Raw genomic sequence first — 70,882 nt, 5'->3', positions numbered from 1 at the left:
AAGCCACTGCCCTAAGCAGAGGTGAGGCCTCAACAGCTCCCAGGCACAACCTTAACACACAATGGGGAAGGCAATTCATTTCAAGGTAGTTACCAAGGGCCACAACGTGAGACCAGCATAGCCATGAAAACTGCAATCATTTCACAACAGAATGAAATTCATAAAGAACTGCTGAGAAGCGTGTGATAAGTTACATAAATCACTGTTCCTTAAATTCTGAGGGTTGACTAGAAGAGAAATAGCTTCACGGTACAGTTCAAACAGGAGAAAGGTAGGTAGGGGTGCTTTCCACACCACACAGGGCCTGCAGGAAAGGGATACTCTTCCTCTAAACGGGAGATCCTGGGAGTGATGTGATAAACCATGGTAAGAGGCACGGAACTATGCAAGCCGGAGTCGCGGCCTTTGCCCCACCACGGAGCCTGTGTCCATGAACGACGAGGCTCAAATGTCAGGCCGGGGCAACCGAGGCAGTTATCAGGGGACAAGAAAACGAGTGCACGGTGATGGCAAAGGTCTGAAATTGTGCAGCAACTTCGAGTCAAGTGGGACAAACTGACTCAAAATACAGGTTCCAAAAACCACCACAGAGAGCTGTTCCTCGGCTCTGGAAAGGCTAAGTGACTAATGCCCACACTGAGCATCTGCTCCCAGAGACGACCCTGGTGACCTAAGGCCCAGTTCCTCCGAACCTGCGCCGAACCTCAGTGAGGAACTTTGTTGCTATCTTAGGGCACATTGACATGTTCCCTTAAAATCTGGTATTTCATCAACAATGCAGGCACCAGCTTTGACTCATACACATTTCGATTAAACAAGATAATTTACACCCTGACCATGCCAGGTAAGAGGTTTACTACAATCTTTAAACAGAGCCAGAGGCTACAGTCTTGTCCTACACAACACCATGTCTCTACAAGTTCGATGGGTTTTTACTTTCCATGTCTTCACTTGCATGGTGCTAGAAAGCAGATTAAAAACAGAAGAAACCCAGAAACACTATTGAATGAGACTCAAATATCTTGCTGTCATCATCGTGATGAGATGTTTATTAAACAGAAATGTTCTCCCCTGTAGAAAGCAGCACACATCAACATGCACTGATAACTGTCACCAGCATTCCAGATCATCTTCCCTTCCATGGCCACAGTGCAGGACAATGGACCACGCACACCTGCAGACCCACGGAAAGCGGGGTGACACGGCCGATTCTTGTAGCTAGCAGGCCAGGGTGCACTCAAAGTGCATCTCTTTCCAGAGGTCCGCCATGGAAAGTTACACATTTATTCCACGAGTTAATGGCACTGCGCCAAACATTTCTGTAGGATTCTCTAAGCAAACTTTTCCTTCTGCCTAAAATGGCCTGACACAAACTGAAAAAGCTCTTGGAGCTGCCAAAGACTTCAGTATCCCCTTAACTATTGTCATGCACGTCCATGTGAAGAGACCACCAAACAGGCTTTCTGAGCGCAACATGGCTGTTTATTTCACCTGGGCGCAGGCGGGCTGAGTCCAAAAAGAGTCAGCTAAGGGAGGTAAGTGTGGGGCCGTTTTATAGGATTTGGATAGGTAAAGGAATATTACAGTCAAAGGGGGTTTGTTCTCTGGCGGGCAGGAGTGGGGGTCACAAGGTGCTCAGTGGGGGAGCTTTTTGAGCCAGGATGAGCCAGGAAAAGAAATTTCACCAAAAAAAAAAAATCATCGCTTAAGGCAAGGACTGGCCATTTTCACTTATTTCTGGTAGAATGTTATCAGTTAAGTCCAGGCAGGGCATTTGCACTTTTGTGATTCTTCAGTTACTTCAGGCCATCTGGGCATATATACGTGCAAGTCACAGGGGATGCGATGGCTTGGCTTGGGCTCAGAGGCCTGACAACTATAGTCTTCACTTTTAAGGTGTGGGGTAAGATCATATAATCCCCAACAAGGCTCCTGATGCTGTGTGTGGCATCCAGCAACAGCACGTTCCATTCCTGGATTACATTTGACTCAAGAGTCCACAATGAGAACAATTTCTGGTGAATGAAACACCAGGCAGGAGAGTGATTCCGCTGGGCAGCTCTTCACACACAGCCCAGGAGCTGGGGGGAGAGAAAGAGGCCCACGCGGGTCCACCGTGCTCACGCCCCCTTCGAATGCCCCCCACTCCTAGAGGCCTGGACCCAAGGGAAATCTGACCTGAAAATGGGCAAACCCTCACTTTGGCAGAGGGACAGGGACTCGAGGCCACAGTTTGATCTCAGAGCAACACAAGTGCAGACACAGCACCCCAGGACACCCTCCCCACCCAAATTCAAGGAGGAAAACCAACGCCCCGCCCCCTTGTGGAAACCCCGGGCTGCTGCAGCAGACGCCTGCCAGCGTGTACAGCCTCTCCCGTCCCACGTTCCGGGCTCAGCACCTGTGCCTCAGCCCTGGCACTGCTCGCCACACCCACAGGTGTGCCAGGAGGGGCAGGTCCTAAGGTCTCCACTGCACCAAAGCCTGCAAGGCAAAGGGGCAGCTCCCTCCAGCAGGAGTCCAGAAGCACACACTGCACCAGCGTCAAGGCGTGAGAATTCTCCCCTCGGTCTCCGAGTCTCCAGTCTGTTGCCCGCCAGGGTCTTCTGCCAACTGCAAGGCCCAAGCTGGGAGGCACATTTGGTTCTCACCATTTCCCTTGTCAAGATCAATACTGCAAACATATCCAATTCATCCTGTCACTAAAAATGAAATAATCCACCATCTCCATCACAGATGACGCAGTCAGGTTTCCATTACTGGGGGGTTTTTTTTGTTTGTTTTTTGGTTTTTTTGTTTTGTTTTTTCTATTTTGAGATGGAGTTTCTGCTCTGTCGCGCAGGGTGGAGTGCAGTGGCGCGATCTTGGCTCACTGCAACCTCTGCCTCCCAGGTACAAGTGATTCTCCTGCCTCAGCCTCCCAAGTAGCTGGGATTACAGGTTCCTGTCACCATGCCCGGCTAATTTTCATATTTTCAGTACAGACCGGGTTTCACCATGTTGACCAGGCTGGTCTCGAACTCCTAACCTCAGGGGATCCACCTGCCTCCTCCTCTCAAAGTGCTGGAATTACAGGCGTAAGCCAACACGCCCAACCATTACTGGTGTAATTTCTAAGCCACTCTCTCACACCCACTCCCATTTTTTTTTTTTTAAAGAACCAGCTTTATGGCTATAATTTTTCCAAGAGAACCAGTTACCCATTTGAAGTACAAATAAGACACCATGTTTAAAAACCAAAAATGCCCATTTGCACAGAAGTCTCCAAATACCCAGTTGATTTGAGCCTTGAGAATAAATATCAAGCTGTTGGCTGAATACAACTTCCCTTTCCATCTGTCTGCCTGTGAGTTAGACACCAGGACGAAGCCATGAGCTAGGGACATAAAGGCAGGAACCACCAAGGCAGCCGAGACTCCAAATTAAAGCTCAAAGGACCAACACAAATGCACCACACCCTGCACACCCTCCTCTCCTTCCTTTTCAGAATTTCCAGAGGGACCTCCTCAGACGTCCCATGGTGCAGGCGGCCAGAGGGGAAGGCAGCGGCAGCCTGAATGAGGTGACTGGGAAATCACATTCCACAAACAGAAATTCTCCATGTGCTTTACATCCTCTGTCTCTGAAGAACTATGCCAAGTCTAACAGTCGCTAGAAAACTGCCTTCAAGTATCATTTCCCATTTCAAGCAAAGAAAACAGTGGTGGGCCATGAGGGAAAAACATAGCCATGTGTTCTGGGCTATTAAATAAGTTTTTTTTCTGTCATAAACGTATAATTTTATATTCTCAGATTTCTGTATAATTGATATGCTTCCTAATTAGCAGACATAGTAATAAAAAGTGAATTCCAAGTGTAAGATCGGAGGACCCGTTCACATGGCTTCAGGTTCTGCTACTGTGTTTCAACTTAAGAAAATGGTTCTGTGTGTTGGTAACAAGGCCTGAGAGTCTGTGAGTGGGTCTGTGTGGCTGTCATCAGGGTTCGTGTTGGCTCTGTAGCAGAGGATGTTACACTGTTACATTATCTTCTACAAACAATCCTGAAAAAATGAAGGCTGAATAGACATACACACCCTCCCAAAATAATCCAAATGTCCACCGATATGAAAAACAGATGAATTACGGTTTCCATCATGGAATATTCCTCAGCAGTGAAAACAAACTATAGCCACAGGTGCCAACTAGGATAAAGAAAACCTTTTAAACACGTTTACAGTGAACCGACTAGGCAGAATTCCTCGACTACAGGCATCTGCTCCAAAAGGGTACTGTTCTGAATCCTATGATGTAGAATTGTAGTTAGCAACCCTGTTTCGGGGCACATCTAGAAAAAAGCAAAATAAGGACTACACAATTTTAAATTCTTTGTAAATTATAACTATTACTATGAAAATTCTAAAAATGTGAAAATCTTCCCAACTGTTATAGGACAAGCTTCAAAATAAATACCTGGCATTGCTTCCCACACCCACAGGTGTGCCAAAATAAATGAAAATATAGCCCAATTTAATACAATTGAAACCTGAAGATGTACGAGCTGTCCCTGCCTTGCTATCTATACGTCGTGTAGAAATTTAAGAGCAGGTAGTGACACTGCAATGCAAGGCTCAAACCAACTGGGTATTTGGAAACTTCTATGCAAATTGGCATTTTCAGTTTTTAAACACAGTGTTATTTGTACTTCAAACAGGTAACTGTTTTGTTCCCTTGGAAAAATATAGCTATAATCCTGGTTTTCAAAAAAAAAAAAAAAAAATACGGGAGTGGGTATGAGAGAGAGTAGCTTAGAAATTTTAAAAATATCGGCAGGGAGCAGTAGCTCATGCCTGTAATCCCAGCACTTTGAGAGGCAGGCCCCACGGGGCCTTTGAGGACACCAGTCTCCTCTGCTGCCTTTCTGCTGGACTGACCCCAGGATATTCACTGGGTTTCCACCCCATCCCATTCAACTTCCCAAGGGTGGTCTTCATCCTCGTCTGAGGCTCAGCTCTGCCCCAATTTCCTAAATCTCTGCCTTCAGAGCCTGAAAACACCCACGCCCAGGGTCACCCTAAGTCCACCTTTCCCCCAGAGAGTCCCAATTTTATGTTTTCCTAGCATCACCTTAGTGATAATTTATCCTGTATATTTCAACTGCCTTCACACCTCACCCCTGCTGTCTCCCAGCAGACCCCACTCAGATGCACATGCCCCAGACCCCACACCCAGGTCTGCGCATGCTGCCCTGCTGTGCCCATGTGGGGACCACTTCTCTTTCTTGAGGAATCAGCTGGCGATCATCTTTTTGTGGAGGGCTGTCCTGACTTCCAACTCTCTCCAGCAAAGGCAGAAGCTGTCCTCAGTACTTCCCCAAAACTCAGGCCAAGTATGAAGATGGCGCAGATGCTAGCTGTGCCTGGGATGCCATGGGCAGTGTCCCCAGATGCTCTGCACATGGCCCAGGGCACTGCCTGAACACAGCAAGTGCTGAAGAAATAAAACTGATGTGCACTGACCTCTGATAGGGCTTCCTTCACCATCCACATCTGTCTCTCCTCTGGACAGTAAAATCCATAAGACAGGGAGGGCTTGTCTCACTCATCTTCAAACTCCCAGGGTCACCCTGGCAGGTAAAGGGGACTCAAATGTCTTCTGAAGGAAGCTGCTGCTTAGCTGCCGAGTTAAAAGGCCTCTGAAATTCAGAGCTCTGCATAGGAGTCCAGCACACTTTATTATGAATGACTCCAACCACCACAGAAGTGGCCGTGGAACCAGTGTTAACCAATTTGCAAGCTCCGCCTCCTGGGTTCACGCCATCCTCCTGCCTCAGCCTCCCAAGTAGCTGGGACTACAGGCTCCCGCCATCTCGCCTGGCTAATTTTTTTTATATTTTTAGTAGAGACGGGGTTTCACTGTGTTATCCAGGATGGTCTTGATCTCCTGACCTCATGATCCGCCCGCCTTGGCCTCCCAAAGTGCTGGGATTACAGGCATGAGCCACCGCGCCCAGCCTACTTCTCTCTATTCACATCCCCACCTCCATCGACCCTAACCCCACTTTAGAGCGCCTTTATTGTCTAGGAACAGATGTCATTGGAAAAGACCCTATAGGTGCCTTTGAGATACACTTTGTTCTTCCTCCTCCATCTCCCACCATTGCCCCCTCCTCAAACCCACAAAATCAAACTTGCCTCATGTTTCATGCTCAATGACAAAACCAAACTAACTACAGTAGAGGTCAAGGACTTAAAGCAAACCCTAGCCATAGAGACTGGGTATCGAGATGTAAACATCTGGCTGGAATGGATTAAATACTCCATTCATACCCTTAAGAAAAGCGATTGTTACCCTTGTGCGATGGGCAGGCTGGAAACTCAGATTACTCCCTTCCCACCCAGATGGGCCAAGCAACCAGGCATGGACGTATGGTAGCTCTCTTCTAGCACCCCACAACCTGGGGTCATGTGCCACTCTTTCACTACTTTTCCCAAAAGTCAGAAGCCTATGGGACAGCCCCCAAAGGCCACTTGACTTCCAGGTCTTGATGCCAATTTTACCTCATGTCTCTCATGGCAAGGGGAAAATCTGACATTCCTCGAAAACCTCATGGGATTTAATGGGCCTAAACCTTTCCAAGAGCTAACCAATCAGTCAGCCCTACTCCATCCCCAACTGGATGTATAGTGGTATTGTGGGGGACCAATACTGAATACTCTGCCAAACAATTAGAGTAGTACTTGCGCTCTGAACCAATTGACCATGCCTTTCACCTTGGCATTTCACCAACCAGGCAGGAAGCATGTAGCCCAAAGGAAAAGAGAAGGCCCTCATGGGTCGTTTGACCCCTCATGTTTACATAGACAGTATTGGGGTCGCACACGGGAGGGTACCAAATGAATTCAAAGCTTGAAACCAAATAGCCACCAGGTTTGAGTCTATCTTATTCTGGTGGTCCACTATAAACAAAAATGTAGACTGGACACATTATATATACTAAAATAAACAGTGATTCATCAGTTACACCAGAGACGCCATAAAAGGAATAGCTGAACAAATAGGCCCTACCAGCCAGATGGCCTAGGAAAATAGGATAGCCCTTGACATGATATTGGCCAAAAAGGGCAGAGTCTGTGTCATGATTGGGGTCCAATGTGGCACCTTTATCCCCAATAACACAGCCCCGGACGGAACAATCACAAAAGCCTTATAAGGCCTTACCACCCTAGCAAATGAATTAGCTGAGAACTCTGGAATAGATGACCCCTTTGCAGGTGTCACGGAGAAATGGTTTGGAAAATGGAAGGGACTCATGACCTCAATCTTTACCTCCCTTGCAATGGTTACAGGTGTACTCATCCTTGAGGGCTGCTGTATCATACCTTGTATTCGTGAGTTAACCCAAAGGCTCGTAGAAGCAGCTGTCACAAAAACCTCCCCCACCTCTCCCCATCCGTACTCAGATAAGCTCTTGCTCCTAGATGATCAAGAAGAACAACAAAGCCAAATCCTGTTAAAGAAATTTGAAGAGGAAGAATTATAAAACCGAGGAGGGGAGGCCAGGCGCTGTGGTTCACGCCTGTAATCCCAGCACTTTGGGAGGCTGAGGCAGGTGGATCACAAGGTCAGGAGATTGAGACCATCCGGGCTAACATGGTGAAACTCCATCTCTACATAAAAAAAAATAAAAATAAAAAAAGGGAAATTGTTGGGACAACTAGGTTCCTCTTCAAAGATTCAACTTCCTTATTGTGGTAAAATACACATAAAATTTACCATCTCAACTATATAAATAATTTGTAAACCAATCCTATCCCACCCAACCTTTTCAAAAATTGCACATTTACCTTATTTGGGAAGGTTTAAGCCTTAGCCATTCGGGATCAGCTTAGGTTATGTGGTCCAACCCCAGCCAATAGGGGAAGGACACAGAAACAGAAATTTGGGATAAAAATCCCTTCCCTCCTTTGTTTGATGTGCTCTTGGGACTGTAACAGGCACAAGCAGCACCCTTCTGCAGAAGTAAAGATGACTTGCTGAGAAATGTTCTAACTGCGCGTTTCTTTTGGCTACACCGAGCACTTGTTTCCAACACATGCAAACCAGAATGGAGGTCTCCCTAGACCTGGGTTTGGGCCACAACATTGCCCTAAATTCTGCAAGACCTTGGGCAAGACTGTACATTCTTCTGAACCAAGTCCTTCCCTGGCCCAAGGATTTGTGAATAACACATCGGTTTCATGCTTACACCTCCTGGTCTGACTGGGCTCTCCTTTGCAGAGCCTTTTATTCCTTCCCTTCCTCTGAACACTGGCTAGCTTGTTTTCAGGGAAGAAGTTCAGGGCAGTGGCAGGGAGCTCCTTGCACATCACCATAACAAATGTTTTATGGAAACAGTGAGCTGATGGGACGAGGAGTGGGGGCTAGAAAGTCAGCCAAAAGGTGCGAGAACCTGGAGTAGCCCCCAGCCCTGAATGTGGCAGGCCACTGTGCCATGGTAGGGGAGTGAAAGTTTCCTTCTGCTCCTCTTAGGGTTCCAACTGGGGCTCTTTACAAAAGAGAAAAACAGTTCATTGATGCCTGTAGCGCACATCTCACTGGAGAAGCCTCAATAAAAAGCAACTCAAAACAGTGATTGAGAACTGGGTTATGGAGCATCTTCAACAAAGAATAATCAACATGTGGGGAAATGACAGGACCCAGGAGAGCAGTTTTAGGCTTCCAAGGTTGGGAAACTGGCAAAGTGAGTATTGGGAGGAAACTAAGGCAGAAGCTTCGTTCATAGAGTCCTCGGATACCTTCTTTTCTCTGGCTGATGCGTCTCTTTCCTATAAAGAGAACGTCCATCCTGCCTCAGGCAGCAGAGGGACAGGGCAGAGAGGGATTTCTCTGCTTCTGCTGCATCTTAGTTGCCTTCAGCTCAAGATAATTTCTGAGGCTCATTTTGGGGTGACATATTCTGGTGTCCTTCACGGTACAGGGCACAGACTCAGAGGACTGGATCCACAGCTGATTACTGAGCTCCTTCCATGTGCCAGGCCCGTCCAGGGAGAAGACTCAGCCCCACAAACAGGGCAGGTGGCACCAGGATGCTGGGCTGCAGCCTAACCCTCAGCTCATGGGTGGGTGGAGGGGAGAACATCCTCCCCATGTAGGGCTCCCTGGTCGTGGACCTGGAGACCAGCAGGGCTCTGCGATCTCAGAAGTGGCCTGTTGGAGTGGGGTCTGCAGGCAGGGCAGCCTTGGGCCAGAGTCCTTCAGGGGCAGGAACAGAGCCTCCAGGCTTGTCCCACTTGTCCCTCTTTGAATAGTTAAGGGCTGCCCACAGGGAACTTCCCTCTCTCCCTCCCTCCCTTCCTTCTTTCCTTCCTTCCATCTTTCATTCCTTGTTTCCTTCTTCCCTCCCTCTGTCCCTCCCTGCCTCCCTTTTTTCCCTTTTTCTTCCTCCATCCTTCCCTTTCTTCCTTCCATATTTTGGTAAAATACACATAAAATTTACCATCTCAACTATATAAACATGCACAGTTCCATGGTGTTGAGTTCATTCACATCGTTGTGTAGCCATCACCAGCATCCATCTATAATACCCTTTTCATCTTCCCAGACTGAAACTCAACACCGTTCACAGCTCCCATTCCCGCCTTCCCCAGGCACCCACCATTCTCCTATTTCTACGAATTTGATGACTCTAGTCCCTCAGATGTGTGGAATCGTGGCCAGGCATGGTGGCTTACATCTGTAATCCCAGCACTTTCAGAGGCCAAGGCAGGGGGATCACCTTAGGTCAGGAGTTCTAGACCAGCCTGGCCAACATAGTGATACCCAGTCTCTACTAAAAATACAAAAATTAGCTGGGCGTGGTGGCACACATCTGTGGTGCCACACATCTGTGGTGCCAGCTACTTACAAGGCTGAGGCAGGCGAATCACTTGAACGTGGGAGGCAGAGGTTGCAGTGAGCTGAGATCGCACCATGGCACTCCAGTCTGGGTGAGAGAGGGAGACTCTGCCAAAAAAAAAAAAAAAAAAAAGTAAATAGAATCACTTGGCATTTTTCCTTGTTGGACTGGCTTCTTTTACTTAGCATAAGGCATCAAGGTTCATCCACGCTGTAGCAGGTGTCAGCGTCTCTTCCCTTTCTAAGGCTGAGTAGTGTTCCGTCTACAGACAGACCCACTCAGTGCAGTCATCACACCTTGGTGAACACTGTGGCTGCTTCCAGCTTTTGGCTATAGTGAGTTCTGCTGCTAGGAACACGGGTGTGCACATGTCTCTTCCAGACCCCCTTTCAATTCCTTGGGTGTATACCCAAAAGGATTGCCAGCTCATTCAGTAATTACATATATATTTTTTAGACGGAGTCTTGCTATGTTGCCCAGGCTGGAGTGCAGTGGTGCGATTTTGGCTCACTGCAACCTCTACCTCCCAAGTTCAAGCGATTCTCCTGCCTCAGCCTCCCAAGTAGCTGGGATTACAGACTCGAACCACCACAACCGGCTAATTTTTGTATTTTTAGTAGAGATGGAGGATTCACCATGTTGCCCAGGCTGGTCTTGAACTCCTGACCTCAAGTGATCTGCCCTCCTCGGCCTCCCAAAGTGCTAGGATTGTAGGTGTCAGCCACCGCGCCCGGCCTCATACGGTAATTCTGTTAGATGTTTTGAGGAATTGCCACACTTTTTTCCTGCGCCTGCACCAGGGACATGTCTTGGAGCTGGCGAACTGGACTTTGGGTGGGAGGGAAAGGAAGCATTAAAGATGCCCTCAGCTTTCATGGAAATGAGAACGGTGCCCCGGGAGGGCGGGACGGGATCAGGGTCCTGTGAACGGGGTATCAGTGTAAACCCCTCAGAGAGATACCAGCAAAAGCAAGAAGAAGCCTCTGGGATGTCTCCTGGAGCCTTCGGGAGATTCCTTCTCTTCACTGTGGGGCACGCTCTCCCCAGTCCCTGCCGCTGCCGCCGCCCTCTCCTGGGCTTCCTTGGGCGGAGGCCAGGCAAGGGTTGGGGTCGTGGCTGGGCGGAGCAGGGCTTAGTCCGCGGAACTGAGGTCCGCAAAGGGGCCTCAGGGCCCGGGGCGGGCGCCAGAAGGGGACTCGAACGCATCCGGAACGCGAAGGTTCCTCAGTGTGCGGGGCGCAGAGCTCCGTGGGGCCGCAGGCCTGGGCCGGGGGAGCGACTCTGCCCAGGGGGGCGTCGCGGGCGCGGGGCACAGGGTCCTGCTGGGCTGGAGGGCCCGGCGCGTGCGAGCTGGGAAGCCGGGGGTCGTGGTTCTGGGGCTGGAGCTTCAGGGGTTCGTCTCCCCCGCACCCCCGGGGGAGCAGGATGTCAGGGGGTCGCCCCCGCCCCGGGGACAGGGCGTTAAGGGGTCCCCCGGGGGCGGGGCTTCAGGGGCACCCGGAGCGGCTCGGCCCCGGGCGGGATGCAGTAACACGGCTCCAGGGGACCAGGGCTGCGAGGGGCGCGCGGGTCCCATGGGGGCGCGCGCGAGGAGGCGCCGTCCATTCCTAGCAGGGGTCCCTGGGGACCCCCGGCCGTCTCCCGCGCCTCGCTGTCCCCACCCGAGTCCGGCTTCGGCAAGTCGGGGCGGCGGGCGGCGGGCGGCGGGCGGCGCGGGCCGGGAGGGGGCGCCTCGAGCTCTCCCCGCCCCAGGGCTGCCGGGCGGAAGGCGGCGGCGGAGACCAGACGCTGAGCCATGGCCGAGCTGCTGCAGACGCTGACTGGTGAGTGCGGGTCTCGGCCCCGGGTGCCCGCGAGGGAGCCGCGGAGGCCGGAAATCCGGGGTGCACCCGACAGCCGGGCCGGGGGGCGCGCTCAGGGCCGCGAGACTTCAGGCTGGCCGCCACCCCAGCCTCCGAGACCCTGGGTCCTGGGGAGCCGGCTGGCAGGTGGGCGCGGCCGCGCTGTGGGTGCCTGGGACCCGAAAGCAGGATGGGCGCGGTGGCGCAGCCTGGCCGGGGGGCTCGTCTCCGGGGTCCCCGGGTCCCGGTGAGGGCGGGGTACCCCGACGCCGTGGAGGTCTCCGGCCTCTTTCCGCTCCACCCTCCCGGCTCCCCGCTCCCCGCCTTCCATGAGCTGCTATTTTCAGCGCCGACCGCCTGACCCTGGACGAGGACGAGGCTCCGGGCTGCCCTGCCTGGCCGCCAGCCCTACCCGGGTTGGCCGTGAACAGCCTCCATACCGTAAACGCGGAGGCGCCTCGAGAAGGCGAGGTGGGCAAGTTCAATGCCCAAGCGTGACTGGGGAACTGCGCCCCGGGCGTTCAGGTGATAAAGGAGTTAAGAAGAAATTATTTAGGCAGCTGGGAGCGGTGACTCAGGTCTGTAATCCCAGCACTTTGGAAGGCCGAGGGTGGATCACCTGTCCTTAATTTTCTTGGGGCCAGAAGATGAATTGGGTATTTACCCAGACAACGACATCGCTTCAGAGGGAGGGATGCAGAATGCAGGACCATGGGGCGCAGGCTGCAGGCCAGTGAACCCCAGCGCCAAAGGCCAGGGAGAGCCAGGTGGGGTGCTCAGAGCCAGCACACAGCCCTTTAATTTAGAGGAGTGCTGTGTACACATTTGGGGAGAGAAATGTTTTATTTTGATTTGGAATCAGGTGGGGGATAAGGCACACTGAGGCCTGAGTTTGTGAGGGCTCCTGCCCGGGAGGTGCAGCCCCAGAGGTGCGCGAGGCAGAGGAGTGGAAAATTCATGAAGAAAACTGGGTGTGGTGGTAGGTCGAGGCCCTGCCCTCAACAATGCTCACCATTTGTCAGTGTTTACTGTGAGGCAGCACTGTGTTCAATACTGCTGAGTTCTCAGGAAAGAACAGTAAATCCTTCCCGAGCCATTCTTTCACCCATGGGAAAACAGGTTTGGAGAGATCTGGGACAGTGCTCTGGTCCCAAGCAGGAAGGGCTGAGTGGGACCTGGAACTCAGGTCTGATTGCAAACACCTGCCTCTTCCCTGTGCTGCCAGCGCGTTCCGGGTTCTTCCCTGTCCCTCCTTTGTGGTCTTTGTTTCCTTTTTTTGTTCCCTGTTTTTGTCTTGATATGTTTCAACAGATGTATACAATAAACTGCACATAAAAGGAACAGCTGGATACATCTTGACCCAGTCAAGATGATGAACACAGCTGCCACCCCAGGAGCCTGTCCTGCCCCATGGGTTATGCTGTCTTAGCTGGTCTCATGTCAGGGAGCCTTGGAGGAGCAGGGACTCGGCAGTTGGTCTCCATCCTCCTGGGGTTCTGGTATTGGGTCTGGCCCATGACCGCACCCAAGACAAACATCTTGAAGACTAACAGGTTAGGTCTTTTGAGAAACCTGGCAAGTGAGTGCCCATTCTCAGGTTACCCACATTCTGCATGTTGATTTAGTGATTCAACCAATGTTGGTTGAACACTGATGAGAACAAGCAGGCCTGTGCTAGAACGTGCCTGCAGCCGGGAGCTGGTGAGCAGGTGTCCCTAGGGACACCAATGGAGAGGGACCCAGTGTGTGGAAATCTAGGGCATGAGCATGTCAGGGAGAAGAGCTCACATGGGGGAAGGCCCTGCTCCAGAAATCAGTCAGGCTTGTTGGGGAGGGCAGGGTGGTGGATTCAGAGGGAGTGGCCCCCCGAAAGGCAGGAAGAGGACATGAAAGAGCCTTGGAGATGACAGTGAGGATGCGGTTGGTGGGTGGTGAGCTGGGTGTCGTATGCTGGCTCCTTAGAGAATGCCCAGCTCCTTCACACCCATCATAATCCCTGGAGGACTGAGACCATGTGAAGGAATTTTGGAAGCTGACAGTGCACCGGGTCCCGGCTCTCCTCCATTCTGGTGGGTTTCACCAGAGATTGGCCAAGAAGGGATCAAACTGTTCCTGGACCAAACTGAGGGTGGGCTGCTATTTCTCACAGTCCAATAATGAGATGCAGATGAACAGGGGAGGAAGAGAGTTTTTATTTCTGTAACCAGTTACAAGGATAAGACCTGGAAATTATCGCCAGACCAACTCAAAATTACAGTTTTCCAGAGCTTATATACCTTCTAAGCTATGTGTCTACGTGTAAGTGTGCATTCATCTAAAGACATAAGTAATTGACTTCTTTTAATCTATACCTAAGGTCTGAGTCCTGAAGACCTTCCTCTGCATCCTCAGTAAATTTACTTAATCTAAAACCCTTATGTTGTCTCCTAAATCGTGGGAGTTTGGGGAGTTCCTTCAGACCCCCAGTAAGCCTATTTGTGGAGGTCTGGGGAGTTTCTTCAGACCCCCAATAAAATGTGTTTAATCCTAAATGAGTCCTGTTAAGAATTCCTTTATTTTGTCATGCTTGAAGGCCCAGGAAAGGTCTAGGCAAAACTCTTGGTAGCATTTTGTTACATTTCAGCCTTTGTATAAGGGCACTGGCTTTTAATATTTACCTTAACCACACAATCAGTACTAAGACAGTTGTTATGGAGACCTGCGTTGGTAAGACCTGACCTGGCCTCACTTGGAATGGTGCCCACAACTTCAAAAAATCAACTTTGATGGAGCCCTACTGAACACATCTAGCATCTGTCTTCCTTCAGTTTAGGGTCAATGGGCTGGGGTTGATGGCACCATTAAAAGAAATAGCTTTATTGATGTGTCATTGACATGCCATAACATTCACCTGTTTCTTTTTTTTTTTTTTTTTTTTTTTTTTTTTTTTTTTTTTTTGAGATGGAGTCTGGCTCTGTCGCCCAGGCTGGAGTGCAGTGGCCGGATCTCAGCTCACTGCAAGCTCCGCCTCCCGGGTTTACGCCATTCTCCTGCCTCAGCCTCCCGAGTAGCTGGGACTACAGGCGCCGCCACCACGCCCGGCTAGCTTTTTTTTGTATTTTTTAGTAGAGACGGGGTTTCACCGTGTTAGCCAGGATGGTCTCGATCTCCTGACCTTGTGATCCGCCCGTCTCGGCCTCCCAAAGTGCTGGGATTACAGGCTTGAGCCACCGCGCCCGGCCCACCTGTTTCAAATGAATTATTTTCAGTTAGTTTACAGAGTTGTGAAATAAATTTTATAACTTTTTCATCCCCAGCCCCTCAAAACTCCCTGGAACTCCTTTGCAGTCATTCCCCATTCCCACCTGGCCTCAGACAATCACTTCCTGTCTGTAGATTTGCCTTTTCTGGACAATTCATATGGAGTCCTATGTTACACAGTCTTTTGCACCTGACTTCCTTCACTTAGAATAATGTTTCTGAGATTCATGTATGTTGTAATATGTATCAGTATTTAATTCCTTTTTATTGCTGAATAATCCATTGTGCGGGTAGACCACATTTTGTTTATCCATTCATCAGTTAAAGGACATTTTGGCTCTTTCAGCTTTTTTGGCAATTTTTTTTTTTCTGAGATGGAGTCTCGCTGTGTTGCCCAGGCTGGAGTGCAGTGGCCAGGTCTCAGCTCATTGCAAGCTCCGCCTCCCGGGTTTACACCATTCTCCTGCCTCAGCCTCCCGAGTAGCTGGGACTACAGGCGCCTGCCACCTCGCCCGGCTAGTTTTTGTATTTTTTAGTAGAGATGGGGTTTCACCATGTTAGCCAGGATGGTCTCAATCTCCTGACCTCACTATCCACCCGCCTCGGCCTCCCAAAGTGCTGGGATTACAGGCTTGAGCCACCACCCCCAGCCTTTTTTAGCTATTTTAAACTGCACAACACTGCTATGAACATTCATGTACAAGACTTTGTGTGGACATATGTTTTCATATCTCTTGGGTTGATACCCAGCAGTGGAATTGCTGAGTCATACAGGAAATAAATATTTAACATTTTAAGAAACTAGCAAACTTTTCCAAAGTGACTGCCCCACATCACATTCCCATCACCAGTGTATAGTGGTTCTGATTTTCTTTTTTTTTCTTTTTTTGAGACAAGGTCTTACTCTGTCACCCAGGCTGGTGTGCAATGGCATGATCTTGGCTCACTGCAGCCTCAATCTCTTGGGCTCAATTGCTCCTCCCACCTCAGCCTCCTGAGTAGCTGGGATTACAGGTGAGTACTACCACATCCAGCTAATTTTTATATTTTTTGTAGAGATGGGATTTTGCCATGTTGCCCAGGCTGTTCTCAAACTCCTGGGCTCAACTGATCTGCCCACCTTGGCCTCCCAAAGTCCTGGGATTACAGGCGCGAGCCACTGCACCTGGCTGAGGGTTCCACTTTCTGTACATCTGTAGCAATACATACCATTCTTGTGGGTAAAAGGTAATATCTCATTATAGTTTTGATTTACATTTCCCCAATGACAAATTATGGCAAGTGTCTTTTCTTGTGCTTTTTAGCCATTTGTATACGTAAGTGAAATGCCTGTTGAAATGTTTTGCCTTTTAAAAATTGAGTTGTTTCCTTTGTTCAGTTTTGAGAGTTCTTTACATATACTGAATATACAGTATCAGATATATATATATACACACACACACCAGATATATGATTTGCAAATATTTTCACTCCATCAATAGTTTGTCTTAACACTTTCTTATTGGTGTTTTGAAGTACAAAATTTTACATTTTGATGCATTCCAATTTATTAACTTTTTCTTTTATTAATTGTGCATCTGGCATCATATCTAAGAAATCTTAATCAATGTCCCAAAGATTTAATCTTATATTTTCTTCTAACTGCTTTCTTGTTTATGTGTAAGAATCTGTCCATTTTACCTAATTTGCATAATTTGTTGGCAAACAGTTGTCTATAGTATTTCTTTGAAATCCTTTTAATTTCTTTAAGATTGGAATTGGTGTCTCCTCTTTTAGTCCTGATTTTAGTTATTTGTGTTCTCTCTCTCTCTGGTCAATCTAGCTAAATCTTTGTCAATTCTGTTGATCTTTTCAGAGAATTGATATTTGATTGTTTTTACTTTATCTTTTTCTTTCTGTTCTCTAGTTCATTGGTTTCTACTCTAATATTTATTAATTTCCCTTCTCACTTTGAGTTTAATTTGTTCTGTCATTTCTTTTTGTAGTTACTTACAATGGAAGCTTACATGCTGATTTAAGATTTTTTTTCTAATTTAGACATTTACAGCTATAAATTTCCCTTGAAACACAGCTTTAGTTATATCTCATAAATTTTGGTATGTCATGTTTACATTTTCATTCAGCTCAGAGTATATTTTGATTTTCTTTGACCCATTGCTTATTTAGAAGTGTGTTAAGTTCTACATATTTGTAGATTTCCCAAATGTCTTTTGTTAATTTCTAATTTCATTCCCCTGTGGTTAGTGAAGAAACCTTGTGTATATCAGTCCTTTAGAATTTCTCAAGACTTATTTTATGGTCCACCCTATGATTGACCTTGGAGACTGTTCCATGTGCACTTGAGGAAAACGTGACTTCTGCTCTTGCCAGGTGGAGTGTTCCAGAGATGTCAGTTGGTGTCTAGTGTGATGTCAAGTCGTCTGTATCTACTGATTTTCTAATTATTCTATCCATTATTGAGAGTGGGGTAGGATTTTGGTGTCCAATTAGTGTTTTTTGGATTTTCTTTTGAGACAAGGTCTCACTTGGTTACCCAGGCCGGAGTGCAGTGGTGTGATCACAGCTCACTGCAGCCCCACCCCCCCAAGGCTCAGGTCACCTCAGCCTCCTGAGTAGCTGCACCTACAGGCAAGCAGCATCATGCCTGGCTGATTTTTGTATTTTTTTTTTTTTTGTAGAGACAGGGTTTTGCCATGTTACTCAGGCTGGTCACGAAATCCTGGGCTCAAATGACCCACCCGCCTCAGCCTCCCAAAGTGCTGGGATTAGAGGTGTGAGTCACCATGCCCTGCCCAACCATTATGGTTGAATTGACTGTTTCACCCTTCAGTTCTCTGAGGTTGTTTTTTGTTTTTTGTTGTTTTTTTTTTTTTTGAGACGGAGTCTCGCTCTGTCGCCCAGGCTGGAGTGCAGTGGCCGGATCTCAGCTCACTGCAAGCTCCGCCTCCCTGGTTTATGCCATTCTCCTGCCTCAGCCTCCCGAGTAGCTGGGACTACAGGCACCCGCCACCTCACCCAGCTAGGTTTTTTTTGTATTTTTTAGTGGAGACGGGGTTTCACCATGTTAGCCAGGATGGTCTCGATCTCCTGACCTCGTGATCCGCCCATCTCGGCCTCCCAAAGTGCTGGAATTACAGGCTTGAGCCACCGCGCCCGGCCCAAGTTCTGTGAGTTTTTGCTTCATGTATTTTGGGGCTAGGTTGGCAGGTGTGTATATATTTCTGCTTGTTATATTTTCCTGATGTATTGACTTTATATCATGGCAGAATGTGTCTCTTTATCTCTAGTAAGATTTTTGATCTTAACCAAGTTGGCCAGATGTGGTGGCTCACGCCTGTAATCCAAGCACTTTGGGAGGCCAAGGCAGGTGGATCACCTGAGGTCAGGAGTTCGAGACTAGCCTGATAAACATGGTGAAACCCCATCTCTACTAAAAATATAAAAAAATTAGCCAGTTGTGATGGCATGAGCCTGTAATCCCAGCTACTTGGAAAACTGAGGCACAAGAATTGCATGAACCTGAGAGGCCGAGGTTACAGTCAGCTGAGATCGTGCCACTGCACTCCAACCTGGGTGACAGAGTGAGACTCTGTCTTAAAAAAACAAAAAATCTATTTAGTCCGATGTTAGTATTTCTCCTCAAGCTCCCTTATGGTTGTTTGCATAGTAAATCTACTATCCTTTTGTTTTGACCTATTTGTATCTTTGTTTCTAAAGTATGTCACTCATAGGCAGCATACAGTCAAAGCTTAAAAAAAAAATCCAGTCTAAGGATCTCTGCCTTTTGATCGGCATGTTCATTCTATTCACATTCAACGTTACTGTTGCTGTGGTTGGATTTCCAACTATCAGGTCACAATTTGTCTTCTACGTTTTATGCCTTTTTGTTCTTCTGTTCATCTTTTACTACCTTCTTTTGCATTAAGTATTTTCTAGTGTACCATTTAAATTCCCTTTTTCAAGTGTATATTTTAAAGTTATTTTGTTAGTGTTTGCTCCAGGGATTACAATATGCATTTTAATTTATCGGGATCTACTTCAGATTAATACTAATTTTAGTAAAATACAGAAACTTGACTCCAATATAACTACATTTCCTCCCTCCTTGCTTGTGGTTTGGGGTATTATTGTCATATATGTTCATCTACATATGTGATAAACTCAACAACATGGTGTCATAATTATTGTTTCACACAATCTTATTTCTTTTCAATTCAGTAAGATAGGTAAGGAGTAAAACACTTTTCAAGTCTTTTATATTACACTGTATATTTACCACTGACTTTACTCTTGATTTCTTCCTGTATATTCAAGTTATTGTCTGGTGACCTTTCCTTGTTCCGGTATATATAATAGCTTCATTGCCTCCTTGCTCCTCTGTGCTATTATTGTCATATATATGTTTATGCTGTGAGCCCATCAATTAAGTCAACTTAGCAAGGTCTCACGATACAAAGTCAATGAGTAAATCAGGCCGGGTGTGGTGGCTCACGCCTGTAATCCCAGCACTTTGGGAGGCCGAGGTGGGCAGATCACTTGAAGCCAGGAATTCGAGACCAGCCTGGCTCACATGGCAAGACTTCATCTTTACAAAAATGCAAAAAAAAAAAAAAAAGTTGAGTGTGGTGGTGCATGCCTGTAATCCCATCTACTTGGGAGGCTGAGGCATGAGAATTGCTTGAACCCAGGAGGCAGAGGTTGCAGTGGCTGGAGATCACACCACTGCACTCCAGACTGGGCAACAGTGCAAGACTGCATCTAAAAAAAAAAAGAAAGAAAAACAAGAATAAATCAATTATTTTTCTGTAATACTTGCCACAATCAATTGAACCATGAAAAATTTTAAATACCATTTACAGTAACATCATAACACATGAAATACTTAGAGAATAATTTACCAAATTAGGAGAAATGCCTATACAGTTAAAACAGCAATACAAACCAGGCACCATGGCGCACACCTGTAATCCCAGCACTTTGGGAGGCCAAGGTGGCCAGATCACTTGAGCCCAGAACTTTGAGACCAGCCTGGGAAACATAGTGAGACCCTGTCTCTACAAAAAAAAAAAAAAAAAAAAAAAGGAAAGAAAAAAATTAGCTGGGCATGATGGCATGCACCTGTAGCCCCAGCTACTCAGGAGGCTGAGGTGAGAGGATGACTTGCGCCCAGGAGGCAGAGATTGCAGTGCACTCCAGCCTGGGCTACACAGTGAGACCCTGACAAAAAAAAAAAAAAGTCATAAAAAAACACGAAGCTGCAAAATATTGCTGACAAAAATTAAAGAAGACATAGATAAATGCAGAAACATATCATGCTCATGGATTGGAAGACTTATATTGCTAAACTGTCACTTCTCCCCAGATGGATCTACAGAGTCCACGTAATCTCAGTTAAAACTCCAGAAGAAATTTTTGTAAAGTTGACAGCTGATTCTAAAATTTATATGGAAATGCAAAGGTCTCCGAATAGTCAAAACAATTAGAAAATGAAAAGCAAAGTTGGAAGATTTACCTTCCAGGCTGGATTTCAAGGTGGATTACACAGCTACAGTAATTCAAATAGGCTGATATTAGGATAGACACATAGATCAATGGAATAGAATGCAGAGTTTAGAAACAGACCCACACACATATAGTCAATTGATTTTTAAATAGTTACTTTTTGATAAGGGTGCTAAGGTAATGTGATGGAGAAAGGAAAGTATTTTCAATTCAAATAGCTAAAATGACTGGATATCCATTGGGGGAAGAAAGGGACTTTAGCCTTTCACACCATACACGAAAATTATGGAATTCTGAAGAAAATAAGTGAAAATATTCATGAACTTGGGGTAGGCAAAAATTTAATAGATGAGGCAAAAAAAGCTCAAGCCCTAAAAATGGTTTCATTTTCATAAGGATAAATTAGAGTTTATCAAAATTAACACTTCCCTTCAAAAGAAAAATTAAGGAAAAATGAACAAATAAGCCACAGACTGAGAGAAAATATTTGTTTCCTAAGAAGTATTTTGTTTTCCATTTTTATGGGTTCATAGTAAGTGTATATATTTATGGGGTCCATGAGATATTTTGGTTCATACAATGGAAAATTCACATCAAGGAGAACTAGTATTCATCCCCTTGAGCAATTATCCTTTGTGTTACAAACAATCCAATTATACTTACTTTTTGTTATTTTTATTCTTTTTTTTTTTTTTTTTTTTTTTGAGACGGAGTCTTCGCTCTGTCACCCAACTTGGAGTGCAGTGGCGCCGTCGCAACTCACTGCAACCTCCGCCGCCCAGGTTCAAGTGATTCTCCTGCCTCAGCTTCCTGAGTAGCTGGGACTACAGGCGCCCACCACCACGCCCAGCAAGTTTTTGTATTTTTAAACTTTTTTTCTCTTTTTTTTGAGATGGAGTCTCGCTCTGTCGCCCAGGCTGGTGTATAGTGGTGTAATTTTGGCTCACTGCAACCTCCGTCTCCCAGGTTCAAGAGATTCTCCTGCCTCAGACTCCCAAGTAGCTGGGATTACAGGCAAGCGCCACCACGCCTGGCTAATTTTTTGTATTTTTAGTAGAGGCGGGGGTTTTACCATGTCGGTCAGGCTAGACTCAAATGCCTGACCTTGTGATCCACCTGCCTTGGCCTCCCAAAGTGCTGGGATTACAGGCATGAGCCACCACGCCTGGCCTTAGTTTTTGTATTTTTAGTAGAGATGAGATTTCACCATGTTGGCCAGGCCGGTCTTGAACTCCTGACCTCAGATGATCCACCTGCCTCTCCCTCCCAAAGTGCTGAGATTACAGGTGTGAGCCACTGTGCCCGGCCTCTCTTTTAGTTATTTTTAAATGTACAATTAAATTATTATTGACTATAGTCTCCCTGGGTCTTATTCATTCTTTCTATTTTTTTGTACCCATTAACCATCCCTACATACCTTCCCACCCCTGCCACTACCCTTCCAAGTCTCTGCGAACAATCCTTCTATTCTCTATTTCCATGAGTTTAATTGTTTTGATGTTTCAATACTACAGATAAGTGAGAACATGCAGTATCTGTCTTTCTGTGGCGAGAAAATATGTGTAATATTTGTATTTGGCAAAGGACTTGTATCCAAAATACAGAAATGAATTCTACTGCTCAATAATAAAAAGAGAAACAATTTATAATGAGACCCAGTGTCTACAAAAAGTAAAATAATTAGCCGGGCATGTTGGTGCATGTCTATAGTCCCACCTAATCAGGAGGCTGAGGGGGAAAGATTGCTTAAGCCCAGGTGTTCAAGGTTGCAGTGAGCTGTGATCGTGCCACTGCACTCCAGTCTGGGTGACAGAGAAAGATCTTGTCTCTAAAAAAAATAAAAATAAAGGGCTGGGGGAGGTGGCTTATGCCTGGAATCCCAGCACATTGGAAGGCTGAGGGGTGGATCGCTTAAGTCCAGGAGTTCCCAAGACCAGCCTGGGCAGCATGGTGAAACCCTATCTCTACCAAAATCACAAAAATTAGCTAGGTGTGGTGCATGCCTGTAGTCCCAGCTACTCAAAAGGCTGAGGTGGGAGGATCACCTGAGCCCAGGAAGTCAAGGCTGCAGTGAGCCATGATCGTGCCACCACACTCTGGGCAACTAGAGTGGGACCGCGTCCCCCAAAAATATATATAAGTAAATAAATAAATACTAATAAAATGAGCTAAAGACTTGGACAGGCTTCATAAGAAACAAACAAATGGCCAATAAATACATGAAAAGATGATTGACCACAATTAGTCATTGGCCACAATTAGATATCACTACTCATCCACTAGCATGACTAAAGCATAAAAGAGTGACCATTAAGTATTGGCAAGAAAGTGGAGCACCCATGGCTCTCATACATTCCTGGTGGGAATGGAAAATTCAGTCACCACTTTGGAACACAGTTTGGCAGTTTCTTACAAAGTTAAACATATACTTACCATGTGACCCATCTTTTCCACTCCTTCGTGTTTACTCAAGGGAAGTGAAAACACAGGTCCACAAATACCTGCACATGGGTATTTACAGAAACTTTATTGCTAGTGGCCCCAAACAGTGAAAAAAACTGAAGTGTCTGTCAATAGGAGACAGGACAAACGAATTGTGGCGGATTAACAATGGCGTGCTTCTCGGCAATAAAAAAGAACGAACAATTGATACACATGACGATATAGGTAAATCTTCAAAACAGCATGCCGTGTGATACAGCCAGACGTAAAAGAGCATATTGTCAGACGATTCTGTTTATGGGAGACGCCGTGAAATCAGATCTGTGGTTGCCGGGGTCAGGAGGGACCTTACTGGGGTGATGAAAATGTGTATATGTTGTTTGGGGTGCTGATTACACGTGTACCTACATTGTGTGAAATCAAAACTGTATACCTAAAGTGGGTACATTTCATTGGATGTAAGTTCTCCCTCAAATGAAATTGATTTTCAAAGTTTTTAAAAATGGAACCATTTTTGCCAAATTGAAGGAAAATTATTTCCACTGAGATTTCCCTACAGCCAAACAATCTACCAACTACAAAAATGGTCAAAATCATTTAGGACATGTAAAGTTCAAATGTTGCCTCCCACGTTTCTGTTTCAGGAAGCTGTTCCAGATAAATTGTTTCATGGTTACAGGATTTAGAAAGGTGGAGGTAAATACACACAAGCATTATAAGATAAGAAGTAACAGATGAATTAGTTGAAAGGGACTGATTTCAGGGGAAGGAATAGGAACTGGGCCGGGAGATAGACACCCTTCAGGCTTGCCCTCATGAAAACAGAAGTCCCCTCTTACTGCGGGGGATACGTTCCAAGATCCCCAGTGATGTCTGAAACCACGGATAGTACCAAGCCCTATAGAGAGCATGTTTTCTCCTATACACACATACCTATGATAGAGTTTAATTTATCAGTTAAGCACAGGGTGGGATTAACAACCATAATTAATAATAAAATAGAACAATTATAACAATATACTGTCAGAGGCAGGTGGATCACCTGAGGTCAGGAGTACGAGACCAGCCTGGCCAACATGGTGAAACCCATCTCTACTAAAAATACAAAAAATTAGCCAGGTGTGGTGGTGGATGCCTGTAAACCCAGCCACTTGGGAGGCTCAGGGAGGAGAATTGCTTGAACCCCAGAGTCGGAGGCCGTAGTGAGCTGCAGTTGCGCCTTTGCACTCCAGCCTGGGAAACAAGAGCGAAACTCTGTCTCAAAAATGAAAACAATATACTGTAATAAAGGTTATGTGAATGTGATCTCTCTCTAAAAAAATATGTGTATATATCTTAGTTTGTGGGGTTTTTATTGTTGTTGTTTTGTTTATTTTTAAAGCAATCACTCTGCTACCCAGGCGGGAGCGCAGTGGTGCAGTCATGGCTCACTGCAGCCTTCACCTCCTCAAGTGATCCTTCCACCTCAGCCTCCTGGGACCCAAGGTGTGCACCGCTATGCCCCGCTAATTTTTTTTTTTTTTCCCCCACAGAAATGAGTTCTCACTATGTTGCCCAGGCTGGTCTAGAACTCCTGGCTTCCAGCAATTCTCCTGGCTCAGCCTCCCAAAGTCCTGGGATTATAGGCATGAGCCACCAGACCTGTCCTCAAAATATTTTACTGTACTATACTCACCTATTATTGGGCTTTGGTTGACCATGGGTAACAGAAACTCCAGCAAGCGAAGGCGTGGATAAGAGGGAACTACTGTACACCACTTTAATATACATAAAAATCACCTTAAAAGAAAGACAATGATTGTTTCCAGGGCAGGAGCCTCTGAGAGGGCAGGGAGATACTAGGGGAAGTTGGTGGCTCCTCTCGCTGGCAGGAACTGGTCTGGGCTCCTGGCTCAGCCTGGCCATGAAGCTGTCCTGGCCTCCCTCGGTGGATTCAACGGTGACCTCGAGGTGCCATTTCAGTGTGGTTCGTTCCGGTCTCCCAGGGGAAGGGGGTGCTGAGTGGAAGAAGGTCATTGGGAAGCCAGGGTGACTCTCAGAGTCTGCAGGAGCGGTCGGGCTGATGCACTGGGAGGAGCAGACCGCCTCCCTCTTCTCTGAGTGGGAGGAGGGCCGGATCTGGACTGGGTTTGGAGATACCAGGTGGGGTTCAGAGCATCACCTGTGGGGCAGAGGGACCATCTTGGCAGGTGAAGACCCGTCACAGGGCATGGGGCCTGAATCACAAGACAGGACAGGTAAAGTGGGGCAGGTGAGAGAAGGAAGGTGAGTAATCTGATTTTTCCACTCCTGTTTTCCAGGAAAACCAAAATGCTACACATTTCTACCTATGATCCTTTTCCTAGTGATGCTGGTCTTGGTCTTGTTTGGGTAAGACACACTTGACCATCGAGGCTGGCCTGGTTTGGGGAGAAGTGGCCACAGCAGCCAATCAGACCCATGGGGCCCCCCTGAGTCCAGCAAGTATCACAATCATCAGGGTCCTAAGGACAGTTGCTGCCCGCGTCCAGCTCTGGTGGAGGGTGTGTTTACTTGCTCCCTTATTTAAGCCTCACCTGGGCAACGGGCTCATCTCCCTCCCATTTAAAATTTTCCTAAGTGGGGAGTCTGGGACTGGGAGAGCAAGCCTCTTGCCCACAGTTGTGTGGCTGGCGATGGGGAAGGCAAATCTGGGTCCCAAGCTGTTAGTCGCCTCCAGACACAGAAGGCCCCAGAACCACAGAATGAAGTCACCTGCCGGCTCTACTGGGGCATCTGTGGATACAGCCTGGAAACACTGCCTGAGGTGGCCTTAGGGACTACACTGACCAATGCACGGGTGGCGCGGGGTGGGGCTCTGCTGCTCCTGCAGGTGCCCATACATGAGCAATATCCCAGGGACCACCCTCCTACCCACCTCCCAGTGTGGGATGTGGCAAGGCGCCTGAGCTTTGCTGAGAACTTGCCCTGCCTGCCTCGAGGCCTTGCAGCTTCACCAGGAACTCCTGTGCTCATGCTGCTGGCCACACCATGCGCTTTTTGGAGGAAGGGATGAACAGGCAGTCTTGGTTCTGTGTCCTGAGTCTTGGCACAATTCCTTCCTGCAGTTACGGGGTCCTAAGCCCCAGAAGCCTAATGCCAGGAAGCCTGGAACAGGGGTTCTGGTGAGTGCAGGGAAGGGCAGGTGGAGCGTCCATGCTGGCCGGGGTGCTGGCTGTGGGCTGGGGTCCCACTCTGGGAACTCCCCCTCCCTCTTCTGGGCATACACATGGGTAGGCCTAGGCCCCCTCTCGATGCTCTGCCCAGCATAGACATGGTCAATTCTGTGGCCTTGAAGGGTCACCTGGATACATCTGCCTCCACATCTCTGGAGTCAGCCTTGACCTCCCTTCTGACCTCCATTCCCCAACTCCGGGCTTACCCAGAGTTACCACACACGGTCTCTGCTCCCTGCCCTCATCCCGCCTCCCGAGTCACCTTCCACCAGCCATCCTCAATTCTCCCTTTGCCCTCACCCCTACACTGGGTTCCCAAATCCTGGCAGCCCTGCTCTTCAGCAGCTCGCATGCCCACTGGCCTCTCTGCCTTCGATGTCCTGCTCCAGGGGTCTGGTAGGGCTGCCCTCAGCTCTGCAACAGCCTCAGACTTGTCTCCCCATCCCCGTCAGCCCTGTCCCCTTTCTCCTCACAGCAGCTGGAGTGATCTTTCCAGAATATAAGGTAGGAGGCTCTTCATGGTCTGATCCTGCCTTCCTGACCTCCCCAGCCTCTTCTCTCCCTCCTTTGCCCTCGCCCTCTATGCTCCAGCCAAAGTGGCTTATCACTCATCCACCTGCCGTGCTGTCGTGACTCCAGGCCTTTGCCTCTGCTATGGCCTCTGCTGGGACCACTCTTGTCTCTCCCCTGCCGTGCCTGCTAATTTCCACTTGTGTCAGTGATCCATGGCTGCAGAACACACCACCCCATCCATGGAAAGCAATCACAATCATTGATTACTATCTCTCCCTGGGCCTCCTGGGGCAGACTGGGCTCAGCTGGGTGGTTCACTTTGGGGCCTCAGCAGGCATTGGCAGACGGTGACTGGGGTCATTGCAAAGACTGCCCTGTGTCTCTGGCAGTTGATGCTGGCTCTCAGCTGAGACACCTACTTAGGGCCTCTCTCCGGGGCCTGGGCTCCTGCTCAGCTTTGTTGGGAGGCTCCAAGACCAATATCCCAAGAAAGATGAGCTAGAAACCAGATCGCCTTTTAGGGCCTGGCTTCACAAGTCACCCAGCATCACTTCTGCTGCATTTTATTTCTTAGAAACACGGAATATCAGACCCCATCTGTTGATGGGAGGGGGCCTCACGGTTTGCAGACATGTTCTGAAACTCCACTCTGCCCGGCCTTGGCTTTGATGTGTCTGGTGAATGTGTGGGCTGTGAGGCTCTGCGAACGTAGACCTCAGACTGCAGTGTTGGCCATTACAGGGTCTGGCACATGGGCCCATGCCAGGCCCATCGCCACAGTGATGGCTGTTCTGTGACTATTTCTGGTGGACTCTGCTCCACACTCCAGGGCTGATGCTATGTCCCTTCCACTGGGACCCTCAGCTGGCTTCCATGCACTTGTGCCCTAAATCCTGCTCCTGGAATAAACTTCATCTCCTGTGTTCTCATTCTGCAGCACGGCTTTTAGGGAACCAGACGGTCTGCAGCGTGTCTCATTGCCAAGGTATAATGTCAGTGCCTCCCATGTCACAGAATTGTCCTGCAGCCCTGGCACATGTGTGCGTGTGGACAGAAGCATGTGGGAGCTGGGGCAGGTCCTCTTTCCTCCTGTGGCTCCAAGGGAGGAGGCTGTTCGTTCCCCAGTCTCTGCCCTGACTTGGCCCTCATCCTGCAGCTACTTAGAGAGCACGATGGAACTGGAGCTTCAGTTTTGACCAGCTGCGTGTTGCTGGCTTTTGTGTATGTGTGTGTGATGGAGTCTCACTCTGTTGCCCAGGCTAGAGTGCAGTAGCACCATCTCTGCCCACTGCAACCTCTGTCTCCCGGGCTCAAGTGGTTTTCCTGCCTCAGTCTCCCGAGTAACTGGGATTACAGGTGCCTACCACCACACCTGGCTAATTTTTGTATTTTTAGCAGAGACAGCATTTCACCACATTGGCCAGACTAGTCTTGAATGCCTGACTTCAAATGATCCGCCTGCCTCGGCCTCCCAAAGTGCTGGGATTACAGGCGTGAGCCCCTGCACCTGGCCTTCAAATTGGCTTTTAAAGAGGATGATGAGCTGGTCTGTTCTGTCTGGGGCCTTGGGGGCCTGTTTCCCAGGATGTGGGCCTATATCAGTGCTGACGAGAAAGTCTAGGCAATCAATGCCAAGCTGGCCACACTGCTTTTGATTTTTTTTTTAAATTGTGGTAAAATACACTTAACATAAAATTTGCCATCTTCGTCATTTTGGAGTGCTCAGTCCATTCACATCGCTGTGCAGCCATCACCACCATCCATCTCTAGAACTCTTTTCATCTTGCAAAACTGAAGCTGTGTCCCCATAAAATAACAACTCCGTTTCCCCTGCCCCAGCTCACCATTCCATGGTCTGTTCCTACGAGTCTGACTACTCGAACTTCCTTTTATAAGTGGAATCAACGGTAACTGTCTTTTTATAATGGGCTGAAATCACTGAGCGTGATGTCCTCACAGTCCATCCAGGTTGTACCAAGTGTCAGAATTTCCTTCCTGTTTTCTGCTGACTCCCTGCTTTCAAAGGCCATCTTGGACATTCAAATTGCGGCCATTACTGACAGTTGAAATGGCCCTGGCTCATGCCTCCTGGCCCTCTACAGTACTTTAGGTGGGGACAGCACTGCGGCCCACACGTCCCCACAGGCTGCGTGTGGCACCTGACAGTGCTTCGTGCCACCGTGGAGCAGGTGGTCCTCCCCCACTTCTCAGAGAGGAGGCCGGGCTCTGGAAGCCACCAGCCCACAAGGAGGCCCAGCAGGCTTCGGGCCCAGGTGGGGCAGTCTGCACATCTCAGGGCCTTTCCCTGGGAACAACAAGGGACAGAGGCCACACACCTAGCCTCCTGTCTGCCCACAGTGAATTAAGACACAACCTCTTACGTCCCTCCCAGCCTTAAGTGGAAAGCAATGGCCCCTGAGGTCACTTGGTCCCTCTTGCCAGTTTACAAGCGCTGAACCAGAGACTGAGCTCCAGCCCTTCCCCGAGGTCCTGGGATTATGAGCTGACACAGCCCCCGTGCAGCCACAGCGATTCCAGCCCGAGAGTGTGGCCTTAGCGGGAGGGTTGACGCCTGGTCACGGTTCAGCAGCTGTGCACACCCCCTGCTTACCTGCATCCCACGCTTTCCACGCAAACTCACGTGATGGCGCTTTGTGCTTGCAGGATGGTCTACCCCCAGCCAAAGGTGCTGACACCCTGGTGAGTAAAGTTACTGAAGCTGAGACTGAACGCAGCTCAAGGGGCTGTTCTGAAGGTATTAGAGGGCGGTTTCCTTGATGTAAATCTCAGTTGGGGCTGCTTTGCCATTCTCTCCTCTCAGGTTCTCCTGACATCTGAATTCGGAGGCCCACAACTGTCCTCTTTCCCTTTGCTTTCTTTGACTTGCGTCTCTTGTTTCCTGTCCCTTTGCTCACCAAAGCCCCTGCAAAGGCCTGATAGGTACCTCCTTCCTGGGGAGGGGCAGCGGGGGGAGGGTGCGGGGGAGGGGTGGTTTCTATCTCTTTGCCAGCAAAGCTCAGCTTCCTCTGTGTTGCGGCAGGTCCAATGTTGAGGGAGGGCTGGGAATGATTTGCCCAGTTGGAGTCGCATTTGCCTCTGGCTGGTTTCCTGGGGAAGGGTGGCTGCCTCTGGAAAGGTGGTCAGAGGGGGCGGAAGCTGAGTGGAGTTTCCAAGTGGGGATGGCTGTGTGCCAGAGGCGCAGGTGGGTGGCACCCTGCCAGCTCCATGTGACCCCACGTCTCTCTCCATGTGCAGTAGGAAGGACGTCCTTGTCGTGACCCCTTGGCTGGCTCCCATTGTCTGGGAGGGCACGTTCAACATCGACATCCTCAACGAGCAGTTCAGGCTCCAGAACACCACTATCGGGTTAACTGTGTTTGCCATCAAAAAGTAAGTCAGTGAGGTGGCTGGGGGCAGAGACCCAGGCAGTGACAAGTGACCACAGACACTGAGGTCTCCCCTTGTGTTCAAGACAGAGCGGGGCGGCGGCCAGCCTTGTCCTCCTAGAGGGTAGATGGGAAAGTTCATTCACGCAGCATCTTACTGAGCTCACGTGGGCTCGCCGGGTCGGTAAAACCCCTTGTGAGTGGTTTGCCAATGAGCCAGCTGGGGCAAAGCAGCCACGATGCCTGTTCCATAAACTCGGGGCCTCAGGAGCACACTTGCGGAATGATGGGAGATTCCCCATCCCCACGGTGGTGGCCCTGGGGGACCTCAAGGAGGGACCCGCCATCTGAGGCAGTTGGAGAAAATGTCTTGGGGTGGGGGAGGCACCTGACTTGGGCCTAGAGGTTTTACCATGGACTCGGGGTTTGCGGCCTCAACAAACCCTTACTCACCCCTATTATTTCAGGGTTCACCTTGTTCCCTTCCCCCACATGGTAGGCCTGGTTCCTGATCCAGTGGGGAGTCCAGGAATGACCTACTCTTAGGAATACATGCAGTTCAAGCCTGGGAGGGGGAAGCTCTAGGGTGCAGAGGCGGGCGTGTAGGGGCCTCGCGCCAGCTTATAATGAGGGGGCACGTGGCCGGCCTGGCCGTAAGAGTGACAGCTGCGTGGCGAGGCATGACTCAGGCCAGGCTGAGGGAGAGTAAGCGGGCGCCAGCCTGCGGCGTGCTACCAGCCTCCAGACGCCTGCCCTCAGCCCTCCTTACTAAGAGCGGGTGCTGGTGGTCCCTCCATCGCTGAGAAGAGGATGAAGCGAGTCGGAGCCCGAGGACTCGCTCAGGACAGGGCAGGAGAACGTGGTGCATCTGCTGCTCTGAGCCTTCCAATGGCCGCTGGTGGGTGCACGCAGGGCGGGCCTCCTGCAGCCCAGGGGCACACGGCTGGCTGCTCCCCCAGCCCCCCGTTCGCCTGCCTTGCAGATACGTGGCCTTCCTGAAGCTGTTCCTGGAGACGGCGGAGAAGCACTTCATGGTGGGCCACCGGGTCCACTACTACGTCTTCACCGACCAACCGGCCGCGGTGCCGCGCGTGGCGCTGGGGACCGGTCGGCAGCTGTCGGTGCTTGGGGTGCGCGCCTATAAGCGCTGGCAGGACGTGTCCATGCGCCGCATGGAGATGATCAGCGACTTCTGCGAGCGGCGCTTCCTCAGCGAGGTGGATTACCTGGTGTGCGTGGACGTGGACATGGAGTTCCGCGACCACGTGGGCGTGGAGATCCTGGCTTCGCTGTTCGGCACCCTGCACCCCGCCTTCTACGGAAGCAGCCGGGAGGCCTTCACCTACGAGCGCCGGCCCCAGTCCCAGGCCTACATCCCCAAGGACGAGGGTGATTTCTACTACTTGGGGGGGTTCTTCGGGGGGTTGGTGCAGGAGGTGCAGCGGCTCACCAGGGCCTGCCACCAGGCCATGATGGTCGACCAGGCCAACGGCATCGAGGCCGTGTGGCACGACGAGAGCCACCTGAACAAGTACCTGCTGCGCCACAAACCCACCAAGGTGCTCTCCCCCGAGTACCTGTGGGACCAGCAGCTGCTGGGCTGGCCTGCGGTCCTGAGGAAGCTGAGGTTCGCGGCGGTGCCCAAGAACCACCAGGCAGTCCGGAACCCGTGAGCGGCTGCCAGGGGCTCTGGGAGGGCTGCCGGCAGCCCGTCCCCCTCCCGCCCTTGGTTTTAGCAGAACGGGTAAACGCTGCTTCCTTTGTCCTGTTGCGAGTAACTGAAGCCTAGGTCTCACCCCCACCTCAAATCACACACACCCCCTCCCCGCCACAGAGACACACCATTACATACACAGACACACACAGATACACAGACACACGATCACACACATTCCCTCCCCGCCACAGAGACACACCATTACATACACAGACACACACAGAAAGACACACAGACACACGATCACACACATTCCCTCCCCGCCAAAGAGACACACCATTACATACACAGACACACACAGACAATCACACATACCCCTCCCCACCACAGAGATACACCATTGCATACACAGACACACACAGACACACAATCACACACACCCCCCTCCCTGCCACAGAGACAAACCATTACACACACACACAGAAAGACACACATGGACACAATCACACACATTCCTTCCCCACCACAGAGACACACTGTTACATACACAGACAATCACACACCCTCCCACCACAGAGACACACCATTACATACACAGACACACACAAACACAAAATCACACACACCCCCTCCCTACCACAGAGACACACACAGACACACAATCACACACACCCCCTCCCTGCCACAGAAACACACCATTACATATACAGACACAGAAAGGCACGCACAGACAGAATCACACACATTCCCTCCCCACCACAGAGACACACTGTTACATACACAGATACACAATCACACACCCCCTCCTTGCCACAGAGACACACCATTACATACACAGACACACACAGAAAGACACAGACACAAAATCACACTTCCTCCCTCCCACAGAGACAAACCATTACACACACAGACACACACAGACACACAATCACACATACCCCCTTTCCACCACAGAGACACACCATTACACACACATACACAGACACACACAGACACACAATCACACACACCCCCTCCCCACCACAGAGACACACCATTACACACACATAGAAAGACACAGACACACAATCATATACACCCCCCTCCCCACCACAGAGACACACTGTTACATACACAGATGTACACAGACACACACACAGACACACAATCACACCCCCTCCCTTCCACAGAGACACACCATTACACAGACAGAAAGACACAGACACACAATCGCACACACCTCTTCCTGCCACAGAGACGCACCATTACATAGACACACAGAGACACACACAGAGACACAGACACACAGCCATACACAGAAAGACACACACAGAAAGACATGCACGCAGACGCACACAGACACAGATACAAAGACACACACATATAGACAGACATGCACAGAGACACCCAGAGACACACGCAAAAATGCACAGAGAAAGACATACAGAAGTGCACAGACAGACACATAGACCACACAGACACATGCATGCAAACACACAGACACACAGACACATAGACATGCAGACATGCACACACACAGATACATAGACATGCAGACATGCACACAAACACAGACGCATGCACACAGACTTAGGCAGCTGGAATTTAGTGCCTGGGGCATAAGTTCCTGGAGGGGCGGCCACCTTCAGCCCCCACAGTGAGGTCCTGAGGAAGCTTCCCCTTAAACAAGGGATCATGGAGGAGGTCTCTTCCGGAGCCTGGAGGAAGGCCTTAAGTGGTCCTTCCACCTCGGCATCCTGAAGTGCTAGGATTATAAGCATAAGCCACTGCACCTGGCCCCAACATCATTTATTGAAGAGACTATCGTTTCTCTATTGTGTTTCGTGGCATTTCTGTCAAAAATCAGTTGACTGTAAATGCATGGATTCACTTCTGGGCTCTCTATTCTGTTCCTTTGGTCTGTTTGTTTTTATACCAATCCCATGCTGTTTTGATTATTATAGCTTCGTAGTATATTTTGAAGTTAGGTAGTATATTGTCTCCAGCTTTGCTCTTAGTTTAAGATTGCTTTGGCTATTTAAGGGTCTTTGTGGCCATTACTGACAGTTAAAATGGCCCTGGCTCATGTCTCTTGGGCCTCTACGGTACTTTAGGTGGGGCCAGTACTGCAGTCCACATGTCCCTACAGGCTGCGTGTGGCACCTGACAGTGCTTTGGCCACTGTGGAGCGGGTGTTACTCCCTCATACGAATTTTAGGATTATTTTATTTATTTCGGTGAAAAATGTCAATGAAATTTTGATAGGGATTGCATTAAATCTGTAGATTGAGGTTGTATGGACAGTTTAATAATATTCTTCCAATTCATGAACATGGGATGTCCTTTTTTTGGCACCTGATCTCAGACATGGGATAACTTTCTAATTATTTGTATCTTCAATTTCTTTCACAAATGTTTTATAGTATTCAGCATACATATCTTTCACTTCCTTGGTTAGATTTATTCGCAAGTATTTTTTGTAGCTATTGTAAATGAGATTGTTTTCTTGATTTCTTTGTTAGGGTATAGAAATGCTACAGATTGTTGTATGTTAATTTTATATCCTGCAACTTTACTGATTTCATTTATTCTAACAGCTTGTTGGTGGAATCTTTAGGGTTTTCTTTAAGATCATGTCATCTGTAAACAGGGACAATTTAGCTTCTTCCTTTCCAATTTGGATAACTTTTATTTCTTCTTCTTGCCTAGCTATTTTTGCTGAAGGCCAGCTTGTTGGGTTTGTTGTTGTTTTTTGTCTGTGCCTTTTGGTGTTTCATGTTGCCGGCTTCTCCAGCACGTAGTCACAGATATATGAGGCAGAAAGAAAATCCAGGGAACTCCTGTCATGTCATTCTTCAGGTCCCAAGGTCCCTACCTGGTCTGCCTTCTTCTCTCCACCTTTTAGTGTTTGATATATATACATTTACATATGTAGTTATATACGTATGTGTAATATCCAGGGAAATATACAGGGATTTTAACTGTCCTTAGTATAGGGCATGGGGACAGGTGCATCTGTTCTACCTTGCCTGGAAGTGGAAATTTCTTCAAGTGAATTTATCACCAACTGACGTGACAGAACTCCTGGTTTAGTGTCTAGCTGTCCCCACTAAGACCAATCACCATGCCATCAGGCACTCTCTTCCCTCTGTGCTGTGTACTGGGACCTGAAACAGCGCCCAGCACCCTGAGAGCACAGGATGCCTGAGGGGCAAGAAAGAATGAATGCAGCTTCTTATGTGCCCCACCCAGTCAACCCAAGTCAAGAACAGACCTGGAAGCTGAAGTGACAAGCTGGAGGTCAGGCAGTTCTATTACTTAAGCCTGGTTCTTCCTGACTCCAAAGGCCAGGCGCCACCCTGTGCTCCTTCCAAACAGAAGTTGGTTTTTCCGGGGTCAGGAGGACAGGATGGCTATTCCTGCCCGTTGTACATCAGTGCCACATCTCCTAGTTTCCAGAACATTTAATGTACTGCTGTGGAGGCCCAACAGCTCTGAAGTAACCCTTTGCACCCAGGAGAAACCGGGCCTGGAGGGGTGGGGTGGGGTAGGCTGAGACTTCCAGTATCCCACGTGGGCATCCCGTTGCTAAGGGCAACCGCCCCTCCCCGCGAGGGTGGGGAAGGAGCAGGGAGGCACACCCTTCCTCCCTCTGCGTTTCAATGGAGATGACCTGTGTCCTACCGTGGTTGCACATGGACCAGCCCAGAGGGACTGGAGTGACTCTTCCCTCAGGTGGGGCGCAGCCAGCCTGGGCACAGGGCCTCACCGAAATCCCTGGGCCCCGTCTCCCTGGGGATGTCCAGGGGCTGTTCCACTGCTCGGTGAGCTGGGGGTGGGGGGGACCACAGACGAGGCAGGCGCCTAAATTGCTTGGGCAGAGTCCAGCTGCTCTCCCCCTCCGCACCCCTCCCTGTGTCCTCTCACCCCTTCGGGTCCTGGCACCAAGGCCAACAGCGGTCGGGTGTCAGAGGTTTGAGTCCAGGCTGACTCCTCGGATGCACCGACTTTGCCCAGGAGGGCTGGGGAGAGGGCAGCCCCAAAGTGTCATCTTTGATTATTCTTTGACCCCAAAGCCAGCCTTGGGCATGTCCCCAGTGCTGGGAGAGCTGCCGCCTCCACGGGCTCTGGCTCACCCAGAGTTTGAGTCATTTTTGCTTCCTTGCGTCTATCTGCTCTGTTTGGTTTAAAAAACAAAGACCAACACCTGCAGGCGGGCGAAGTGAGCCTTGACCCACCTACTTCCGCCCCTGCAGCCTCGGGCCCCATCCTCCCACATGACCGCACTAGGGGTGCTGGGGGTGGAGTGGGGACCAGACCTGAGGGGGTTCTGGGTTTGGCTTCCCAGCAGGAGCAGCTGGGGCATCATCAGTGGGGCAAGTGACCCAGGATCTGAGCAGGAATCTTCCAGGTGGAGGTGAGGCCACCCCTCTGCTTCCCACAGCTGCCTTCTGCTCTGGGGGCAGCCCTGGCTGAGAATCCAGTGAAGTAAGGGCTTTGAAATGGTTTTGATTTTAAAAGTAATGTTTAGCCATTCCTTTTTTTTTTTTTTTTCTTTTTTAAGACGGGTCTCACTCTATCACCCAGGCTGGAGTGCAGTAGTGAAATCTGGGCTCACTACAACCTCCACCTCCCAGGTTCAAGCGATTTTTCTGCCTCAGCCTCCTGAGTAGTTGGGATTACAAGCGCCTGCCACCACACATGACTGATTTTTGTATTTCTTAGTAGAGATGGAGTTTCACCATATCAGCCAGGCTGGTATCAAAATCCTATCCTCAGTGATACACCCGCCTCGTCCTCCCAAGGTGCTGGGATTTTGGCATGAGCCACCACGCTCAGCCATGTTTAGCCATTTTTAAAAGTTGTGAACAGATAATTAAGTCTATTCACAACATTAGAAAATTTAAGTTAAAATGTAAATGACTCTAGCAAGAATTAGCCTTTAGGTGCCCCTGGGTCCCCCTCCTCAACCCCCACCACCTTCTGAAAAGAGTTTTCTAATTTTTCTTGTTTATAAAATGGGTTTCATTCAAAACTGACTCTTCCTCTTCACAGAGTCTCACAGGTCCTTCCCCAGGTCCAAGAGGCTCTTCTGTGGCCTGATGGCGAGTAGCTGCCTAGCCGTGGTAGCACCTCCCGTCACATGGTAAGGGGCCCCTTCCCAGGGCCACACCTGGCAGAATATGGCTCATGGTGTTAAAAGCTTGAAAATAGTGTAAACCAAAAATAAAATTCTAAGCCCACTCCCCCAACCATCTGAATGGACCCCTTCTCTTGGCCGGGGCAACCCAAAGTTAGCCTGAAAAACTGGTTCAGGCTGTGAAGAGAAGGTGGGGTGGGGTGGACATGCCTCATCTATGTCCTCCTCCCTTTGAAATTCAGCAAAGGCTGACCAACATGAAACGTCAACGCAGACCTTAAGTCTGATAAGAGGCATTTACAATCTGTTCTCTCTGAAGCGTGCTACCTGGAGGCTTCCTCTGCATGATAAAACTTTGGTCTCCACAACCCCTTATAACCTAGACATTCCTTTCTAGTGATAACTCTTTCAACCAATTGTCAATAAAAAACATTTGAATCTACCTCTAACCTGGAACCTCCCCACTCCACCTTCGAGTTGTCCCACCTTTCTAGACGGAACCAATGTGTTTTTTTGTTTGTTTGTTTTTTCTTGTTTTTTTTTTTTTTTTTTGAGATGGAGTCTGGCTCTGTCACCCAGGCTGGAGTGCAGTGGCGCAATCTCAGCTCACTGCAAGCTCCGCCTCCCAGGTTCACGCCATTCTCCTGCCTCAGCCTCCCGAGCAGCTGCAACTACAGGCGCCTGTCACCACACCCGGCTAATTATTTGTATTTTTGGTAGAGATGGGGTTTCACCGAGTTAGCCAGGATGGTCTCGATCTCCTGACCTCATGATCCGCCCACCTCAGCCTCCCAAAGTGCTGGGATTACAGGCTTGAGCCACCGCGCCTGGCGTGGTGCCCAGATTGCCTTGGGCACATGTTCTCAGGACTTCCTGAGGACTATGTCTCTGGCCATAGTCACTCAGATTTGGCTCAGAATAAATCTCTTCAAATATTTTGCAGAGTTTGACTCTTTTTGTCGACAATAAACTCGTCAAATTAAAGCTGTTGGAACTTTAAATTACTTTGAGCCCCGAAGCAACGTGATTGTGAGACCCTGGTCAAGCAGCAAGTCGCTGTGAACTTTGCTTCTCTAATTATAGATTAACGCTCTTCCTTTCTTGTTTTGTAAAATGCTATGAAAGATTAAATGGCACCAGATGTAAGACCCCTTCCCTTTCTTAGTTCCTGACCTTTTGTTACAAATTAACTTCTTTATTTTCTTGTACCCAACTCAGACAGGATGGCACAGAAGACACCATGCCTATCAAATACCATAAAACAGTATGTTAAATATACTTTTCCCGAAGGGAACAAGATATAACCAAACAAATTGCTGCAACTCATAAGCCAATCTTACGTGGTATTGGGGTCCGTGCCGGGAGTGGTGGAGAATGAAAGGACACAAAAGACAAAGACAAACAGAGAACATGGCGGCCGCACTCAGAGCCTCCGCCTCACTTTATTTATACTCCATAAGCCCCACGTCAGCAGAAAGGACACAGTGCAAAACAAACTTTCTTTTCCCAGGTGCAACCTTCTACTCAGTTCCTTGTTTCTATGCTCTTCCTTATCTGCCCACCTTCTTGGCGCCTACGGGAGTTCATTAAAAGTTCAATTGGAGATACTGTCCTTGAGCCTTATCTATTCTCAGCATACTGTTTTCAAAGGCCCCTGCAACGTGGAAAATGTAATCATGCTAAACCTTGTATTTTCCCATTTAAGTGAAGCCCTAATCCCTCCACCTCAGAGCACCGAGCCCATTCCTTTAGAGTCTGTGTTTTCTGAGTGGTGGTCCTCAAACTTAGAACTCTGTAACATTGGATTTTGAGGCTTTCAATTATTTCAGGTGGCAGAAGAAACACACAGACCCCACCTCTTCCTTTGGAGTTCTACCTTTCAACGGAATTTCATCTTGCCTTTTGTAACCACCCAAGGGGTTCTTCCTGCCTCCTCCCCAAATAAAGACCTTGTATTCCAGTAAAGAGTTTAATAGACACAGGCAGGCCACACCACGTGGGAGAGAGAGTTTGTACTCAAATCATTTCATCAAAGGCTTATAGGTAGGGGTTTTCCAAGGCAGTTTGGGGGGTCAGAGGTGGCCAAGTAACAGGTACTGATTGGTTGGAACAGACATGAACTCATAGAGGGTCAAAGCTGTCCTCCTGCAGGCTAAATCCCCTCTTGAAAAGGAAGCCATCACCAGCCTCTCATGCCCACCCCCATCTAGAACCCCCACTCCTCTCCAGTCTCAGTGTCTTGGAAGAGCCTCTGGATCACAGGGGCTGGGAAATTCGGCTGGTCATCCCCACCAAGCAAACACATTCTCCCATCCAGAGTCCCTCAGTGGGTGAAGGCTGAGCCCCAGTAAAGGACAGATCATCGCTGTCACCAGCGAGTGAACTAGAGCGACTCCATGCTGAGTAGGGGCTGGGAAAAATGAGGCTCAACCTTCCGCGCTGCATTCTCGGGTTAGGCATTCTTAGTCACAGGATCAGATAGGAGGTTGGCAGGTTTAGTATCACGAGATACAAGTCACCAGGACCCTGCTGATCCAACAGGAAGCAGTAAAGAAGCCGGCCAAAACCCACCAAAACCAAGATGGCGACAAAAGTAACCTCCAGTCGTCCTCGCTGCTCATTATGCACTAATTGTAATGCATTAGCTGCTAAAAGACACTCTCACCTGCGTCATGACAGCTTACAAATGCCATGGCAACGTCCAGAAGTTACACTATATAGTCTAAAAAGGGGAGGGACCCTCAGTTCAGAAAAATCCCCTCCCCTTTCTTGGAAAACTCACAAACAGTCCACCTGTTGTTTAACATATAATCCAGAAATAAGTGTTAGTATAGTCAGCCGAGATCCAAGAACCCTGTGTTGGGGTATGGATTGGGACTCCTTTCTGGTAACAATACTAGGGTTCACGGAGCCCCCACATCCCAGGGCAAGTGGTGCAGAAGCCTGAGCCATCAGTAGCCACCCCCGTCAGGCTTCTATGTGGATTCCTTGGTGCAGGGCATTTGGTTTATCAGGCCTGAGAGACCCACACCTGAAGTGCTAGCCCAGCCCCATCACCGCAGCCCAGACACAAAACTGCAGCCCAGCCCCACCGCTGCAGCCCAGCCCCACCGCTTCAGCCCAGACACACCGCTGCAGCCCAGACACACCACTGCAGCCCAACCCCACCACTGCAGCCCAGCCCCATCACTGCAGCCCAGACACACCACTGCAGCCCAGCCCCACACTGCAGCCCAGCCCCATCACTGCAGCCCAGCCCCACACTGCAGCCCAGCCCCATCACTGCAGCCCAGCCCCACACTGCAGCCCAGCCCCATCACTGCAGCCCAGACACACCACTGCAGCCCAGCCCCACACTGCAGCCCAGACACACCACTGCAGCCCAGCCCCACACTGCAGCCCAGACATACCACTGCAGCCCAGCCCCACACTGCAGCCCAGCCCCACCACTGCAGCCCAACCCCACCATTGCAGCCCAGCCCCACACTGCAGCCCAGCCCCATACTGCAGCCCAGCCCCACACTGCAGCCCAGACACACCACTGCAGCCCAGCCCCACACTGCAGCCCAGCCCCACCACTGCAGCCCAGCCCCACACTGCAGCCCAACCCCACCATTGCAGCCCAGCCCCATCACTGCAGCCCAGACACACCACTGCACCCCAGACATTCCATTGCAGCCCAGACCCACTACTGTAGCCCAGACATCCCATTGCAATCCAGCCCCACTACTGTAGCCCAGACATACCACTGCAGTCCAGTCCCACCTGTGCAGCCTGGCCTACCATGGCAGCCCAGCCCACCTCTGCAGTCCAGTCCCACCTGTGCAGCCTGGCCTACCATGGCAGCCCAGCCCACCTCTGCAGCCCAGCCCCTTCACTGCAGCCCAGCCCCACTGCTGCAGTCAAGACCCACCACTGCAGCCCAGCCCACCACTGCAGCCCAACCCCTTCACTGCAGCCCAACCCCTTCACTGCAGCCCAACCCCTTCACTGCAGCCCAGCCCCACCATTGGAGCCTGGCCCCACCACTGCAGCCCAGACACACCACTGCAGCCTGGCCCCACCACTGCAGCCCAGACACACCACTGCACCCCAGCCCCACCACTGCAGCCCAGCCCCACCACTGAATCCCAGCCTCACCACTGCAGCCCAGCCCCCTCACTGCAGCCCAGACACACCACTGCAGCCCAGCCCCCTCACTGCAGCCCTGTCCACCACTACAGCCCAGCCACAACACTGCAGCCCAGCCCACCATTGCAGCCCAGGCCCGGCAGTCATTGCCCTTGCTAGGTCTGTGTGGAGGAATCAGAGAGAACCCTCTGGAAAGTGCTAGACACATGGGAGGCCCTCAAGGAATGGTGGCTGCCACTGAGAACTCTGTTTCTGTGGCGCTTTCTGGACAGATGGCTCCTTTGCAGATTTTTATTCCAAAACTGGCTCCCATCACCCAGTCCTGTCCTTCCTGCTGGCAGAGCTTGTCCCTGGATCCAAGTTCTCTCCTCTGCACCAAATCCGGTGGCCTCGAGTTGCAGGGGCCTTTGAAAACAGTATGCTGAGAATAGATAAGGCTCAAGGACAGTATCTCCAATTGAACTTTCAATGAACTCCCGTAGGCGCCAAGAAGGCGGGCAGATAAGGAAGAGCATAGAAACAAGGAACTGAGTAGAAGGTTACATCTGGGAAAAGAAAGTTTGTTTTGCATTGCATTCTTTCTGCTGACGTGGGGCTTATGGAGTATAAATAAAGTGAGGCGGAGGCTCTGAGTGCGGCCGCCATGTTCTCTGTGTGTCTTTGTCTTTTGTGTGTTCTTTCATTCTCCACCACCCCCGGCACGGACCCCAACATGAGTCCCAGCTCTGCTTGGCACAGGGACTTTTTGAAGCCCTGTTTGCCCTGCTGTGAGATGGGGTCACCCAGCTGCCACCCGGGGGGTGGTGTTGCTGACGGAGCAGGTGAGGACGATGCCAAGAGCTTCACGTGGTCTGGCTTTCCCAGGCTGGATGTGCCCCTCTGGTCCTCAGTGTCCCCGCATGGAGAATGGCTGATGCCGACCACCCATACTTCGTTCCCCCAGAACCAAGGGGGCTCCTTGAGGACAGGGATCTGACCCCCACACAGGGCCCCCAGGATCTGCTTGACGGAGGCACCAGGCAGTTCTCCCGGAAGGCAGGGCATGTCCCCAGGGCTCTCTGGGGTTGGGTGGGCCTGGGTCATCGCTGCCTCTGCCCACGGTCTTTCTAGAGGCTTCCCCAAGTGCCAGAACTGCCCTACAGGGCCAGGGTTACCGGAAAGCCCAAAGAGAGAAAGTCAGAGAGACACCGGCCCACCCAAGAAGCGCAGGGCCTTGGGGACACCAAGGGTGAACTCTGTGCTGTGAAGGGCAGGCCTGGCCTGGAGAGAGGAGCCTGCGGAGGAGACAGGGGATCTCCCGGTGCTCTTCCGAGGAAGGCCCTGGATCTCCCACTGTGTTCTGCTCTCCTGGGCGGGCAGCTGTCAGGGTGGGCAGGTGTCAGGATGGCGCCTGGCACAGCTGGTTTTGGGCAGAAGCCCCGCCCGTGGCCTGCAGGTTGGGTGTCTGTGCGTTGGGTCTCTGCTCTGCAGCCTCAGCAGGTACTGTGATGGGGGATGGCCGGGCAGGGACCTGGCCAGCTCTTTGTCTTAGCTGCCTTCACACGTCAGGGTTTGCTTTGCACATCACATCCCTGTGAACATACAGGTAGGATGAGTTTGCTGGTTTGTGGCAGGGTGGTTTTTTCTTCTTCCTAAAAATGGGATTTAGTGGATTTTCAGCTTCCCGGGTTTCATCTGAACCAATGACTTGGAATTTAAGACAATGCTTACACGCTTTTGGCTGTGTTTGGAATTTGGGATCCAAAACAGTTCTTGGTTCATTTGTTATATGGCTAGAATATGACATGACTTTTCGTGTTTTTTAAAAAATATAATGAGGCGGCGGCTGCATCCACATCGACCAAGACTGGAGCGACATTTAAGGAAGGGATGGAGTCACTGGGGAGCGCCCTTCTTGTTGCTGGGGGACTCCCAGCCTTCCCTGTGACCCAAGAAGGAGAAGCGGTGGCTCTGTGAAGCAGGCATGGAGAGGAGAAAACTGATTTCTGCTACAGACAGTCAATACTCTGGCAGTCTGCTGACCTCCTCGAATGAGCAACATGGCCATGGACTCTTCTGTGATGTTCCCATGATCATGGAAGACCGAAAATTCTGGACCCACAAGAATATTCCCTCGGCTTCTAGGACCTACTTCCATCAGCTCTTCTCAGTGGCTGGGCTGATACCTCCTCAAATACCAGATTGATGGATTATGAATATAGAAGATGCAGGTTCTTACACTTCTCCAAGAACTGCTTTCCAATTCCTGAAAAATTTCAGATATAACTACTAGAAATACAAATGATCCAGGCTTAGGATCCAAACATCTAATGGAGGGAAGGCTTGTCGACTAGTTGCAAGGTTTATGCAAATACCGATGAAGATACTTATGACAAAGTGATCACTGTCAAAGATGACCCTGATCAAGGGGAGGCCAGACTTGAGAATGAAATACCAGAAACGTCTGGCAGCGAGATGGCAAAAAACCAAACATATGAAAGTAAAACATGATGATCACTATGAGTTCAGAGTAGATGGAAGGGTATAGCTGTATCGCATGCAAAAGGTCATACGTCTGTCTGACAAGCTTGCAGAGACATTATCACATTCATTCTTGGGAGAAGAAGTATCTGTGCCATTACTCTGAGAAGGTGTTTCTTCTTGCAAAAATACTGCACAAAGCATGAAATTCATCACATAGAGGAGGGAAGGTGTCAGTGTTTGGCCTGTGGCAAATCTTTCACCAACTCTCAGTTTATGTCTAAACATATAAAGTCCTTTCACAGTCAAGATCCTTCTGGGGACTCAAAGCTTTATCGTTTACAACCACACAAGTCTTGACAGATCAGACAACATGCGTATCTTTCTGAGAGATCAAGCACTATGCCTGCAATAAATGAGGATGCTTTTGGGTATAAGGTTGACACTGGAAAAGAACCTCCAGTAGGGACCACAACATCTACTCAGAACAAGCCAGTGACCTGGGAAGATATTTTTATTCAGAAGGAAAATGATTCCATTTTAAAACAGAATGTAACAGATGGCAGTACTGAGTTTGAATTTATAATACCAGAATCTTACTAAACTCCTTTGAAAAACTAGAAAGTTTTGTTTTTGGATGATGAGGCAGGGGTTTCAGAAGATCAGTAAAACAAATTAAGGGGCAAACAAATTAATTTGACCTGCCACCTTATCTGAAGGTAGTGGAGTGGGATTATTTATTGATAAGTTTTAGAAGCAAATTTTTCTGAAAGTTTGGGTAGAGGTGAGACCTTCTCCCGCTGCAAGCATCTGTTTATATAGTTAGCTTTCAGCTCATTTAAAAGAGGCAAAAAATAAAAAGCTTGGAGAGGTAGTTTTCTGAATAGAATCTGAAGCAGTCTGAATGTTCTTTGAAAATAGCTATTGGAGTTATTAGCCTACCCTAGTACATCTTACAACGTTCCCCTTCCATGTCAGCACTTTACTGCTGGATTCTCGGTTTTCTTAACGTTGAGACAATAAATGTGTGCTGTGTCTTGTAGATGGCATAAAGAGTAAATAAGAAGTTGTAGAGTTGTTCTGGAAAATGTCAGAATAAATCTCTACTTGCGCTGTGTATTCTACTAGTCCAGGTGGACAGCAACTTCCTGCTGTCCTCCCTCCACAAAAACAGCCATGTAGACAAGTCTCTCATCTGAAGAACGAATTAGATTGAGCTAATTAGAATTGATCCTTGCTTTCGTTGCCATCGGCTGTAAACTACTTTGGTGGATAGACCACTTTATACCTTTGCAATATGGACTCTGTGGGCAAAAAAACAAATCTCTGTAATTCAGACAGGAGGATGTGAAAAGTTCTGTTGCATGTATTTTTAATTCTGTGGCTGTCATATGATAGAAAATGGAATTGAATGGAGATTTCCTTTTTGCTTCTTAGGGTTGGAAATATTCCCATGAAAATGTTCAAATTTTGAATTTGAAAACCACCAAATGAATCTTTATGTATAAATCCTTGTAAATAATAGATTCCATAGGTAAGACTTTTATGTATTTTGGGTGGGAGCCTACTGGCATATGTTTTTAAATGTTCATATTACTTAGAATCTCCAATAGGAAGTCTTTATTTGAAATAGTTGAATCAGTGTTCTAGTATTTTCCTTTCAGCAAGATCTGTTCGGTTTTTACCCCTTCAAAAATCAGTTTTAGTTCATCTGCAAATTGCTGCAGTATTATAGCGATCAGAAACTACATAAGGAATGTTATTTAGGCTTGTCAGTTCCCATTTTTCTTAACAACAATAAATATCACCTTTTTTCTTTTTAAAATGACACATATTTAGGCCAGGCATGGTGGCTCACGCCTGTAATTCCAGCACTTTGGGAGGCCAAGGTGGGCAGATCAAGAGGTCAGGAGATGGAGACCATCTGGCTAACATGGTGAAACCCCGTCTCTACTAAAAATGCAAAAAAATTAGCCGGGCGTGGTGGCGGGCACCTGTAGTCCCAGCTACTTGGGAGGCTGAGGCAGGAGAACGGCGTGAACCTGGGAGGCAGAGCTTGCAGTGAACGCTCCAGCCTGGGCGACAGAGCGAGACTCCATCTCAAAAAACAAAAACAAAAACAACACATATTTAAACACTTAGAAAATAAAGTTAACACTTAACTGAAGTGCTGGTACCACACTGTGCTAGTACTAAAAGGAAGCAGGTTGGAACATATACATGTCCTGTCATTTATAACAGAATTAACTTGTTGAATGTCTGTAAATGATTTTTTTTGCAAAGGAAAAAATTGATACTGGAAAAGATTGTTGTGCATAGTTATTAGTAATTTGTAACCTCGCTTAAGTATTTCTTAGCTCAACATAGATATTTTCTTTCTCCTTACCATGTATTTTTAAAAATAGTGTATTACTTGACTTTGAACTTAAAGCTTTAATCATAATTTCTCATGTATACATCGTTCTTCTGATGGCAAGCTGGATTTGAAGGTAGTGGTTTCAGCGTTTCTTAAGTCGGTAGCTGAGGGTATCAGGCATCAGTTCACGCAATAATACAAAACAAAAAAAAATCCTTTGCTTGCCAAGGGGTAGAGTGATGTGCATTTGTCTGTTTTCTGTTCTGTAAGTCTAGACTTTCAAACCGTTTTGTAAACCAACCCTTGGGAAATTTGAAATTACCTTATAACTTAAGACTCTGTGATCTCTGGAATCACCCTATCTGTTTCTTTTCTGTATAGGTATTTATAACATTGCTGTTTGACTATAGTGTGCACTCTGAAATGTTCTCAATGGAAATTTGTTTGAGTTTTATTAATGCTATTTCACCAGTTAGACATGATTACTTCTACCAATGTAAATGACACTGATGCCAGCAGAGCTTCCAGATCTTTCAGATTCAATTACTAGGTCAATTAGTTTGCATGATAAAACTTGGCAGTTTCTGCAAGCCTATTACGACAAACCAGGAACTAATTCTGCAATGAAAAACTATCCATTCTGAATGATAGGGATGTAATTATTTGCTGCTGCTTACTTTGTAAATTTTGAGTATGACATATAAACTCTGTGCCTACTGAAGGTATCTTCTGGAATTTTCTGAAAGGAGGGAAACTGGAAAATTAAATTGCATTTTTGCCAGAAGACTCTTACTTACTTGTGTCTCAGGGTCTTCAGTTTTTCTAGAAGTTTCCATAACCAAGGTTCAGAGTTCATGTGAAATACTTCTTTGGGATAAAAAAATCCTTCATTCCTGGTATTCATTGGATTGGAAATCTGTAGCAAGATGCTGTTTAAAATTACTATGTGGTTTTTCTATCTTATACTTAGCTCTCTGGCTATTGAACTTTTTTTTTCTTCTTTGAAGTTAGCTTCAAATTTGCTCCTGTGCTAAATTACCTGTAAATATTCTGGATAGGAACTATTTGAAATAGTAATTTGTTAATAGAAATGATAAAATGAAAATGCTCAAACTACAGAGATTTTAAAATGCCATAACAATCTTGCAAGACTAACTTTAAAATGTGCTATAAATGATCATTATGATTTTAGTGGTAACGATCCCCCACACACAACCACTATGAAGAAATAACACCACATTTTCCCCTATTGTACCAAAAAGATAAAGATGGTAAACATTGACCAAGGTATTTTGTATTGTCAAGGCATGCATATTCTAAAGAGTTAAATGCCAACTCAGCAGCACTAGCTTCCTGGCTGGTCAACCACATGAAACCTTGTTCATTTCTCCCAATACTGTGATGTTCATGCTTCTATAATCTTCCCTGTCATGACTTTAATTTCTACATTTCATTAATCATTGCCTGATATTAGTTCTTAGAGTTTCTTTTTTTTTTTTTTTTTTTTTTTTTTGAGACGAAGGCTGGAGTGCAATGGTACGATCTCAGCTCACTGCAACTTCCGCCTCCTGGGTTCAAGCGATTCTCCTGCCTCAGCCTCCCAAGTAGCTGGGACTACAGGTGTGCACCACCATGCCCAGCTAATTTTTGTATTTTTAGTAGAGGTGGGGTTTCACCGTGTTGGCCAGGATGGTCTCAATCTCTTGACCTTGTGATCTGCCCGCCTTAGCCTCCCAGAGTGCTGGGATTACATGTGTGAGTCACCACAGGTTTTTAGAGATTCTTAAGGCAAAAATAAAATGATTTAACCCTGCAAAAATATAAATAAATAAATAATAAAATATATAACGAATCTGGAGTACTGCATGGTGTCCTAAAGCGTGATGGTTAAAAGCTTGGGCTTTGGAAACAAATTGGCATTGAAATTGCAGCTTTGCTGCTGCCTGAGTCACTGGACCTTCTGGGCCTTGTTTTCCTCCTGTGTCAACTGAGGGTGGTGACTCGGGCTCCCGCTCAGGGATCGAAGGAGATTCTGCAGCCTCTGGAGCTGCCACTCAGCACGTCATCCCTGGGTCTGCTGTTCTCGGTACCTGCCTGGGTGGAGGTTTCTGTGACTTCTCAACAGAAGTGGCAGTCTCAGGCGAATGCTGTAACAATGGCCATCCTTGAGGTGCCTGTTTCTTGCTCTATTTTTATTTAAAGATCTGTGGAAATGTTGAACAGGAAAAATGCACTGCAATATCCGGAATGAAAATAAACTATGCTAAGTATTCCTGATTAAAAAAAAAAACCTTTTATATATAATATAAAAATTAGCCACATGTGGTGGTGATCGCCTATAATTCCACCTACTTGGGAGGCTGAGGCAGGAGAATCACTTGAACCTGGGAGGCAGAGGTTGCAGTGAGCCGAGATTGCGCCATTGCATTCCAGTCTAGGCAACAAGAGCAAAACTCAAAAAAAAAAAAAAAAAAGAAAAAAAGAAAAAAGCCTTTTATCTCAGGTTTAGGGGAGCATGTGCAGGACTGTTATACAGGTAAACTCCATGTCTCGGGGGTTTGGTGTACAGGTTACTGAGTCACCCAGGTAATAAGCATGGTACCCAATGGGTATTTTTTTTTTATCCTCTCCCTTCTCCCACACTTCACCCTCAAGTAGACCCTGGTGTCTGTTGTTCCCCTCTTTGTATCCAAGCATTTTTGATTAATGAACCTAAAGAAATAGTGAAAGAACAAGCAAAACAAATCTGTTCTCTTTGCTGCTCCACGCCCCCCTCTCTCTAGAAAACAACAGTTTTAACCTTGGCTGCATATTAGAGTCACCTGGGGTGCTTTTAACATTCCCTTTGCCAGGCCCCACACTTAAACATTGTGATTTAGTTGCCTGGCCCAGGCATCAGTATTTTTTTTGAGATGAGGTCTTTCTCTGTTGCCCAGGCTAGAATGCAGTGGTGTAATCATAGCACACTGTAGCCTTGAACTCCTGGGCTCAAGAAATCCTCCCACCTCAATTTATTGAGTAGTTGGGACTACAGTGCCACCATGCCTGGCTAATTTTTAAAAGGTTTTGTAGAGATGGAGTCTCACTATGTTGCTCAGGCTGGTCTCTAACTTCTGGGCTCAAGCAATCTCCCGCCTCAGCCTCCCAAAGTGCTGGGAATATAGGCATGAGCCACTGAGCCCAGCTGGCCTCAGTATCTTTTGAGGTTTCCCCGATGACTCTACAGAGCAGCCACAGTTGACAGCCATTGCCCTGGAATCATCGTGTTCACTCACATTTCATTTTTACAATGACTGTAATTGGAAAGACACATTTGGTCATGAGGAAGAGGAAATGGACAACTCATGTCTCATACAAATCACAACAAGTACCTCCCGCTGGAAGCAGCAGGCCTCTGGGAAGTTTCTAGAAAGAATGGGTCCCTGTGTCTGGAGCTGTGCTTCTGAGCAACTGCCTGGCTGGGGCGCCCCCGCTCACTGGGTGGTCACTAAGCTTCACACACTCTCCCCAGCTGAGCTTTCCTCCTTCATGCTTCCTTCTCCTTGCTTGACTGGACTCCAAACAGGAAGGTTTTTTTTGTTCATGATTAAAGGAGTCATAAGTGCTCATGGGAGAAAAATAAAGTCATATAGAAGAAGACAGGCTGGGTGCGGTGGCTCACGCCTGTAATCCCAGCACTTTTGGAGGTAAAGGTCGGTGGATCACTGGAGCTCAGGAGTTTGAGACCAGCCTGGGGAACATGGCGAAACCCCATCTCCACAAACAACGCAAAAAAAAAAAAAAAAAAAAAAAAATTGCCAGGTGTGGTGGCACTCACCTGTAGTCCCAACTACTCAGGAAGGTGAGGTGGGAGGTTCACTTGAGCCTTGGAGTTCAAGACTGCAATGAGCGGTGATCAGGACACTGCATTACAGCCCGGGGGAAAGAGCCAGACCCTGTCTCAAAAAAAAAAAAAAAAAAAAAAGGAAGGAGATGAGCAGAAAGTAACCACCCACCCCCAACAAAAGTTCCTCTACCTGGGAGTGTAGGTGGGGGGAATGTAGCACCCTGGAGCCAAAGGTCCCAGGCTCCTGACCCACTCACTTCAGGCCATCTCTGTCTCTAACCCCAAGCCTGAGTTTCCTTGCCTGTAAAATGGAGAGGACAGTAGAGCCTGCCCCGGGTCTGGGAATCAGGAGTAAAGGAGTTGGAGCATTACCGGCACGTGGGGCGGCAGAAGTGCTGCCTCCTGTTTTCACACACATGCGCAGCTGTAAAATTTTTTTTTTTTTTTTTTTTTGACAGAGTCTCTGGCTGTGTCACCCAGGCTGGAGTGCGGTGGCGCCATCTCGGCTCACTGCAAGCTCCGCCTCCCGGGTTCACGCCATTCTCCTGCGTCAGCCTCTCGAGTAGCTGGGACTACAGACACCTGCCACCAGGCCAGGCTAATTTTTTTTTTTTTTTTTTTTTTTTTGTATTTTTAGTAGAGACAGGGTTCCACCGTGTTAGCCAGGATGGCCTCAATCTCCTGACCTCGTGATCCACCCGCCTCGGCCTCCCAAAGTGCTGGGATTACAGGTGTGAGCCGCCGAGCCCAGCCAAAAGGTTTTCAAAAACATGAAATGTGTCATTCTGTGCACACCGTTTTGTTTTCCTGACTTTGTGCTGAGTTTGCCAGACGAAGGATCCCCAGTCAGCACCGTGGGCTCAAGAGAGGGCAGCCTCAGAATCTCAGGCAGCCCGACTCCGGCCTAGCCCTGGTGTCCTGGGCAGTGCCCAGACCTGAAAGCAGCAGGGACCCCTCCCCGACACTGTCCAGAGTAAAAGCTCCAGAAACAGCTCAGGCCCTGGACCGAGAATCCCTGATCCCTAAAGTGGAGTTACAGAACTTTCAGGGCTGTGGGGAGGATGATGAAAGGGGCTCAGGGCGGCAGCCCCGTTGAGCCAAGGGGAAGTGCCCAGCTTTGACCTTTTATCCACAGGAGGCTCGGAGGAGGAAGGTCCCATTTCGCTTCCATCTGCTTTCCAGACGCCTGCTCTGTGTGCCTGTTTTTGTTTTGTTTTGTTTTGTTTTGTTTTGTTTTTGAGGGAGTCTCGCCCTGTTGCCCAGGCTGGAGTGCAGTGGCACGATCTCGGCTCACTGCAACCTCCGCCTCCTGTGTTCAAGTGATTCTCCTGCCTCAGCCTCCCAAGTAGCTGGGATTACAGTTGCCTGCCACCACGACCGACTAATGTTTTGTATTTTTGGTAGAGACGAGGTTTCACCATGTTGGTCACGCTGGTCTTGAACTCCTGACCTCAAGTGATCCACCTGCCTCAGCCTCCCAAAGTGCTAGGATCCGTGTGCCTTTAACTCCTTGCCTTTCGGAGTCCCCGTGCTGTAAGCAGCACTGCCCCGGGGTAAGTAAGGGTGGACACTGGAGACTGGCAGTGCTCACCAGCTCCCCCAGCTGGTAAGTATGGCAGTCATCGAGTCTGGGGGGCACGGAAAGCAGCACTGGGATTTCTACCCGCTGAGCTGGGCAGGTCTCCCCTCTGCCCAGGGCGCTGCCGTGCCCCCAGAGAGCTTTGGGAAATGTGAGTTGCTCTTGTTGCTGTTCCTATGCCTGAGGAATTTGGGAGAGACCAATGCCATTGGGAGGGACAGAAAGTACCACGCACTGAAGAAGCGTGCCCAGTCCCCCAACTCCATGCCCAGGGTGCTCAGGAGAGGACCACTGGGAAGACCGCGGATGAACATTCCAGATCTTTCTCACTGGGTGACTGGGGAGAGAAGGCGCTCCTGGCCAGCTGGTTCTTGAGCGCACAAGCACTCCGTGTTGGAGCCCATTTAGAATAAACACTGAAACCCTCAGAGCCCATCGGAGGGCTCAGGGCCGTTCACCTTGGCTAAGAAACGATCCCCACAGCCTTGAAGCTGAGTGGAAGCTCACGTAGGTGGTCAGCGTCGCTGGGTCAGCCTGTCTGCCCAGCTCCAGGCTGGGTGCAGCTGCGCACCGCCGGGTACCACCTACCGGCCCCGCCCCGACCACGCCCACTCCGCCCCTCAACACAGCCTTGACCCTGCCCCACTGGACCTGCTCCTGCCACGCTCCTCCCACTCCTCGGCCCCGCCTATCTCGGCCCCGCCTCCCCCGCTCAGCTCAGCCCCCACTGGGCCTGGACCTCCCTGGTCCCTTTCTATCCTCCCCTCCACCCTGCCCTCTGTAACCGAATCCTCTCCCCATCTACAGCCCTAGCCTCTAGATGGGGCGGGGGTTCATAGATCATAAGCCAGGCCCTGCTGGTGACCTGGAGGCCGCGGACAGCCGCCCTTCACCCTGGCGGGGCCACCCTGCCAGGAGCTGGCCAGGCCTGCAGGCGGGGCCCGGGGCTGAATTTGGAGTCACTGTTCTCACTGTCCCCGGTTCTTCCCCCAACCCTGGCCCAGCTCTGCTGGGGGGCCTTTCTCTCACCTCTCTCCCTTTTACTGTTGCTGAAAAATGCTGCTGTTTTTCTCATGGCTAAGTTATATATGCTCTTAAAAAGCAATGCCCGGCGTGGAGGTTCACACCTTCAATCCCAACACTTTAGGAGGTGGAGGCGGGAGGATCGCTTGAGCCCAGGAGTTCAAGACCAGCCTGGGCAACAAAGTGAGACCCCATCTCTAAAAACAAACAAATAAATAGTAAGAACTTGATAAAAGTATGAAAAGGAAGTTAGAGATCACTGTGAATCCTTTCCATGCTGACATTTTGGTACATTTTGCCCGGGCTGCGTGAGGCCCAGGCGGAATGTGCACGCTGGCATCTTGTTTTCTTTATTAACATCATTTCACAAGCATTTTCTGAGATGAATACAAACTGAAAACATTCTTCTGAACACCTGCACGAAGCCCTCTTTTCACACATGATCCTGTGATGGGCAGGCTGGGTTTTGGATAAATAAAAAAAAGGAAAAAAAAAAAGAAAAAGTGAACAGAGGTGATCCAGTAGTGTGATGCTCCTCCCAGCTGAGGCAAAGGAAGAAGAAATAATTTTAAAATGTTCCCAGAGCAAAAACAGCCGTTTTCTAAAGAATGGCCCCGCAATCGGTTCAAGTCCAAGAGCCTCCCTGAGGAATAACAGCTTCGTCACCCATCTAGTTTGGGGCTTGTTTCTATAGTAACCTATGACATGGCTCCCTTCCCAAAACACAAGACACAACAAAAAACAGAAACAAAGACAATGAATCCCTGAGAACAGTGAGAAATAAATAAAGCTCTTGCTTCCTCTGGCCTACGGAAGGGTGTGGCTGTTGAGCTGAGCCTTGGAGTTCCTGGGTTTGCCAGGTTCCCCGTCTGGCAGTACTGGGGGCTTCGAGCCAGCGACCTCAAAGAACGGCCACGCCAGGGAGGCCAGCATGCATGCAGGTATTGATGCTGACTTTCCAGGGGTGCAGTGAGCTGCATGATTGATATCCATTTCCCCATAAAACAGCCAAGCCAGGGACAACAGCATGCACGCTAGTATTGATGTTGGCTTTCCATGGGTGCAGTGAGCCGCATAATAGTTTGGGGTGAGGGTTTAATCGTTTTGAGACAGGTACAGCTTGCCTCTGTTTTAAAGGTCAAATGCTGCCATTTCAAAGATATGTCCTGTTGCTTTGCCAAGTGGCCTCATTCCGTGTTGCTGGGAATCAGCAGCCATGCTGCTCTGACGTGGCCGGTGGCGGTCCCAAGCCCCCACGCCTCCCTGACTTCTCGCTACCCAGCACCACCCTCTCCAGGGGTGCTCACACCAGTCATCACTCCCCCTCCCAGTGCCCACATCCCCTGCCTGTCCACTGTGCCCTGTCCCCAGTGCCCTGTCCACAGCATAGCTAGCTCAACACACGTGGCATCCATGCCAGGCACCATGCTTTGCCTTCCGCTGCTGAGTCCACCTGGCCCTACCTGCCTATGTGGCTGGAGTCCAGGTGTGGGGCAGGTTTCCGTGATGGTGTCAAGGACTGGGCGCTTCCTGCCTGTCTCCTCGAGGTCCTTAGGGCTGACTCATCCCAACTGGGTCCCCTGCTGTGGTTCTCATATGCCCTCTGCATGTTTCTTCTCTGGGGTTCCTGGCCCATTCCAGAGCAATCACAGACAAGAGGGACGGCACCCCATTAGATCAATCAGACAAGCCCTGGAGTGGGGAGTGCAGTTACCATCCATGAGGGTGCTGGTGTGTTGGGGGATACAGGGAGGGGAATGGATGCCACATCAGCCACCAACAGCCCTGACGGGGCCCTGACTTCCTGCACTAACATCGTCCCAGTGCACACATCTGCCCAGTACCACTGGGGCCATTCTCACCTATGGGTCTACCAGATGCCCAGGAAATGCCCCCAAAATATATGATGCTTACAAGGCAAAGGCCACCTGCCCTGAAGGATGCGGGGGCCACAGAGTAGTGAAAAGCAACGGGATGGGGGAATTATCCCCAAATCTGTTACACACCTGACGGCAGCCCAGTCACTATCCCTAGGGAGGTTTTTTGTTTTGTTTTGTTTTGTTTTTGGAGGGTGTGACTTTGTAGACAAATTGCATTTTTTCTTAAAAATGTAAAATGATCTGCAATGAAAATATACTGTGTTCAGTTTAGGGCATATAGCCTCTTCTGATGTTGAGTCTACAAATAATCAGAAAGCACTGAAAATTCAAAAGCCAGAGTTAAAGTCCTCAGCAGCGCTTGGGTATGCGGTGGGGTCTGTGACAGACACTGAAACTGTGGGCTCCAAAGGCCAACACAGGAAGGAAGGAGAGAGGCTCAAAGGAGGGGGAAGGTCGGACCCGGTCCACCCCTGGCGTGGCGCCCTCAGCCCTTCTCATCTCCCAGTGCCTCTTAACATTGCTGGCGGGTGTGAGTCGGGATTGTGCAACCTCTGAGCGAGCTCAGCCCCTTACTCACCATTTCCAGCCTCACCTTCCTCTCCCGTGAAAGGGGCACAAGGGTAACACCTCCCTCGTGGAAGTGCAAGGCTGGTACAGGCTTTAGCCACATCTCTGAGCCCTTTCACCAAAAAGGACTCACTGAACCAAAGAGCTGCACAGAACGTTAGCATCCACCCCCACCCCATAGAGGGACTTCCTGGAGCTCACCTGGGGGAGAGTGTGTGCGCAGGTGGGAGGACGGAGATCGTGGCCTCCTTCCACTTGGCTAGTGGTCTGAAGACCCCACCTGACATCTCTGGCCTCCCAGGTGGCAGCTGCCTGAGTGGCAGGTGGTGTCTGGAACCAGGAGACCCTGTTCTGCCTGGCTGGGACTCAGTTTCCCAGGAGGTGACCTGGACAGGGTCACGCCGCCCCCTCTCTGTGGCACCTAGCTTGGGACTCGCTCCTTCCCTCCCCATTGCTCTTCCTTCTCCTTACTCCGGGGTCTTCCAGGAAAGTGCCGATCCCAGAGTAAGATTTGGGGGACTGTTCCTGCACTGGCCTCAAGCCCCCTGTGCACTCCTTCTCCAGCTGCAGAGTGAGGGCATCTGGTCCCCCAGGAGAGGAACTGGGCTAGGAGCTTAGTGTGTTCCCCGTGTCACAGGGTCTCCTCCACCCCCTGGCTCATGGACCCCATGCTGGCCGTACTGCGGAGGCCTGCCCGTCTTCCAGATGCTGGCAACTCCCCTCCCGGGACCAGCCTTCTGGAAGGTGGATGTTGAGCCCATGAGGAGCTCCATGAGTGGGGAAGCAGGTGGGGACGGCCGTGTCTACAGCATCACCTTGGCAGCTGATGGGCAGGAAGACAGGTCCAGGTGGCCTCCAGGCACGTTCCTGTTTGTGTGACATTCACCGTGACATGGTGCATGCTGTGGCACACAGGGTCCTGTGTTCAGATAAGCCAGGGCCTCGGAGGAACTCAGGCAGAAGAAAGAGCTGGAACACAAAAACAGCGTGACCTTTCCCCGGAGCCCCTCCACGAATGCGCCATGGGCCCCCCTGCCACGCCCTGAGCCCCCATGGCCAAGTGCAGATCCCCTCACTTCCACCACCCGCGACTCTGCTCAGCTCAGCTGACCCTCAAGAGCCTCTGCTGAGTCCCAAGAGCCTCTGCTGAGCCCAGCCCGGAAGGGCGAGGGAGCCTGGGTGGCCAGAGAGGGCCGAGGCCTGTCAGGCTGACTGGGCCCCTTCAGGATAGGCACCCACCTGTGATGGGGACATGCAGGGACCGCTGCGGCTGCCCTGGCCCAAGATGCCCCAGAGGCCAGGTGGACAGGCCCCTTCCTCATCCAGGAGGTGGGACTAGGCTGAGTTTTGAAGGATGGCAGTGGCCAGGTGGATGCAGGGCACAGACAGGGATGTCCACACAGGCCTAAAACACACAGATTCAGGCAGGCAGGAACTTCGAGGTCAAATCACGGAGCCCTCAGAGGGGACTCAGGAAATCGGATGCTCAGTGGGGGGCCGAGTTTGGAGCCTCGGCCTTGGGGGAGGAGACAGCATGTCCAGCAGAGGGGCTGCTGCGCGCCACGGCTGGCCTTGCCCTTGGCTTTGGCCCCGGGGAAGTGCAGGGCGCAGGAGAGATGCCACAAGGCCCTTGGGTGTCCTTCCTGTGGCTTCCTTCGGTCCCAGGTGGGTGGAAGGAAGGAGACCACTACTACTCCTGCTGCCCTCCTACTCGCCCCCCCACCTTGCCTAGTTCACAAGACAGGAGGAAAGAGAGAAAGCAAAAAGTTAGAAAGAAACAAAAGTAAGATAAATAGCCAGATAACCTTGGCACCAACACCCGGCCCTAGGAGTTAAAAAAAAGTAATAATAATAACATCAACCCCTGACCTAAACTACTTGTGTCATCTGTAAATTCCGGACACTGTATGAAAAAAAAGCATGTATGTAAAACTTTTTGTTCTGTTAGTTGATGCATGTAGCCCCCAGTTACATTTCCCATGCTTGCTCGAATTATCAGGACCCTTTCACGTGGACCCCTTAAAGTTTTAAGCCTTTAAAAAGGCCAAGAATTTCTTTTTCGGGGAGCTCGGCTCTTTAGACGCGAATCTGCCAATGCTCCTGGCCGAATAAAAAGCCTCTTCCTTCTTTAGTCCGGTGTCTGAGGAGCTTTGTCTGCGGCTCGTCCTGCTGCAGGTGACACATCTATGCCACTGCATCCACGCGAGACGCTCTGTTAGAAAAAAGACAGGAAGGAAACAGTTCCAACTCGCGAGTGAGTCACTGGGGAGGTGGGATTGGAAGTGATTTTCTCCCCTCTTCCAGCTTTCTAAGATTTATAACAAGTGTGCATCCTTTAAACGCGTGTCAGGAAGCGACCCCACGAGGGCGTTGTGTCTGGGCAGGAAGAATCCCAGGATTCCCTGGTTTTACTCGTTTGAGTGCCAGCCTCCAGGAGACGGGGCGAGGGGCTGCTCATCCTCCGTGACCAGGCGGCTGCTCTGCCTTTGTCTCATGGGTGGTCAACGGGTTGGCTGAAAGGCTCCCGTGTTCTTCTAGCCCAGGGGATCCGAGCAACCTGACCGTCACCGTCTTTCTGTAGTCTAGTCAGTGGCCCGGCAGTAGACAGAGGCCCTGCAGGCCACTGAGGAAGACGGAGCCCAGGGACAGAGGAGGAGCCGCGGTGCGGGGGGTCCAGGCCCTGCCCACAGCCCCACCCTCGGGACACCACAACCCCTGCACCCTGTGTGCTTGCCTTGGGGCATTTGCTTTTCAAACTTCAGGAAAAAATATCGACAGTAACGTGTGAGTAGCAAGAATCAAAATAAAAGAACGTGAAATTCACGCTACCTCCCTTTCTCATGATTTGCAGGTACCAGCACATCCGGGCACTTTCTCCGTGGTAGGCTGTCCTAATCCTGACTATTTCAGCTCAGAAACAAGCCAAGAGTAAAAATACCCATCGCCCATGCCCGGCATTAGAAAATCTCCTTGGTATATATTCAGATTATTTTAAAAGGAAATTAAACTCACAGATATAGCCGGGAGTAGATGGATTTTGTGGGGCTTAAAATATATATAAAATTTGGGGGTTACTTTAGTAATAGAAATTATGAATCCAAATTAGAAATGAAAATAAATATTTATTGGAAGAGATAAAATCACAAAGCTCACACATGAAAAAGCTGATAGGTGCACTAAACATCATCAAATGGAAGAAACAAACAAGATTTGATTAGTTACTCCCTGGCATCCCTCTATCAAACTTATTTTTTCTATATCTCTTGACTGTTACCCCTTGATTATTGCTTCCTATGAAAATAATTTTCCATAAGTAGAATAGAAAGATAACTCAGCCTTCCCTTTGACGTGAGGTTCAGGTTCGTTTCTCGTCATCGGTTGGGGGCCGCATGACACACGTGGCCGCCATCATGGATGTGTGTGTGGTGATGCTGCCATGGGCCTCTGCCCCGTAAGCAGCGGCTCTGATCAATTCTCCTTTGCGAGGTGGCCACCAAAGGATTGCAGAGCTGGCCGGGGCATTTGTGCATGTTTATGACCGAGAACTTTTCACGCAGAGAGGAATTCTGTCCTGAGAGATATCGGTGAGCACTGATCCCAGCTTATAGATATGCACATCCGGGGCTGACGGACATCGGTGAGAACTGATCCCAGCTCACAGGCGTTCACGTCAGGGGCTGATGGACATTGATAAGGACTGATCCCAGTTTGCAGGTGTACACATCAGGGGCTGAGGCACATTGGTGAGGACTGATCCCAGCTCACAGGTGTGCACACTGGGGGCTGACAGACACTGAAGAGGACTGAATCCCCGCTTACAGGCGTGCACACGTGGGGCTTGGAAGAGCTGACCATGACTTGCTTCCGGCTTCCTCTAAGGACAAAACCTGCCTCTCCTTCCCAACCCCCCGACTCCCCTTCATGTCCCGCTGTGATGTGCAGTGCAGCATCCTTGGGTCATGACACCAGGTGCACTGGCACAGGGAATGGTGGGAATATTCCTGAAAATGAAGACTACCCTGGAAGGCAGGAGCTTCTAAGCTAGAGTGACTGTCAGCTTCAATAGGCCCTGGTGCACCTGAACCAGCCCGGGGCCCCCCAGTGCCATGGAAAGAGACAGCTGTGGAAGATCTCACAAACTCATGTCCAGGGGAGCTTCCCGCTTGCGTATGGCAAGGACCACGCAGGGGCATCTTAGGGTCTGTAGGAGGCAGCGGAACTGCGGAGTCTCAGAGCACACTGTCTCCAGCTTCACCAGCTGGGCCATTGCTCTCCAATGCCTGCACCCACGGGTGCTTCCTGATGCACCTCATCCTCCCCACGTTACTGTCAGAGTGAGGAATGCGCTCAGTCTCAGGCCCTGAGATTGTCCTCCCCTTACTCAGCCTGTCTTCCCATCCTTGCAGCATCTGGGTCACCTCTTCCCCCGACGGCCTTTTCCCATCCTCTGCCCGCTCTTCCCTCCGGTTGTCTGTCTTTGTCTACATCATTGGCAGGAGTTCCTCGCGCACTCTGCATGCTAAAGCCGCACAGTCGGACACACGGCAGGGCTTTCCCTCCTGTCTGGCTTGCCTCCTGCCTCTGTACAAGACATGACTCTTCCACAGCTTTTGAACTTGCCTCTGGGTCACAAAGGGATTGTCCCATCGTTTCTACCAAAGGTTTTTAAAGTTTTGTTTTTCACATTAAGCCTGTTAATCTGCCCGGAATCAACTGTGTGCCGCGTGAGGTAGGAAGCTAAATGGATATGTCCTTTTCGTACGGATAAAAGCTTCATTTATTCCATATTTTCCCCTCAGATGTTTTCGCTGTGCCCCTTATTTTCCGATTCCATTTCCGGTCTGTTTCTGGGCTCTCTCCTGTTCTGTTGACCTGTCCGTGCAGCCTCGTGACAACATCGCAGGCTTAATGACAGTGGCAAAGGATGCCCCGCCCCGCCGGCCGTGTGCCCCCACTCCACTTCCCTGAGTCACGTGAGCTTCTCTTTGGCCTCCATCTGCAGTGTCTGTCACCTCGCCTTTCCTAGTGGTGTTGAACTGCTGCTTTTTTCATTGTTTTCTTCACCAGTCTTGCCAGAGGTCTACCCTTTGCATTGCATTTTCCTCTAAGAGCCAGTTTTGCGTTTGCGGGTGCGGTTCTTCTTTATTTTCTGGTCCGTGGATTTCTCTTTCTTATTTCTGTCTTCTAAATTCTTTAGGTTATATGTTACTGTTTTATATTTGAATGCCTAACTTACTTTTTTACCATATAATAGATTCATTTGAGGCTGTAGACTTGAAGTTTATATTTCTCTTTATGTAACACTCTGTTCGTTGTCGATTCTAGTTTATTGCCTTATAGCTAAAAAGGGCAGGCTCTGCTGTGTTGATTCTGTGAAATTCCCCATATTGCCTGGTATGTGGCCTATTTTTTAAACTATTGTATGTGTACTTAATAAGAATTAAGTATTAATTACAATTAACAATTAAGAATTCTTCATCGTAACAACTATAACAATATAATTGTTTAGCTGTTGGGGCAGTGTCTTTGTATACTTCACAATTTTGGTTCCAAATCTTCAACATTGGTGTGAACTTTTAAAACCCTTGCCCTCTCTTTCTAATGGAGAAGTACTGGCGTCTCCCGTTCCGACTATGGTAATTTGGAACCTGGCCTCGCTCATTTCAAGGTGAGGATATTGTGTCTCTGCATTTCTGCCTTTCTCCACTATCTTGTCATTGTCCTCTGTCTAACAGTGTTTCGTAGCCTCTGCCTCGGGTCCCAGGCTTCTGCTCTGCAGTGATGTGGAGGATGTCACAGATAAAGTCACCCCTCCCAACGACGGCTTGTCTCAGCTTCTTCTCTCCAGGCTGTGTCGATGTCCTCTTGCCTTCCTATGCCCACAGAGCTCCACTCAGTTATAAGAAGTTACAGCCCTGGGATATGTCAGGAAGGGTTTCTCAGCCTCCTTTCTGGAGATGGGGAAGCTGCTCCCATCACTCCCAGGAGCTGGACCCAGGCCCTCTCTGCCTGCCTTGGGACTTGGGGCTGACAGCCCCTGCCTCTGCCCCATCACCAGCCTGTGTTTCTCCTCCATTCCTGGTTTCATGTGAGTGTGTGTGTGTGTGCGCGCATGTATATATGTGCACACATGCATACACACACACACACCTGTCTTGGTCTTGTCTGTCTGACCTATTGCTGCTCTGTGTGTGGGGCAGAGTGGTTCCTTATTGCACACCGTGCTCAGGAGGTGGACACCCTCTTTAAATGCACACGGTACTGTGTTCACACAGGAGGGTCCCACTTTTTCCATGATGAATCTGAGGCCAAGTAACCTGCCCAGAGAGGCAGGAATTTCAGCCGAGACCCAAGCCCATGGGCCTCAGACTCCAATCCGCAATCCCTTTGGCAGTGTGCACGTCAGCGCGTGTGGGATGGCTGGAGGACACCTGTTACTGCCATACACGTGCCCCCAAGGAGGCCTGCACGCCCTTCACTCTCTTCAGTTTCCTTCCAGGTGAAATCTGCAAACCCACTCCTCTGGACCTGGTCCTGTCCGGATGATCCTCTGGGATTAGCAAGCTGTTATTCAACAGCCTCCAACAACAATGGCATGTTATCTGCTCCATTGCAGAACTGGCCGTGGTTTACATCCAGGAAGGGATTGGTCAGTCACCTGTGCCAGGTCCCCAGGGGACCCTGAGCCCAGTGGTATATAGGGCGGCTGTGGGAGGAGTGGCACAGCCTCTCCCAGCCCCAGCAAGCGACCTGTCAGGCGGCCGTGGACTTAGACCCCACAGATGAAGGCCCTGCTCCTGGCCGTCAACCTCAGCCTCATTGTTGCCCTGTAGGCCCACCACCTCCTGCCTCAGACGAGGAGATTCAGGATGTGAGGCCCGGATGGGGAGGGTGGGCTGGAGGGGGCACGGGGCGAGGCTGACACTGCTGGATGGAGACCCCATCCCTCCCCCATCCAAGGAGACCCTCATTTTCAGGTTGAGCATTAAAGCCCTGCCCTGAAGGATGATGAGATGGGATAGCGGGAGTCTGGTCTGGGGGGGCCGGGGTACAGAGGGGCAGGGCTGGGAGGGTGGGGGTCGGGCTGACTTCACTTCTCTCCTGGGGGTGAGGGCTCCTGTGGTCCTGGCCAACTTGCAGGGGCTGCAGCCACATTCAGGTGGGCCTGGCAAGGGTGCTGGGTGTTTTCTGGGTGGGTTAGAGTGGGGAATGCTCCCTGTCTCCAGCCCTTAGGGTGCGGTAGAGTCTGGGGGCTGCAGGTCAGGGAAGGGGGAGGCTCTGGAGCGATTGGCCTGAGCCTGAGAGGAGCCTTCTTCAGGTGTCAGGGACGTGGTATCTGAAGGCCATGACGGTGGACAGGGAGCTCCCTGAGATGAATCTGGAATCGGTGACACCCCTGACCCTCACGACCCTGGAAGGGGGCAACCTGGAAGCCAAGGCCACCATGCTGTGAGTGTCTGCCAGCCACCAGGCAGCCTGCAACCTGGTCTGGGGCCTTCCCTTTCCCCACCCAGGAAGCCATCTGGGCAGCCTGCAACCTGGTCTGGGGCCGTCCCTTTCCCCACCCAGGAAGCCATCTGGGCAGCCTGCAACCTGGTCTAGGGCCTTCCCTTTCCCCACCCAGGAGAGCTCTGGTGCTGGGGAGGTGGACAGACCTGCTGGGAGGTCCCTCTCAGCCCCGCCTGCAATGCTTGAGGGCAAACTGTGCCAGTGAGGTGCCTCGTCTGAAGGGGGCCTGAGGGGGCAGAGGCCCCTGTGGGCGATCACAGGCAGTGCTGGGTACCACCCACCAGCTCCTCCGACTAGGGAATGTCTGGTGCCGTGCAGGCCCCTTTGGGAAAAGGTGTTTACCCCCAACCAGAGTCAGAGCCGGCAGGCAGGGCCCCCAGTCAGAGCTACAGGGAAAGCCCTGGGGCACCGTCCCAGGACAAACCTGCCACACCTGGTGTTTGGCGCCAGGTGTTCACATTTCTAATGCAAATTGACCAGTGGGACAGGAGAGTGCGCTTTTAGTGGAGTCAGAAGGCAGCAAAAGGCTTCCCAGGCCAAAAGCCCACCCCAAGAAGGCACTGACTGCCCGCCCACTTCCAGCGGGTGTTCCAGCTCAGGCAGGGGCATTGCAGCGCGGTTGCTCCAGGGCCAGGGGAGGCACAGGCCGGGGCCGCTTTGCCAGGGAGCTTCTGTTTTCCAGTGCTGGGAGATGAAGGTCATCCTGGAGAAAACTGACGAGCCGGGAAAATACACAGCCGGTGAGTCCCGGAGCCTGAGCCACAGTCTTTTGCTGCCTTCTGACTCCACTAAAAGCCCACTCTCCTGTCCCACTGGTCAATTTGCATTAGAACTGTGAACACCTGACCCCAAACACCAGGTGTGGCAGGTTTGTCCTGGGACGGTGCCTCAGGGCTTTCCCTGTAGCTCTGACTGTGGCTCTGGTGGGGCCAGGAGCAGAGTCCTATTTGGTTGTGGGGTCCTGCACCCCAACTCCCACCTCCGCAGACCTCGTACCCAGAGGAACCCCTGGTGACTCACTGGTTTGGGATGTGGCCGCCTCTCGGGTGCATCAGGTTCCTGGGAAGTGCGGGTCCCATGGCCTGGGGCTCAGGCCTGGTGGGGGCCCTGGGTGGGAGAGCTCTGGGAGGCTGGGAGGGTGCAGGAGCTGCGGGGCTTGCTGGGCCGGGTGCCGCACACTGTCCTGGGATCCTCTCTGAAGGCCCCGGTGGCTAATTCAGGACTGTGCTGCTGTCCTTCTGCAGATGGGGGCAAGCACGTGACATACATCATCAGGTCACACGTGAAGGACCACTACATCTTTTACTGTGAGGGTGAGCTGCACGGGAAGCCGATCCAAGGGGTGAAGCTCGTGGGTGGGTCCCGCACGCCCACCCTGCAACGCAAGCCTCCACCCGCCCTGCCTCCTCCCACGGCCTCCTGCACCCTCTTCCCCATGGAGAAGCCACTGGGACCCAGGCACCCACTGCAGTTTCCTTAGGATGAGTTTTCCTGATAAAGGCCCCAATTCCCACCCCTGGAGTTCAGGATTTCGGATGCCCCGGCCTAGGTCTCTGCAGCGAAGGCAGGAAGGAGCCGCGGTCGTCAGCACAGGAGCTCAGAGGTCACACATGTCCCAGGGCGGGCCAGGCCCTCCCCCGGGGCAGCTCCCTGCAGCGTCATCCTTGAGCGCGTTCCTGCGGGGTGTCCAGCAGGGGAGAGGAACGGGGATGCGAGCAGGAGTCTGTGTGGAAAGAATGTTCCAGCTCCCAGGGTTGAATTCCGGATGCCGTGGCTCCCACAGACAGTGACGTGTCAGTGCCATCCCTGTCTGAGGACGAGGCCCGTGAAGGCTCCTGAGTTCTCCCTGGATCCAGGGTTGTGCAAATGACAGAGGAATGGGACAGGCAGTGCCCTGGTGACCCCGAGGGGAGAGGCACTTCCTCCAGGGTGGGCCTGTCCTGCCATCCATCCTCACTCCAGGAGATGCCTGGGGATGGACGGAGAACCCTTCCCATTCTCCCAGTTCTGCTGCCGCGGGAGCCTTCTCAGCTGCGTATGACACCCTGGTCCCGCTTTGCCAGCCTGAGGGCCTCTGGGTTCAAGTACCCCCATGGTGGGCGAGGTCCCCCTCCCCAGCCCAGCTCAGGCCTCCAGGCTGTGACAGGGTGCCGTCTGCCCGTGCTGCCTCGGGCGCCCACATCTTGTCCTGGCACCCACCTGCAGAGACCCCGAGAACAACCTGGAAGCCTTGGAGGACTTTGAGAAGGCCGCAGGAGCCCTCGGACTTAGCATGGAGAGTATCCTCATCCCCCAGGCAGAGCAGTAGGAGGCATGGCCCTGCAGAGCCCCCCATGTCCCTGGGTGGGGACATCAGCAGAGCCTCGTTGCATGGGCGTGTAACTGTGCCGCGTCTAATTCTGGCTTTGTCCTTCCTGGGGTAGTGGAGCTGGTGGCTGATGAGGGACCCCGGTCCTGACTGCATTCCTGGGGTCTCCTGACTCGCCTGTGCTTCCTTTTCCTGCAGAAACCTGCTCTCCAGGGAGTGATTAGGGTGAGCGAACAGCTTTAGAGTACATTTGAGAAAATCCAGCCTTGGGCTCAGTGGTGCTTCAAGAGGCCCTGGTGTCTCTCCCACCCACCACGCTCCTACCTGGGTGGGAGATGCCCAACCTAGGCCAGGCAGGTGGGAGATCTTCTCCTGAGCTGCCCGCACTCAGGCACCAGCCTCTGCTCCTGCCCTGGGAGTGACTCCTGGGAAGCTGAGGAACCCACAGCGCTGAGCCCGCCTTTGCTGGCTGCTGGTGGAGACGGTGTCTACCCTGCAGCCCCCTGGGTGGGAGCAGGCGGGAGATTCAGGTTCCTCCTCAGCACCCCTCACCCTCAACTGTCCTTGTGACTCCTCTTACCTGATGTGACTCCTCTTACCTGCTCAAAGATTCAGCAAAGTGGCAGGTGTGCCTGTGCTCGCTGTGTTAGATGGGCCCCTTGCTGGCTGCACGAGGGGACCAGAGGTTTGGAGACTCACCCGAGGTCACCTGCCCAGGTGTGGGCAGAGCCAGAATCCCAGACAGCATCGCTGTCCTTCCCACACCCTCCCCTTGGCCTGCAGTTGCCCCCAATGCCTCTTCACTCGGCAGGGAGCTCTGTGGGCAGCCTGTGTGTAGGGGGGTCCCTGCTCCATTTGCTCCAATCTGGAGGCTGGAGCCCCCACCTACAGCCAGAGAGCTTGGTGTGTGCCCCCCACACCATTGCCCCCGAGAGCCTGCATGTGACCCCCCCCACCATAGTCCCTGAAAGCTTGGCATGTGCCCCCCACAGCCTAGTCCCTGAAAGCCTGGCATCTGCCCCCACACCCTAGTCCCTGAGAACCTGCATGTGTCCCCACCCCACAGCCCCCGAGAGTCCGGCTCAGCGTGTGCCCCCCACACGATAGCCCCCGAGAGCCAGCATATGCCTCCACCCTGCAGCCCCCTAGAGCCCACATGTGCCCCCCACACCATAGCACCTGAGAGCTCACATGTGCCCCCACACTGCAGCACCCAAGAGCATATGCGTTCCCACGTCACATCCCCCGGGGGCACCTTGGCTCCTCAGCAGCCCAAGGACGGCACCACCCAGCACCTCCATCATTCACAGGGACACGGAAAAATCTCCCCACCCCTGCAGAACCCGGCCAGCCGCACCCCTTCCTACCACCCTCCACCTTCCCCCTGCCCTGCATCCCCTCTCCTGGTTCTCCATAAAGAGCTTCAGACTCCGCCTGTCTGTGGGGTTCCTCGGGGTGGAGGATGCTGGCTGGGTCCTTCTTGGGTGCAGGGAGGGGGTGGGAAGCAGGAGGAAGGACAGGGGACCAGCCTGGGCCCAGTTCTCCATGGTGGGTGCCGCAGGCCAACAGTTCGAGGGGCCTGGAAGGGCCTGGCAGGGGAGTGTGTGCTGGCGACTCGGCCTGAAGGTTCGGGGGTGCTTCCTGCAGGTCAACCGCCCACTGAGCTCAGGCTCTAGGGGTGGGTGGGGGCAGGGCTCTGCTCCTCCGTCCTGCACAAGTAAGACCAGAAGGCCTGGGACCAAGTTCAGCTGCCACCCCAGAGGGGGGCTGGGCAGGGCCACCAGGGCCCTCAGCACTGACGCTGAGTCCGTGAGGCTGGACGTGGGGAGAGGGGACAGCAGCTCAAGGCAGGGTGTGGCTCAGGCTTGAGCTCACCAGGGAAGCCATTCCTGTCCTCCGGGGAACCACACCAGCATTGCCGCCAGGGCCTGGCTCCACGCTGTCCCTCTCTGTGCCTGGGTAGGTTTGGGACAGGAAGTTCCCAGCTTGGGGGCAGCCACCGGAGGTCCCACCTTGCACAGGCGCCTTTCCTGACCCTGGCGGTTTGTAGGATTTAAAGTTTCTTTCGACGGCGCAACATCGTAGTGGCGCTGGGAGCGAGGTGAGGCAGACTCTTAGTGACCTGCTTCTCCCCAGGAGAGGGCAGCTGTCCACACAGGGTGGCTTGCGCCCGGGACAGGACAATAGCCTGCGGAGCTCAGGGGAGGGAGTGGAAAGGGTAGCGGGTGACCCGGCTGCCTGTGGCCAGCTAACATGAGTCATTTCTCTGCTCCAGGGCATAGCGGCTGTCCCTGATTGTCTGGTACCTGGCCTTGGGGCAATTAGGGCTGGTGGGGAGTGGCCCCCGAGTGGGGCCATCTGAATAGCTGCTCAGGAAGGGGCCGGCCCCTAACCAGGGCCTCAGCGATAGGTCAAGACTGCATTTAAAAAAAACTCGGTTCTGGCCAGGCATGGTGGCTCATGCCTGTGTTCCCAGCACTTTGGGAGGCGGAGGTGAGAGAATCACTTGAAGCCAGGGGTTGGAGACCAGCCTGGGCAACATAGTGAGACCCCATCTCTACCAAAAAAAAAAAAATAGCCAGGCTTGGTGGTGCACACCTGTAATCCCAGCTACTAGGGAGGCTGAGGTGGGAGAATTGCTTGAGCCCAGGAGGTCGAGGCTGCAATGACCTATGATCATGTCACTGCATTCCAGTCTGGGTGACAGAGCAAGACCCTGTCTCAAAAAATAAGATAAAAAATAAAACAAACCCGATTCCATTTGGGTTCCACTTTCTGCATCCCAAGAGGAATCTTGGTTCTTATGAGGTGTCTGAGGTTCTCACTCATAGCAGATGCCACCCATGCCCAGCTCCATCTCCCGTCTGCTGGGCTCCAGGGGGTGACGTGGCTGCAGCGGGTGTCACCTGCAGCAGGCGGACGTGGCCACGCCGACCGGCATGCCCATCTCAGGTGTGCAAGTCTCTGCACCAGTCTTCAGACGCCACACAGATGAGTGCAAGGAGCCCGTGCGAGCACCTGTAGCTCAGAAAGTGCCCCGTGCCCCACATGACCGCCACGGGGAAGCCAGAGCCCCCCTCTCCCGCAGGGCCAGTGCCAGAGCCCAGGCCCAGGGACAGTCTGGGCAACTGTGCAGAGAGGAGAGGATGCTGGGGCAGCAGTTACAGAAGACAGATACCCCACCTGGGTGCACCCCAGAAGAGAGAACCCTTCGCTACGTGCAGCGATACGGAGAACTTTCATGTGGACCAGAGCGTCACTGCGCCAGAGCCAGAAAGGGAGTTTGGAAGGCGCTGGACTGGAATCCACCTCTTAGGGAGGCGCAGGATCTGGTTCGGAGGGGCCGTCGGGAGAGGAGGTGTCCCTGGAGGACTGGTGGGGAAGAAAGCGGGCTGTGAAGAAAGTGGTGAAGAAAGAGGACCGAGGGCCCCTTGGAAGATGTTACGGAAGGTCAGAGGGTGTCCCATCAGCCCTAACGGCTCTGTTCTTCCCAATTTCATCTCAATTCATGTGTCAGCTGTTTTGTTATCCTGCCGCATTATTTTAAAAGTGTCTGCTCTAGGGGTGACGATGACATCCTTAATTCACAGTGGACTTGGAGCAAGCACTGTGTCCTTTACTTAAAATGTGAAGACCTTGTGACAGCACAGGTGCGTCCTCCCCACTCTGCCTTATGTCACAGACCTTGTGATAGCACAGGTGCTTTCCCTCATGTCATTGCTGACACGCATCACATCTACTTATGCTGGAGACGCCACGACACAGCACTGCAGAGCTTGCCTGAAGCCTTCCCACATGATGGAGGTGTCTCAATTCTTCTCTTAGCTGTACCTGGTGAATTTTCATTCCATATGTTGTGATTTTTAATTTTGGAATTTCCACTTGGTTACTGTTTGCAGTTGCTGTTTCCCTGCTGAGAGCACCTGTCTTTTCGTTCATTCTGAGCACATTTATTTCCCCCACATGCTTCAGTATTGTGGTCACTTCTTTGGCATGTCCCAGTCAGCTGCCTCCAGGTTGGCTCAAAGCCAGTTCTCTTAAAAATGGTCATATTTTCCTTTCTTCGTGTGTATAATAATTTTGGATTGTTTCTTGAAGAGTTTGAATGGTGTATAAACTCTGGGTTTTGTTAGATTCCTGTAAAAAGTGCTGCTTTTTGTTTTTGGTTTTTGGTTTTTTTTTTTTTTTAGACGGAGTTTCGCTCTTGTCACCCAGGTTGGAGTGCACTGGCACGATCTCAGCTCACTGCAAGCTCCACCTCCCGTGTTCAAGCAATTCTCCTGCCTCAGCCTCCCGAGTAGCTGGGATTACAGGTGCCTGCCGCCAGGCCTGGCTAAATTTTGTATGTTTAGTAGAGACGAGGTTTTGCCATGTTGGCCAGGCTGGTCGTGGGGGAAAGAAAGAGAGATCAGACTGTTACCGTGTCTATGTATAAAGAAGACATAAGAAACTCCATTTTGTGCTGTACTAAGAAAAATTCTTCTGCCTTGAGATGCTGTTAATCTGTAACCCTAGCTCCAACCCTGTGCTCACAGAAACATATGCTATGTTGACTCAAGGTTTAATGGATTTAGGGCTGTGCAGGATGTGCTTTATTAAAGAACTGTTTGCAGGCAGCATGCCTGATAAAAGTCATCGCCATTCTCCAGTCTCAAGTACCCAGGGACACAATGCACTGTGGAAGGCCGCCGGGACCTCTGCCCAAGAAAGCCTGGGTATTGTCCAAGGTTTCTCCCCACTGGACAGCCTGAGATATGGCCTCGAGGGAAGGGAAAGACCTGACCGTCCCCCAGCCGACACCTATAAAGGGTCTGTGCTGAGGAGGATTCATGAAAGAGGAAGTCCTCTTTGCAGTTGAGGTAAGAGGAAAGCATCTGTCTCCTGCTTGTCCCTGGGAATGGAATGTCTCGGTGTAAAACCCGGTCGTACATTCTATTTACTGAGATGGGAGAAAACCTCCTTATGGCTGGAGGTGAGACGTGCTGGCGGCAATACTGCTATTTAATGCACTGAGAGGTTTGTGTAAAGTCAAACATAAATCTGGCCTATGTGCACATCAAGGCACAGCACCTTTCCTTAAACTTATTTATGACACCGAGATCTTTGCTCACATGTTTTCCTGCTGACCCTCTCCCCACCATTACCCTGTAGTCCTGCCACAACCCCCTCACTGAGATAGTAGAGATGGTGACCAACAAATACTGAGGAAACTCAGAGACCAGTGCCGGTGCGGGTCCTCTGTATGCTGAGCGCCGGCCCCCTGAGCCCACTGTTCTTTCTCTATACTTTGTCTCTGTGTCTTATATCTTTTCTCAGTCTCTCATCCCACCTGAAGAGAAACACTCACAGATGTGGAGGAGCTGGTCCCCTTCAGGTCTCAAACTCCTGACCTCAGGTGATCCGCCCGCCTCAGCCTCCCAAAGTGCTGGGCTTCCCAAAGTGAACCACCACACCTGGCGTGGTTTTTGTTTTGAAGCAGGAAGTTATTTGACCTCCAGCTGTAAGCTCTGCCTCCTCTGTGGTGCACAGCAATTCAGTTCACATTTCAGTCAGTTCTTCTAGCCTTTGCTGGGCCACTTCATGTCTTACCTGTGTGTTCATTTTTTAGGGGTTAGCCTGAGATTTGGACGGTTTCTGCATAGAACCTGGGGCTCTCTCTTTGGCTCTCTTCTTCCTTGAATTTCTCTCTTCACTTTCCAGCAGCTATCATTGCCTAGGACTCTGTCCTCTGGTTCTTCAAGCCAGCAAAATTGCAGGGTGTCTATCAGAGTTTGATCTGCTCCATGTGGCACAGACAGGGCCTGCCCTCTAGATAAAAGCAGTGAGAATGGGAAACGCATCCTGTACCGTCACCTTCTTCCAGGTGCTGACTGACCTGCAGTGTCTGTTTGCCCTGGGAGAGTGGTTTCTGCATTTTGTCCAGAGTTAATCATTGCTACTTGAGGGAGGCTTGGTCAGATGGGAGCTCCTTGGCCACAATGGGAAGTGGAACTCACCATTTAGCAAAAGAAATGCATTTCACAATCCCAATAGGAGAGGGCACGCTTGAGCTAAGTAATGGCCTAAGTCACCGATGTCTCCCACTCTGCAGGTAGAGTCACTTGTTACTACCTATGCAAGAAAATTTTACTTAGCTTATCTTGACTGGGAAAAGGTACCATCATGTGTATAGAGTCATTATAAACAGAACACAGGAGGCGAGGGTCTCTGATGGGGTCTCCCTCGGCCCTGTGTAGAGCACACTCAGATTGCTCTGCCCTCCAATCTGGCTGTGCTGGGTTGAGGGCCCCAACAGGGACATTAGCAGCCTGCAGTGCAATCGTCCTGGTGTGGGCTGGGCACGCTTCAGCATCCAGAGAAAACCTTCAAGCGAGGAGTCATGGGGCATGCAGCCAAGAGCTGCCTGTGCACACGAGGAGGATGCATCTGGGAGGACACGGTTGGGGTCTCACATGACTGTCTGTGCTCCACCC

General features: G+C 50.5%; 1 protein-coding gene and 2 pseudogenes across 7 annotated transcripts; all 3 read left to right on the top strand.

Annotated features, from left to right (window-relative positions):
- The first annotated feature begins 11,601 nt into the window (after positions 1-11,601).
- Positions 11,602-31,774, top strand: ABO (ABO, alpha 1-3-N-acetylgalactosaminyltransferase and alpha 1-3-galactosyltransferase). 7 transcript variants are annotated; one of them, XM_008005794.3, is made up of 7 exons: positions 11,602-11,699; positions 25,202-25,271; positions 25,988-26,044; positions 27,546-27,593; positions 29,273-29,308; positions 29,864-29,998; positions 30,977-31,774. In XM_008005794.3, the coding sequence occupies exons 1-7, from the start codon at positions 11,672-11,674 to the stop codon at positions 31,665-31,667; spliced, it is 1,065 nt and encodes a 354-aa protein (XP_008003985.3). In that variant the 5' UTR covers positions 11,602-11,671; the 3' UTR covers positions 31,668-31,774. The 7 variants fall into 7 exon arrangements, with proteins under 7 accessions (XP_008003985.3, XP_008003988.2, XP_008003986.3 ...); XM_073022066.1 differs by lacking the exon at positions 11,602-11,699 and adding an exon at positions 20,052-24,386; XM_008005797.3 differs by lacking the exon at positions 25,988-26,044.
- Positions 31,775-43,105: 11,331 nt separating this feature from the next.
- Positions 43,106-47,135, top strand: LOC103239701 (transcriptional regulator Kaiso-like; annotated as a pseudogene).
- Positions 47,136-58,582: 11,447 nt separating this feature from the next.
- LOC140712997 (lipocalin-1-like) lies at positions 58,583-68,988 on the top strand (annotated as a pseudogene).
- Positions 68,989-70,882: the final 1,894 nt, after the last annotated feature.

The sequence above is a fragment of the Chlorocebus sabaeus genome, chromosome 12 (genome assembly GCF_047675955.1).
Source record: "Chlorocebus sabaeus isolate Y175 chromosome 12, mChlSab1.0.hap1, whole genome shotgun sequence".
Lineage (NCBI taxonomy): Eukaryota > Metazoa > Chordata > Mammalia > Primates > Cercopithecidae > Chlorocebus > Chlorocebus sabaeus.
This window is presented reverse-complemented; position numbering and strand designations above follow the sequence as displayed.

Bases quoted from the DNA above. Each gene is read 5' to 3' on its own strand.
- ABO (XM_008005794.3), top strand. From the start codon at position 11,672: ATGGCCGAGCTGCTGCAGACGCTGACTG. The intron at 27,594-29,272 runs GTATAATGTCAG...TTGTGCTTGCAG, and splicing joins CAGCGTGTCTCATTGCCAAG to GATGGTCTACCCCCAGCCAA. The intron at 29,999-30,976 runs GTAAGTCAGTGA...CCTGCCTTGCAG, and splicing joins ACTGTGTTTGCCATCAAAAA to ATACGTGGCCTTCCTGAAGC.